Genomic DNA, 72,089 nt, shown 5'->3' on the forward strand with positions numbered 1-72,089 from the left:
AAATGTGGTGCTATTTTCCAACAAATCATTGGTGTATTAACAATTAACAAAATACCCTTGGGCATCTTCTAAAGAGAACTTTTAGGTAGTTTTTAATTTCTAAAAGGGTAGTGGTGCTATAGTAAAAACACGAGATCTGTGTGGTACCTATAGAGGACTACCTTGCGACATCTCGAGAAAAAGCACTGCAATATTTTTCAACTAAAAAAAATGTTGTGGTTTTGGATATATCACGTGTTGATGCACTTGGAGAAATGAACTGAACAAGGGTTAAATAAAAAAAACCCTTGCGACCATCCTTTTCATTTTTACAATCTACAACGCGGTGGAGCTCTAAAGCACCAGTGCCACTCTTATCACTTGCAAGTTCCCTAACATCGGTGCTTCTCTTGCTCACCATCCTTCCATACCATGGTCACTTATTGAGTTTTATTTTTTTTCATACTATCCTGGAATTTATTTTTCTCCATAACATGTCCACAACATCTCCCTAATGACCAAATGTCAAAATTATGTCTATGTTTCTTTGTAATTTATATTTTTAGTGGATTAGAATTGTAAATTAGGGTAAATTTTCAACTGTTTAAAAAGTAAATTCCACCACACGGTGCCTTCAATACGTTTCGTTCATACCAATAGCGGTGTGCCTTGTAAACTTACAGGGTGCACCATAATTCTATGTGTTAACGTAACACACCATCATTTTTGTGGTGCATTGTGTGATTAAAAATGCATCAGGAATGTGTAACAAATTCTACATATATGCATCACACCAAATGCATTTATATTTATGAAATGCAACACAAACTTAATATTGAAAATTATAACCATAGCTCAGTGCATTCAATAACCTGAACGTTTCGTACCAATGTGAAATGGTTATCTGTGCGCACCAGTGCAAAATATTTTTGCATTCCTATCAAAAGTTAAAATTTTGAATCAACAACAGTGTGTCATTCTTATGTTTGCACCACTAGCGGCGTGGTTATATTTAAAAGATAATTGACATTGGTGCGTGACTGTGTTTTGAGCACATCGGTGATTTTTCTTTAAATTGAAAGTTATGTTTCCATATTTATAACTTCACGTTTCATTTAATGATAAATAATATATTTTATGAATGAGGCTGATGTACTTTATATGTAAATCGTGTAGCAAAGACATCAACAGATGGAGCACCAGCAGGAGCAGGAGCAACAGACAAACCCATACAATATTGACCAAACATGGCAGGCGATAGAGAGGGAGAGGTATTTATATCCTCGCACTATTACTAGAGAAACACAAGCGTCCTTGAGGAATGTAGGCCTCCTCAAGTACTATGAAGAGGCTACATCCCCTAAGGCGCACTTTGTATTATTGGTGAACTTGATCCTTCGATGGAGTCTCTAGGATTAGGATTTCTTTGTTTGTCCTAGGACGTGGTATCGGCTTACTGAGGAGGATATATACTTTATCACTATCCTATCCAAGAGAGAGTAGGATTTTCCCTAGTTCCTTGATATCCCCCATTGGGTTGCAGTTGATATTAATCTTGCGTACACTCTCATATATGTCTGGCCTCATGTGGTCCATCATCATATTTTCAAGTCCATCGTGGATAGCTACATATTTCTTCTTTTGTTGCAAAGGAGGTTAGGTGTATCTTGTTATTATTCAACATCATTGCACACTCTACGAGTGATGGGAAACAAATTAGTTGCCCTCTTTTATATTATGGTGATTCTTTGATTCAGGTGCCACATTGCATTAGATGGTCAGCCATTGTTTTGAGGCAGCTTTGCATGGATTTAGATATATGTCGTGCATTGATACATGGGAAGGAGACCTTCCCTTGCTTCCGAGCATTTTTATTTTTATTTTTTAAAAGGTTACCATAGAAGAGGCCTACATTTGACTGTCGCCCTCCTATGTCGATTACTGAGGTATGGATGCACATGTGGGGGAAGATGATGCCCAAGAGGGGCCTACTGGAGTATTTGACCAAGATTTCTCCTCAGGCACTGGTGCTACTGTCTAGTGAGGATAACCGTGTGTTTGTCACGTTTATGTTTCTATAGGCAAGGATTGATTAGAGAGGGTTTTTGAACATCCTCTTCATAGTCGTTGAGCCTCCAAATGATAGAGGTAATATTAGTGTTTTCTTCAAATTAATCTAGTTTCATTTTCTTGTTTAATGAATTATAATAAAAGAAAATCTAGCACATCCTTTAACTTGTTTTATTAAATTGTTTATTGAAATTGTCTAACTATTTTTCTACACTATATATTTTGTAGACATCAGCACATTCGATGGAGATATTCCTCCTCCCCCACCAGATGTTAGAGAATATGAGGAGATGGGTGAGGCCCAAGAGGGTGAGGTACATCCTCAGGGGGGTATGGGTGTCTAGGGCCGTAGGGCTTGTCTATGAGTTTGGATAGACTATTGTGAAAGATTGGTCAATTTTTTGTTTGATACAGGAGTTCGAACTATGAGGAATCAAGATATGACTGAACACCCTATGTTATTGGGCTTGTACAGGGATTGTTCATGTGAAATGATGTCTCTTATACAAATATCCAAAATTTTGCCCTGCATACATTTTCAGAGCCTCCCTTGGATTTTTACTTGATGTTGGGAAGCACTCGGGCTCACCCCATGAGCTCAGTTGAGTCTTTCCACCCCCCTCTGCTTGACCATTCAATGTACATCTTTTTACATGTGGGTCACAATGTCACGCTTTCACCCATGTTTTAGTCATGCACAAGGTCTCACTTCGTGTGTACAAGTTGTATTCACTTTGTAAACATCCATCGCACTCACACACAAAGTTGTATGAAATGTCATGCAAACATCATCATGGTTGTTCAACGATATATCACAAGCGTCTCAGTTGTTGCTCACCCTGTCAGTCAACCATGTTGAGTATATGTTGTCTTGATGGTTTGAAGCATCTTGTCATCAAGTTATGTTTAATGTGTGTTCGCAAGGTCGCGTATGCAAAAATTCACTTGCTCACACACTTGGTCATTTTGTTGAAGTTATGACAATCTGATCACCCTATAATAACTGGACCTCCACCCCAAAATTGACTAACCAAGTGTCACTGAGAATAGTGCAGAAGTGTCTAACAGGCCATTTCAATCTACATTTCCTACAATCTAATCAACCAACCCTCCTTTTTGTAAACCAAAGAGTTTGATCGGGAAGTGATCCCCAGAATCCCTCCCCTAAAAAATTGTGAAAAAGTTATAAAACTTTCCTGATTTGCTGACTAAGGAAATTCTTCATACAGGCTGCATAGATACCATGTGTCTGTCCCTGTCTCCTTCAAAAAATTGCATAGTTTTTCTAGTCTGCTGACTAGCTGGTCGCCCAGAAAACTGCATAAATTTCACGAGCACTCCCTCAACTGGACAACAACCCACTCATCTTAAAAACTATGTAGAGGTGTTCAACAGGTCAACCTCCCAGCAATTCTGAAGTCTTTGTCTCCAACAATCCCGTAGCCCGCTTTGCGAGCTCCTTGGAAAAAATGTGCAATTTTCCTAGAAAGCCTCTCGTAACTCGTTGTGAGCTCCCTTGAGGAATTGCACAGTTTTTGATATCATGTCCGTCTACTTCCAGAAATTCTTCCCTTGAAAAATTATGTAGATCTTCCCTCTAGCCAAGCTAAATGCCATAGACAGTCACTACCGATCCGAAATGTCTATCTCAATGTCTAAGTGAATTTTGTACAATTTTCACTAGCAGTGTTGAAAGTCGGCATCCCATATCCAAACTTCCTTTGCATAGTTTCATAGCCCTTGTCCTCTCTCCCAGTCACCTATATCTGAAACTGAATGACAATGCAGCACGGTAGACTAGGAGGTTTATCGATTTGATGTCATCTGATCATGAGTGATTGTAGATACAGGTACATAGATAAGACATGACGCGACGATGGATAGGATGAACAAGGAGATCACATGCAAGGAGATGTGTTCACGAATGGGCGAATGGACAATGAATGAGAGGATAATTTTTCATGAATGAATGATACATGTGAGGAGAAGATTTCGCAAATGGACAAACATGTGAAGCATACTAAAGTATAAGCAAGTGAGTGACATGCACATGCAAAATCAAGCAAACACTGAGAGCATTGAAGAATCTACACACATTTCCATGTGGAGGTGAAGTTGTGACACACCAAAGAGCACATCCATCACTCAGCAACACTATAGCTCAACATGGACAAAACCAGCAGCATGAACATACCGACACTATTGTGTCGAGTCATGTCATGAGTCATGTCAGCCACATCACTACTATGGGCCATAATGTGTAAATAAATGTAATGTAACGTGGAAATGCAAGAGACCCACATGTCATACAAAGTGTCCTGTAAAGTTGAAGAGTCAAATAAGTCAAATATCCATGAGGGAAGTCAAATAGTCACAAGGTCTAGTTTCACCCTTGGCTATAAATACCCCCTCATTTGTACATGCAAATGACATTTCACCTTGGCTCCTCCCACATAGCCTTGAGGGTTTGTAGTCTTTTCTTTGAGGAGTGAGGAATGGCTCTAACACCTTTTCCATAGTGTTAGTGATGTATGGTTTATTGATATGTCTTGGAACTTTGTCTTAATTTAGAAACTTGATAATAGGCTAGCATGTTTTCACACATGTATTGTAACTATTTGTAAGAATCATCTTGAACACTTGTAATGCATGTTGTTTTAACCCATGTCAAACAATTGAACTCTTTTTCTTTCTATAATACATATATATTGATGAATATTTGTTCTATAAGTTGTTAATGCTATTCTTCTTACGTGGGTTTCCTCCACAAACATCAGACAAAACCTTTCCTATAAACCTTTTATAGCGACCCTTGCACTCACACAGACTTCCCTGCTAGGTTTTTTATGTGCTATATTCTCTTGTGTGTTAAGACTGCCGCATCCATGTGCACTACTCCTCCAAAAGTTGTGCATGTCCTGCTATGTTATGTGTCTATAACAGAGTTGGGATTGCTTCCCTTTCAGCTAGAGTCTCACGTCCACCCTCTCCCTCTACGGTGAAAGAGCCTTGACACAAGTAACACTAGCAATCACCAGGCACGCGAACTTTGAAGACAAAGCACGCCACTCTCATGTGCTGACAAGCAAGAGCTATGGTAGACATTCAATATAATGGAAACAGAGCCATCATACCAGATGGGACTCCTACACCAAATTGTGTGAGGTCTAGTTGGGACTTCATACCAGGGAGTTCCCCTGAATGTTGGTGGGTCCAGCACTGTCAACATTTCTGGCACTAGAAGGAGGGCCGCCAGTTTTCTATGGCCGAATGTCCTCTCACCCCCACTCATCAATCATGTGGTCAAGGTAATAACTCACACTCCCTCTCACCTACACGTGACTTTGAAGTTGGTTACTCCTTATCTCCTAGGCCTACACAAGAAAATTTTTATCAGCATCTCCACTCTGTCCATCCCATCACCCATCAGTTCGCAAAAGCAGCCAGACTAATCCCAGGAATACAACATCTTCCATACGCATGAAGAAAGAAAAAAACCACTCCAAAAGGGGTTGTTGTATTAATGGTGGAAGAAGAAGTTCTTACCTCACTTGAAGGTATTGCAGAAGATATTGAGAATGTATAGGAACCTTTGGTCATCCAATAGTGAGAATGTATAGGAACCTTTGGTCATCCAATAGTGAGAATGAGACACCCTCGTGACCTTGGGCTCAAACTCCAGTACAAGAGGTGGAGGGGAAGGCAATGGAGGAGGCGGAGGTGAAGAAGAACCAATAGACTCAGATTCAGAACCACCAGATTATGAAGAAGAGGAAGACATGGCTGGCTGACCAAAATTTGGAATGGATGACTCATGAACCATTGGCTCTCCTGTGTACTTTGAACAAGATTCTGAGGTGGTTAGAGAGGATGATTACAAAGTTTGACCCTGACTGCATAGTGAAGGAAAAATATCACTTGGAGAACTTCTACCTACAGCTGGTAAAACTTAAGGTATGATGATGGTGCATGTAGATTGTTCCCTTGTGCCTTGGATGGTCACGCAAGAGCATGGTATCATAGCCTTCCTATGAAATCCATCCATAACTGGGGTACTTTTAAACATATTTTTCTGGAAACTTTTGTTAATGACAAGACCCCAACCATGTTACTCAAAGAATTGGGAAGCTTTAAGATGGAGGGGAACGAAAAGGTAAAATGTTTCAATCAGAGGTTACGCATATTGAACAATTTTGTAGCAGACCCAAAACCTCATGACTCCATCAATGTCGACTACTACAAGTCCGCATTGCTAACCATCATTGCACAATTCGTCAAACAGGCTGCAAAACCAACACTGTTTGAAAACTGCAAAGAGGCAATTGTTGTTGAAAAGGACCTACACATAATTGAAGTCATCAAGGATGATGAACTGACAAAGGACTCTAAATATGCGAGCAGGAAGCCCCAAACTATGGCAAGCAAGGGTAGGGACAAGGAAACAAGTGATATTGGAACCCTTACTCGCCTTGTCAAAAATGTGACAACATAGGTGTCCTAGCTCAAACAACGAACAATTGACACATCTGCGAGAAGTCGACTGCCCAGAAAGAGACAAGGAAGCATGTCATCAAGCAGCAATCGCTTCCCAACTAAAATTATGCAAAGCTTAGTGTTCCAACTCAAACAGTGTGTGAACAATGAATTTTGTTCATTTCATGAAGATCATCACTCGAAAGGGTCTTCTTCATGCTGGAAGCAAGTCAGAGACTCAATATGAAACTGTGCACTTTACGTAGTGAGCAGTGCACAAGGACAGCCAAGAGATACACATAATGATGGAGATGTACCGTGTGACAAGGCATCAAGATCTAGGTATGTGGTAAACATGTATCAGTGGTCGCAAGTAGTGTAGAAGAAAAACACAAATATCTGGCCCCAAAAGAAAAATGATCGTTACAGTATTAGAAGGAAGGGGGCTCCCCCTACACTTGGGGAAGTGAATCAAAAGCTCAAAATTCTTAGGAAGGTTGATCCACCACCCATACAAAAGAAGAAAATGGAAAGTAATCCGAGGAAGACAAAAATGGACAAGTGTTCGTCCATGAGCAGCAAAATTTAGATCACTCCACCAGACAACACGAACACCAGTCTTACCTCGAACATCTCGGTAATTCTACCCGCTATGGATTACAACATTGTGGAATACATGAAGAAAACTCACAAAAAATTGAGTTTGTTCGAGTTGGATAAGATCCAGAGTAAGCAGGACATCCTACTGCACGAACTAGGGAAGACATCAACCTACAGTGCAACCTCTACTAGTAATGGAGCAAAAATACCTCCTAAATCACTTTCAACTATGCTAAACACACTCCAGTTGGAAGAAGCAAACTATGTTTTCCCTCCGGTCCTTCTTTCATTTAAAATATTCAACTGTAATGTTCACAATAGTTTTGTTTACTCTGGCACTACAACCAACATCATGCCACTCTCCGTTGCCTAAAAGATCAATGCGCAATGGAGCAATACATTTGCATAGATCATCCAACTCGATCGGAGATCCATACCATCCATTGGTGAACTTTGGGATGTGGTCATCTGACTATCTCATGAAGGCTAAGCTCACCAGTGTAAAAACATTATTATTGTGGATATACAAGAAGCATATGGCCTACTACTCTATAGAGACTGGTCAACAAGCTGAACGGATACCTTGCTACGGATTAGTCGCACATGTGGCTTCTGTACAAGGGAAAAAACAATCAAATCTAGCTATTATCCGAGAGATATGGGAGGCACAATGTCACTCCCATCAATGGTGAGAGAGAACCATTGGCATTTGTAGAGCTCATGTTCGGCAACTACCTCTTGGATATAGTGCTGCGATGTTATCCCGCACGACCAACTCCAACCCCACCAAATATGCAGTTGAGCCTCCTTCCTTGCCCAACTGATGGAAATGGAACATGTGCAGTACATTGTAACATTAGTAGAACTACCAGTAGTGATAGTAGTAAAAGTAGTGCAAGCGCATCGAACTGTCCATGTAAAGACAAATTCTAGACCATGTATTTCGACGGATTAAAGACACAGGATGGCTCAAGAGCTGAATTTGTCTTGATTGATCCCAAAAATAGGAAACATTTGATTTCAAGCCACTTGGAGTTTGAGTGCATGAACAACATTGCTGAATATGAAGCACTCATGTTGGGCTTAAAAAAATCCATCAGCCTCAACGTGGTCACGCTCAAAATGGCAGGTGATTCAAAAATAGTGGTACGACAATTACATAATGCCATTAATTGTTTATCACCTCATCTCAAAAGTTACCAGCAAGAGGTATGCTGACTGATCTTTAACTTCCAATAATTTAATATCACTGTTGTACAAATAATGCATAATGCAGCTGCCAATGCTTTGGCAAACACAACTTCTAGAATGCCACCGCTTCGGGATAGATTTACAGTCGAAATTTTGTATAGACCATCTATCCCAGATAACATAACTAGTTTATGCTTGTTTGATATCATCAAAAGATACTACGTTTCATGGCCAACGCTGATATCTTCAAGGATGTAGTGTTAGACGAAGACGATCGCGAGCAATCTTTGCAAGTTGGGGCAGAGATTAAGAAAGGCCACCTCATCCCCAAAGGTGTGGTGTCCTTGGAGAAACTCCATGACTTGCATGAACACTTCCACGGGCCAAGGAACAGAGAAACTCATAGGTCTATCATGATGCACAAACTGATTAACTTGGGGACATAACAAGATCCGAAGTTCATCAATCTCGTTATGTGTTGCATGCAGAAGGAGCGGAAAACTTTTTGCTTGTTCAAACAATACCATGATGTGTTCGCGTGGACATATGATGATATGAAAACTTACAACATGCGAATAGTCCAACACATAATTCCAATCAAAGAAGGGTTCAAGCCATATCAGTAGAAGCTTAGGAAAGTACATCCACCACTTCAACTCCTGATACAGAAAGAGCTTACAAAGTTTTTGGATGCATGGATCATATACAAATTTGATCACTCCACATGGGTTTTAAACCTTGTTCCTGTATGTAAGAAGTCCAAGGAAATCCTCTTTTGTGTTGATTTTGGTAACTATAACTGCGCCTCGGACAAAGAGAAATACCCCATGCCATCTATGGAGCACATTTTGCAAACAACATCTAGGGCACAAATGTTTTCCTTACCTGATGGGTTTTTAGGATATAATCAGGTTCTGGTAGCCAAGTCGGGTGCATTCACATACAGATGAATGCCATTTGGGCTCATGAATGCAGGCACAACCTTTCATCTCACCATGGACATCACCTTCTGTGGACTCATTGGACAAAGCATAGTGGCATACCTTGACGATGTGACTATGTTTTCAAGAAAATGGGAAGACTACATATGCCATCTGAAGAAAATTTTTGAGTGATGCCAGAAATACGAGATTTCCTTGAATCCCAAAACGAGCATATTTGTAGTGTATGAGGGGAACCTCCTTGGCCACATTGTTTCCAAAAGTGGGATCAAAGTTAATCTGGATTGGGTCAATACTATTACAAAATCCCTCACCCAACCAACAAGAAAATGATGTAGTCCTTCTTGGGAAAGATAAACTTTCTTCAGAAGTTCATCTTGAACTATGCGTATTTATTAAAACTAATACAAGTTATGATCAAGAAGGATGTAATTTAAATTTGTGGCAAGGGGGAGAAATACACATTCACCCATATCAAGTAGGCTATTGCAAAAGTGTCTGCACTCTACCACCCAGATTTTAGCAAAGACTTCCTACTATACACCTTCGCCTGCAACGATTCACCCATTGCAGTACTCACTTAGAAGGATGAAATGAGCGATGAACATCCCATATCCTTCATGAGCACAAGCATGTAGGGACCCGAACTCAACTACCTCACCATTGAAAAATAAACATATGCATTATACAAGGTGGTGAAACACTTTAGACCCTACTTGCTAAAGGATCATTGCATAGTGTATGTGCCTCACCCAACAGTATGCTCACTACTCATACAACAAGAATTGGTTGAGCGACGTGTGAACTGGTTGACAAGATTTCAAGAATATTATCTTGACATGAAGCCATTTCACACTATCAAGGGTTAAGGTCTCCACAGACTCGTAGTTGAGGCAGTACACACATAGGAGGAAGAAGAAGAGCTCCTGGCTTGGAGAAGGAAATTGAAATGTATGATGTAGTGCAAGCACCACCTATTATAAATGGAAACTCTTGGTATGAAGATGTGCGCCAGTAACTTGAGCATGACACCATACCCTCTAATTTTTCCATCAGACAGAAGAGGGCATTGTGCCTCAAAGCTTTAGCCTATGAGTTGGTGCACAGAGTGCTTTACAGAAAGAACAGTAACAAAATCTTGCTCAGGTGCTTGGAGCCACATGAATCAAACAAGGTCATGCAAGATCTTCATGATAGAGCAGTCACAAGTTATCTTGTGAGAAATACCACTGCACACAAAGTTATGTGAGCTAATTTCTACTAGGCCAAATTTTTCAAGGATGCACATTCTTATGCCCACAGGTGCCCGATTTGTCAGTGATGTGCTGGTAGAATAAAATGGTCAACAGCCCCACTGCACCCTATTGTAGTAAGTAAATTGTTCCAACAATGGGGCCTGGACATCATCCGGGAGATTTTCCCACATTCGTTGAAATAGCACCACTACATTATGACAACAACTGATTACTTCATGCAGTTGACAGAAGAAGTTCTGCTAAAGCAAGTGAGAAACCAAGAAGTCATTAGCTTCCTCCAGTAGAACATCATCTCACACTTTGACATTTGAGTATCACTTGTATTTGACAATACAACTTACTTTTCATCCTTTAAGATTTATGGTTTTGCATTGCAAAATGGTATTATGTTGAACATTCATCTAACTACTACCCACAGGGAAATGGTCTCAGAGAATCCATGAAAAAAACTCTTATCCATATAATCAAGAATACTGCTTACTCTGAGTAGCGTAATTGGCACTCTACCTTAATGAATTCTTTATGGGATGACCGCGTAACGCCCAAACCCTCTCTAAATACCCCACCGTACTTCCTGGTCTATGGTAAAGAACCCATCCTACCACCCAACATCTAGTTGTCTGCGCTTCAGATGTCTCAAGAATCCCAAGGAAAACCTTGCATGTTATTTTAGCGTAGGATGGATACACTTCACAAACTGTAGGAAGAAAGGATGGAAGAAAAAGAAAAGTTTACACTCCACCAGAACCGTATCAATAGATGGTTCGACAAGAAGTTTGTAGGGAAAGCTAACTTTGATTTTGGTGACTTAGTCTTCAAATGGGATAAACCCCATTAAGACAAAGGAAAGAATACGAAGTTCCAACTCCTGTAGATTATTCCATACACAATCCGCAAGAATCTTGTCCCTTACACGTATCATCTGCAATCACTTGACGGGAGGATTGAAAACCTTCCTGCAATGACAAAGATCTCAAACATTATTTTCAGTAGGTTGGGTCATGACTTGCATCATGTACATAATTTTATATGTTGCTTCTTGTTTTTCCTTTTTTCTTTGCTTACTATTTTTGTTTCATATTGTTTTTCTTGTTTAGTATCTTGTTATCTTTGGATTTTTTTCTAAATAAGTGTTTCCATTTACTAATTTTTAGCTTTTGAATAAGGATGTGGCTGAGATCTAAAGAGTCTTGTGCCACTGCACCACTTGGCATGTCCTGTGTCCATCTTCTCTACACTTGGTTATAACCTTCAGCCGATGAAGTCTTGATGGAAAATATGAACTATTTCCAAGGGAAGCTTGGGTCCAACCATGAACCTATGTCAACACCAGGAAACTCCATGGCTGTACTCAGCCTTCTGCTCTATGTGATCAAGCTCATCCAACTAGTAGAAATGGAGAAGGGGAAAATCTAAACCAACAAACCTATGTCAGAGGTCTTACATTCTTGTCTAAGGGAACAACCTCTTCTACTCTAAATACGTCGGGATCCCTCTTCTGCCTGAAAATAAATAAGTGGCTACGCAAAGTCCTCTTAAAAAATACAAAGGCTAAATAAGAGAAAGTCTTCCTACGTAGAGACGTGAAGCATTCAACTCCACCGAGGTACTGACTAGGCTTGTTAGCAGTGGATCAATGTGTTTGTTCTTCCTTGACTCTATCGTGGTGCTCTCCATGCCTGTTGGCAGTGGAGCAATGCTAGAGATGAAACTTATACTCTGAAAATTTTTAACTGGAGAGCCAAACTATCTTTCGTAATTTCGAAACACTCTGATCACGCTGAAACATTTTGTTGTTTTTTGACTGTGTTCATGAAGGGTGAACCATGTTTGTCAATGGGGTAAGTGGGGAAGCCAATGTAACCTGAACAATGATTCAATACTCCCTGAAGGACCAAGGCCCTGTGTTTTAAATGGACGAAAACAGAGAATCTCTAATGTAACCAATGTGTCACCATGTGTTGTAGGAGCTACAACAGCCTCCAAAATTTTGCCCTGCATCTAATTTCGAAGCCTCCCTTGGATTTTTACTTGACGTTTGCAAGCACATGGGCTCACCCCATGAGCTCGATTGAGTATTTCAACCCCCTTTGCTTGACTATTCAACATACATATTTTTGCATGTTGGTCATAATGTCACTCTTACAGCCATGTCTTGGTCATGTGAAAGGTCCTGCTTCATCTGTACAAGTTGTATTCACTAGGTAAACATCCGTCGCACCCACATACAAAGTTATATGCACTGTTGCGCAGGCATCATCGTGGTTGTTCAACGATCTATCACAAGCATCGTTCTTGCCGCTCGCACCATTAGTCAGTCATGTTGAGTATATGTTAGTTCACTATACTACTAGTGTAACCCCTTATTATTATTAGTAGAACCCCCTTATTATATTGTTGTGCCCATGTAGTCCCCATATTGTTATTATTGTGCCCTGTAGAAGCCCATTATTGTTATTATTGTGCCCTTACACTATTATTGTTATGTCGGCGCTGATTATATTATGACCCCTTAGAATCCTATATATAGAAAGGAGGTCTTGTCATTTGTATCATCTAAGAATTGTTCATTTGTGTAATTTAAAGGAGGTTTCCCCCTTGAAGAGGCTTATTTCTAAGGCATTTATCTATCTTTTCTATCTTTTTGTGAGTTGGTTTCATAACATTTAATATCAGAGCTTTGGATTCTAGGGTTTCACTGCTCCAAACAGGCCATCGTGGCATTTTCTCTATAACTTTTTTCTGTGATGTTTTAGAAGCTAACAAAGACACCAATTTGAGACAACATCTCTCTACACCTCAGGTCTGAATTTCAGATCTTGTCTCTCGCTATTTTCAGAGATATGGTCTGAGGAAGTTAGACTTTTCACAAGCTTAAAAATTTCATCTAAAATAGGTCATCATGGAATTCTCATTATCACTCTTTCACTACGAAGTTTTAGAAGCTAAAAAAAAAACCCATTTGAGAAGCGATCTATCTAAACCTCGGCTCCAAATTCTAGATTCTCTCTCACTATATTTTTGGATATATAATTTGAGGAAGTTAGAGTTTTTGAAAACTACTGAATTACATTCCAAACCAGTCACCTTGGGAAAATTGTCATAACTTTCTCTCTGAGAATTATATGGAAATTTCATAAGAAGTTTCAAAAAGAGTACTTCCTGTAGTTTTCTATATATCAGTTTTAGGTACTAAGGTTGCAACAGTGACACATGGAGCTTCATACAAGTGCGCTCTATTGAACCAGTCTATAATCAGGTCATCGTGGGAGATTTGACATAACACTTCCTTGCAGAATCCAATCTTGATCAGACTTGCAGGATTAGAAAGACAACACAGAGAGCTACCACAAGAAGAAATTTCAGAACTTGGAGATCTGAAATTACAGAGCTACAGTCCTTTCAAGATTGAGCTCTGAAAATTAGGAAAAGGTGGTATGAGGAAGTTTGATGGCAAGGATCCGGTAAATTGGATACTACAAATGGAGCAATATTTTGATATACATGGTGTACCACTATTACAAAAGGTATGTATTGCATCTTCATATTTAGAGCCAGATCAACTTTTATGGTATAAATGACTTTGTTCTCGTAAACAACTTGGTACGTGGTCAATTTTTAAGGAGGAAATGATAGCACATTATGAGGATACAAAGAGCAACACCTTCTTTAGAGCAACACCACAACAATTGGAAGAAAAAATAGCAAAACGACTTTGTTACGAAGTAGAAAGAAAAATTATGGCAACAAGAAAGTCTACCCCTCACAACTATAGATATGGAAGTGTTTTTTCTCATAGCCTTCCACAACCTACAAGAGTTACACCACGACAATTGGAAGAAAAAAGAGAAAAAGGGCTTTGTTACAATTGTGATAACAAATACACTAAAGGTCATAAGTTCGCTGAGAAGAAATTATTTTACATTGATTGTGGATAGGAGGAAGAAAAGGATAAATAAATGTCAAAAGAAGAGTATATACACCAGGAACCAACCCCGAAGAAAGAAGAAATGAATCTGACCATATCTTGTAAAGCATTGGAAAGAATTACTACTCAAACTCTTAAGTTAGAAAGACATATCAAGAAGAAAAAGGTTCAAGAAGTGAAAGACCACATCAAGAAAGAAGAAATGAATCCGACCATATCTTGTAATGCAATGGCCGGAATTACCACTCCTCAAACTATCAATATAGAAGGACATATCAAGAAGAAAAATGTTCAAGAAGTGAAAGATCACATAGAACATTAAGAAATGAATCCAACCATATCTTGTAATGCATTGGAAGAAATTACCACTCCTCAAACTCTCAATATAGAAGGACATCTCAAGAAGAAAAGGATTCAAGTAGTGAAATATCACATCAAGCATCAACAACAAGTTCTCCAACTTTTAAAGGATAACGCCACTTTGGTATCTACATCAGTGCCAGATGGGATAACGGAGATGAAGGCATGCGAAAGGTGCCTGCAGCCCAGGCTAGCAAGGACGGGGAAATCTTGCACATGGGGTGTGACCACCTGACTATCTATGGAATGCACAGTATTAATGCCCCAAGTAGTTGAAAGGAAGTGTAGGACTATAAACAAGTCTGTAGGAGGCCTACGAAGAAAGAAGGTTCCATGCAAGGCTAGTCGATCTGCAAGTTTGGGGTCGCACCGAAAGTGCTCTGCTACTGCATGGAAAGGCTGGGAGGTGACTGTTGACATCACTATTCATGACAAGAGGTTCGGGTTATGGCAAAAAGGAGCGGGCGGTGGGTCATTAAGACAGAAACCCCGAGCTAGATACGGGAAGATCTGCCTCTAAGAAGATATGAATAAATTGAAATAGGAGGGAGGGGTTCCAGTCAAATATATGCGTTCATATGGAAAACCTTGCACAACATTGAGAGATTTGAGATTTGAGATGGTACAAAACAACAGGCCTCCCATGAGTCCCATGGTTTGGATGCGAGCAAGGTTCATGGAAGAATTGCATCCGGCCTAGAAGGACACAGTAGAAGCAGCTACGGCCCCCAAGGTTCCAAAGTCTCCCCGCATGCCGCAACCCTAAAAAGACAAGCAGACGATGGGGCTAGTCAAGGTATTGCCAAGATTCAGTAAATTGTCAGTAGTCGAAAAGGGAAAAGGAATCACCACCGAACCCGACGAGGACGAAGAAGATTTGCAAGCCCTGGTTGCTCAGATTGAAGCACAGGATGAGGAAGAAGAGGATGTGTTTGAAATACTGTTACTACCCCCATATTTCCCTCCTTCAAATGGGATGGCCAAGATACTGAAGGACCTCGATGCTGCGAAGAGTACGCTCCAGACCCCGCTTCTTCCAAATGAGATAAGGTTTTGTGGTTTGCCACTGGGTCGAGTATCAAATATCAAGTTCGAATATTGGGATATGGCAGACGACAACAAGTTCCCCCAGTCGGCCGCAGACAAATCACTACCGTAGAAATGGCTACTGGGTGTGGAAAAGGCGGGCTTACTTAATCTGAGATAGATACCCCATTATCATCACGCAGCCATCACCATTTTTGCTATACAACAGTTACTCTGTTTGGTACATGATGGGTATCTCTAGTTGGAGGAATCGATTCCTATCATAGCCAATTTAGTACATTGGATTACTCACCTGCCTATTAAAGGGAACGACCCCACGGACATAGCTAGAACAAGTAGCGATGTGGGTCTTGCAAAAACAATGAAGGCTAAATATAAGTTGGAAAAACGGAAGCGGGGATATGTAATAGCAAGCATCAAAGACTGAGGGTTGCGAGTCACCACCCAGCTACTAACCACCAAACTCATGAGGAAATGCCACGCAGATGATGTACTAGCCCCTGTCATTGCACTTGCGTAGTAGTGTGCAGAAGGAGTTCAGTTCAACTGGGTGCAGTTCTTATGCAACAAAGTTATGACAAATTGTAAGGAAGCCCAGGAAAAATGTAAGACTTTCCATTATGCATGGTTGTTGCTATCAATCCTTCTAGTTGCAGGATAACTACTGCAAGGTAGCGAGTTTCCCAGCATTGAGCACACCCTACCTGAAGTGGTGTTGTTTACTTCACTCTAGGCTACAAAGAATGCCACAAGGGTTTGGGAGATCAAGGTATTTTGGATATTCATGGAAGCGAGTATCCGGACATGGATCACTCGCAAACCGCGGATGTCCACAATAGTCTACAATAGGTTGCTAAGCATGGACGAGTTCAAATCAGACATGCACAACCTATATATCCGGGTGTGGAAGGATCCAAATCGAACATGGGTCAACCTCCCTTTCATTGTAATGGATGATGCAATTTACGAGGTATTGGAAGCATGGCCTCTGGAATGGTGCACCCCAGACATGGCCACAATAGAAAGGATGACAGCATAGCAGCGAAAGAAGGAAATCCAATTGCGACTCACTAAACTAGCAGAAAGGACACATCAAGGACAAAAGCCACTTCACTACAAGAGGCGACCCAGGAAGTACTTGTCAACGAAATCACGAAGGATCAGGAAATGTCCTCGGAACAGGACATGCTGAAGGAATAAAAGACACATGAATGCACGAACTTTACCACAAACTCACCCCAAGGCAAAAGGCCATGCAGTAAGGAATCGCCACATGCACGCAAGAAGTCAAAAATAGCAAAGGCCTTGAAGAAATAATTTCATGACAACAACGAACCAGTGTGCAATATCGCTGTCGGCACATTAGAGGAGCTGATGATGAAGCAGAAAACTGTGTTGGGGGAGCTCAGAGCGCAGTTGCAAGCATTACAATTGCGACCCTCAGAAGGGATGTTACCAAACCTTGTAGATGATATAATCACAACTGAGCAGATAGTGCATAGTCACACAATGAAAACTTTAGTGTTGCTAGCAAGTGTTGTCCTAGCTGAAGCCAAGGGGGATATGCGAAGTTGGGAGCTGAATTTGACCGCTATGCCTCGAGAAACCCTCTACCAACTGCAGATGGGGTAACCGCTAAGCTGCAAGTCGGGGAAGGCCGCGCCCTCCAAATCTTAGTGGAGCATAAGGAAAATCTTGAGTAGGTAAACTTACAGTGTGATGACTTGGCTATCTGTAACCAGGAAGTGGAACAGGCTGTGGCAGAGGCTTGCAGCAAGGTACTAGAGTTGGCTGCCCAGCAGAACTTCCAATAATTGATAAGATTCATCACATGATGGCAGGATTCTGTACGGCCCGGGAGGAGGCTGCGAAAGCTCAATGGGAGTTAAATTTGTAGATTGAGGAGATACAGTTGCAGACACAACCACCCAAAGCCTCAGAAGTTCACGAACAGTGTTGCAGTGAAATTCAAGCAAGATTTGAAGTCATAAAGTGCGCGGTTCAAGATTGCTTGGGATTGTTGGATCAGTTCCTCCTTATGCTTACATCCCTATAGGACGACCCAACGCTACAATAGGTAGAAGCCGAAGCACGTGAGTTACAACAGACGTATGACAAAGTCAGGGGGACTGTGCAAATGGTCGCCATCACACAACGACTAGCCAAAATGAGGGAGGCCTAGGATCTCAAGGAAGAAGTTGACGTCGCTTGGCAGAAGGAGGCAGTACTTAAAGAACGCATGCAACCTTGGCTTGATGAAGACTTCGCAGTCTCTACCAACATCGAGGGAAAGTTAGCACACATGAAGGCAGCATCAGAACCCAGGCAAGCAATGGCGTTTGATAATGATGCATCGATGGATCACATAGAATGGATAAAGCAGGTGGTGGAAGATTTTGTTGCGAGGGTAAGCGAAGCACAGAATTGGCTAAATGACCTCCATGCAAATATTGCTACACCATCCAAGTGACTCAGGATGAGTCACATTGATTGTGTTGGGGGCCTGTTGGGTAGCGGAGGGCCCGCGTAATGATTTTGGGGCTCAAAGCCCACAATTTTGGGTGAATGTATGGTAAAGACTCTGCGAAGTGTGTGGAGCACGAATTGTAACAAGTCAAGTAAAAGGGTTGTCCGCCTGAGAATAATCTAAAATAATAGGAAGTGAGTTGGCCTGCCCATGGTCTACGGACCATGGGAATGTATAAATAGAGCGAGGCTCTAAGGGTAGAAGGTAGTCTTTAGTAAATTCTTGTTTGGATGTTGATGATTATGGGTTTGTGAAGGAAATATTCTCTGCGTCTGTAAGTCCGAGTCAAGGGTGGTGGTAGATAGATAGAGGATCTATAGCTCTATGTGTAGAGCCCTGGTAGAGTCCATAGTTGTGTGCACGGACCCTTGCAGCTAAGTGCGTAGGGCGGATCTGGTTGTATTGAAGGAAGATATTAATAAAGATAAGTTGTTTTCTGACATATCGTGGATATATTGTGTTTTGGTTTATGCATCTATTATATGATTTTATATCTTTAAATAATTATGACTGCGCGCACTGGGTTTTATGGTTAAATGTTTGCTTAAAGACTGTAACTAGAAGATCAGATCTATAATAATTTCCTTAATAAGAAAGTACACTTGCCCGGATCTATGTAGAAATCCAATAGTAGTACAGAGTGGCGTGAGGCCATAGAACAGTTTGAGACCCCTCCAGACCACATCAAGACATCCTAAGGGTGCAAAAACCTGGTTCCAGCACCCTCCCCTACTACCTCGGGTGAGACCTCAGTCCGTGCTCTGCGGGCTATTGCCGAAAGGGCTAGTAGTTGCGGGATTTGTTTGGCTAATAACTCTTCCGAACCTGGGTTAGGGCCCAATAAGCCAACAATTCTATAGCTAGGACATGTGTATAAAACTTATAAAGGGCGTCGAGATTGTTTTCGATCCATCCTTGAATTTTTTTATTTTATTTTAAATTTACAATTCACTCAGAATGATCAAATGTTGTACATTATCTTTCTAGACATAAAAAAATGGGTTTTTCTCCCTTTGTTTGTGATATTTAAATTGGTTCATTTGTAGCTTTCAAAATTTCCAGTTTAATGTAGAATTTTTATCACTTCCATGTACAATATTTCATTCGAATGTAAATGTAGCCACTGTACGAAATCAAGGAAGGTCGCATCCTATCATTTTCTAGTTTTTGGTGTAATTTGTATTCGAGATAACTCTATTAGTTATACAAACTATATCTCTCTGTGGTTATTATAGTCACAATATATCAATTATTTGAGTTGTCTAACTTTACCATAACCTACATCTACTAATGGTTATCCATAGGTCCCTAAGAATCTCCTGCAATACAGTAGTAGTCGTTGTAGTCTTTTTGTAGGAGTAAATTAACTTAATTTTACATAATATTCCATTCTCCTTATTACAGTTATCAACTCGAGTTATAAACTTATTTACTCGCTGGGACCTACAACAAATGAGCCCTTATGTTTAACCCACATTTCTTAGATAGAAATCCCCACCTGATGGTCATGGTCTCTGTCAGGAGTAGCTGGAGTCTCAAAAATAAACTAATTTCCTCACTTCACAGTATATGAACATTCATGTGAAGTGTGACAGGTATACACATACACCAGATATATTATTCAATTTTAATTTCCTTAACTATACCCGACCCCTATGTGTGACCATATTTGTTAACATACTCATACTCTAGGTTGCATGAGAACCCTTTAATATACGGACTCTTACTTCATCAATATGGAAGCATACACTCACCGTTCGGTATACCGCCCACAACTTAAATACCTTTGCAACGAAAGCAAATTAGCATCGTCCAAGGAAAATTAATCACACTTTTAAAATACATCTACTATAATAAACATGCAATCCTGTAACTGATAAGAAATATCATTCATAGATAAGTAACCAACATCATGCATAAGCTATAAAATAATGTACACGTCAGCAACTGGTAAACTTAATCATCCACGAAGGTTAGGAAATCATCGGTTTGCATCCATTATAATTAACATGCAATTCTACAATTAATAAAGAGTATTCATCTACGGAAGATAATTGATGGCTAACTCATAACTAATATAATCAACATGAAACTCTATATAGATTAGGAACAATGCCTACAGAAAATAACTAACCCTTAACCTTCATCCCATAAAATGTAGCATACATCTAATATAACATCATTCAAGCACTGTTAGAAATTTTCTAACCAATATTCTTGAACTTGGATATCAATATCTGACTGCACTAGACCTCCCAACCATGGGTCCTCTGATTCCCCCTGAGCTATGACAACTTTCTAGGCATGAGTAACCTCTACTCTGCCTTGATAATGCTTATTTATCATTATCATGTTCACAATCTTTCTTGGCAGTGTCCTACCTTTAGGGGTTCTGTTTCCCCTCAACCTAGGTTTTTTCCATGTTTTTCCTTAAAGCTAAAAGCTCTCTTTTCCACTTGTAGCACACTCATTCCTGATCTTTATCTCCCACCGGTTAACACACACACACACACACACACACATATATATATATATACATATACATATACATATACATATACATATATTATATCTATATATATTTCGCTTTAGGAAAAATCATGACGAATATGATATATCTCAGATTTTGGCAAGTTTCATTCTCTTTTCTGGGGTCAGTCCATGAATTTTCTGAATTCGAGATCACAACATTAATAACTTTATTAATAAAACATAAACATTCACATAATCATGTTTATCACCTACTAGCATATGTCTTTGCAGCTATTACATAATAATTCAAGTTCTTAAAAATGGGAGGTGTTACAAGCTATGTATGGCTCTCATAATGTTTTTACTTGTAAATGAATGGACAATGTATCTATGACCTAATAGATGATAATGAAAAAATTGACATGACAGGACAATGGTCCATATTGATTCTCAGGTAAGTATAAGATCCCTGTGCTTAATTATGATTGTTAGCGCCTGTAGATTACATATTTCTGATATGTTTGATGAAAGGCCTGTCATGGCTAGTAGGGGTCTGATCAAGGCTTGTTCAACCAATTGATTTTTCATCGTTGTTTCCCTATTATTTTACTTTTCTAAAGATGTCATTCCATTCTGGGTAGTGACCTCGGCTCAGGGCCTAAAAAGGTGCCTTAACTCCCAGAGACACTGGCACATAACTGGATAAAATAGTCCCTAAATGCTGCCATCCCTATAGAATGAGAGCGACCGAAGCCTCCTATACATTGGCAGGCCTATGTCATGAGAACTTCAAGAGGTCAAGTGATCAAAAACTTCTGTGGGACCTAGGGGAAAGATGGCTCAAGTGTTGGGATGATTCGTAGGGGTCCCGTTGCTAATGTGGAAAGTTTGTATTATGTGTTTCTGTCGATTCCATTTCGTTAAAGTCACATAGGAGGTTGAATATAATCATAGTAGACTCTCGTTGCATGTTTACCCCGATTGGTCGGTTACTTGGGTAGATGTGGGAGGAGGGTGTTACATAGTGGTATCAAAGCATGGTTCACCCCTCAGACTGAATGGGCTGTGTGTTGGTCATGCATGCATGTAGTTTGGATATGTGTCTCTTACGCTTGTGTTCCATGTGCTTGTTGCATTTGCATAATGCTGATCATGGTTGTCGTAATGTCGCCATGTGGAAGTTCATGTTGTTGTTGTGGGATGCATTTTCATGAGTGTATGATTGGTTACATGTTGTTATATGTTATGTACATGTATAATGTCTACATGATTGGTTACATTCTCGTATGTTTGGTTATATCCTTGTATGCTTGGTTTCATGTATTGTTCTTGTAAGCTTGGTTTCAAGTATCATTCGTTATGCTTGATTATATGTGTTCATGTGTATGTGTGGCTGATTACACATTGATTATGAATGTTGAAATTTTCATGTGGTCAAGTGTACAATGGTGTAATGGGTTTTGTTTTCATGCATGTAGTCATGGTATGTGTAATTGATATGTTCATGAATTGATGACTAGACTCTAGCTAGAATGATGCTTATGTGTTGATGCACTTATTTTTATATGTGATTACGTTATACATATATCATGTTGACTTGATGATCTTGCAGACAAGGTACCCTCCTCGAGCTATGATAAGGTATGTTGATTTAATGTGATTTGGCTTAGTTGACATAGTATGCTTTTCAAGAAAGATATCAAATGGCTAGCAATATGGTAGATTGGAAAGACTCTCCCTACGAATCAGATGAGCAGAATGATGGGAGCACTTCTGATTTGGTGGACACATTGAGAAGCTTGGAGGAATAGATAATGAGTTGTAAGGTAGATAATGAAAGGATCGTATAGGCACAATAGAAATGAGTAGAGTTTAATGAAATACTCCTTCAATTTTTGCTAGAATTGTAGCAAAAAGGGCCACTTATTATTAGCCATGGATAGGAGGACATAACTAATTGGGCATATGGCAGTAGGTCTCCTGGTAGAAACTGGTTGGATAGAGCTAAAAAGGTGAGAGATGGTTGTTTGTTGGACACTCTAGATAGGAGGGGTGATGAGTAGAGTTAGTATTCTTGTTCTGGTTCTGATAGGAATCATGATCGTCATCATTATCATCCTTACAAGATGAGTGATAGGAGATACTTTCTAGATGAATTTAAGAAAGCAAAGCCACCTACTTTTGATGGAGATTTGAATAAGATGGAATATGCATAGGGTTGATTACTTCGGATGAACAAATTCTTTGAGTTGCATGAATACATAGATAACATGAAGTCGATAATCTCTATCTTCAACTTGAAAGGTAAAGAAGGCATTTGGTGGGAAGCCATGAAGCAGGTTAGAGACATAAGGATCGATGACATTAGTTGGCATAAGTTCAAGAGGCTTTTCAGGAAGAAATACTTGTCAGAATGGTACTATGACAGTAAGGCCAAAGAATTCTATGAGCTAAAGATGGGGTCAGTGACAGATGAGGAGTACATGACCAAGTTTTTGGATCTATTGAGGTATGCATCGTATCATAAAGATGAGAACGCTAAATTTCAATGATTTTTGAGTGGATTTCCATTAGAATTTAAATATCATATCGAGTATGATGAGCCTCAGTCACTTGATGAGGTTATTGGGAAATTGAAGCATTTCTATGAATAGTCAAAGCGTAAGAATGAACCTTATCAAGAATGCAGAGGGGAAAGAAAATGTGGCACCACAAAAGAGGTTCAATGCAGCTAGACAGGGACATGGATCACATAAGAAGCATAGAGGTAATGGTACTGGATGGTTGGAGTGTTGGACATGTGGTGAGGAACACCTTAGAAAAGATTGTCTGCATAACCAGGGTGGTAGGCCTAATATATACAATGCATAGGAGGCACAGACTATTGGGGATGTGCGGCAGAGTATTGCTCGTATTTTTGTAGATGTGGAAAACACGCATGAAGAGCACCAGGCATCTCTCATTGATATGTATTCTAAGCTTTGTGATCAAGTTATTTATATTTTCATTGACCCTAGATCTAATCATAGCTATGTTAGTCCTAAATTGGTGGATAAGTGTGGTTTGAGTAAGGAATTGCATGCAGAATCTTGGTTAGTTCAGTTAGCTATAGGTACAAATAAGCGAGTTCATCATTCGGTAAGATCTTGTGCATTTGACTTGAATGTTATGCCTATTACAACACATCTGAATGTATTACTTTTGGGATGATACAGTATATTGTTGAGAGTGGATTGGGTGTATCTTCATAGTGCCAAAGTGGATTGTTATGACAAAGCCATTGAGTGTGTTGAAGACAATGGGGAATCAAGAGTCTTATAGGGCAAGAAGAAAGGCACATAACTTAGGATAGTGACACTTATGCAGGAAAGGGTGTATGTTATTTGCAGTGCACATTTCTAGTGACAAAGGTAAGGAAGTTGAGGATGGAGATGTGTTGAGCAGGTACCCAGTTCTACAAAATTTCAAGGATGTACTTCCTAAGGACATCTTAGAGTTGACACCTCACAAGGAGGTAGAATTTTCTATTGAGTTAGTGCGAGGGGTGGCTCCAGCATCGAAAGAACCTTACTTGATGAGCACACAAAAGTTGGTTGAGTTGAAGTTGCAGTTATAGGAAATGTTGGACATGGGATACATTAGGCCAAGTGTATCACCTTGGGGCTCTATATTATTTGTGAAGAAGAAATATGGTACTCTCAGATTGTGCATTGACTATACACTGTTGAACAAAGTGACTATCAAGAATAGGTATCTATTACCGAGAATTGATGACTTGTTCGATTAGTTGAAAGGAGTAGCAATGTTATCGAAGATTGATTTGCAATTCGTATATCACCAGGTACGCATCAAAGAGGAGGACATTTACAAGATGATTTTTCAGATCAATATGGGCATTATGATTTTTTTGTAGTTCCATTCGGTTTGACTAATTCTCAAGATACATCTATGTGCTTGATGAATAGTGTGTTGCATCTGTATTTGGATAAGTTCGTTATTTTGTTCATTGATGATATATTGGTATATTCTAAAAATGAGGAAGAGAATGTTGAGCATTTAAATATAATTTAATCACGAAAATTTGTTGAAATTTTGGCCCCATACGTAAGACGCTACTCAAATTGCATTACTGTTGTGGATGAGAAAAATAACGAGCTTTGTGAAACTGCATACAAAGTTTCTACTGTTGAGATCCCCTAGTCGGATGAAGATAGATGGCAGGAAACATAACAGTTGGTGGAAATTTATGAACCATCCCAAAAAAGATAGAAAATAGTGGGATACCTTCCAGGGAGTTTAATGCTCGAACTTCAACTGAGCTTAATGACTACAACAAAACATTCTACACATATTGTTGGAGTGGAAGGGTGGGTGGTATCAGGTATTTCACCATCCCCTTAGAGAAGGGAAGTGGTTCAGGTATAGCGCCCAACCTCATTCCCATGTGTTTTCTACCATTCCCTCGGATGTCGCGGAATAAGGGCAATCAACATTTTGCGAATGATCACATTCACATCTCCTATTCATCTTTGAACAACTGAAGCACAAGCACATGGATGTGAGTTTAAGTGTGTGGGAGTTATAATCCATTACGTTTATAATACAAATTCCCTGGTCTTATTAATCCCTTGGGATTATAATATTAATATCTTGGGTTTTCAATATTAATCCGTAGGTTTTTTAATATTTATCCCTTGGTTTTATTAATCCCTTGTGTTTTAAATTTGTCATATTAATATCTTGGATTTACAATTTGTAATATTAGGGCTAAAATATTAATCATATGGATTTATAATATTAATCCCTTGGGTTTATAATATTAATCTCTTGGATTTATAATATGTAATATTAAGACTTATAATATTAATCTCTTGGGTTTACCAATTCTTTGGGTTTATAATATTAATATGTTGAGTTTATTAATTTCTTTGATTTATAGTACTAATAATTATTTAGGTTTATTAATAATTTTTAATATTAATATTAATATTATTTTAATTATTAGTTATTAATATTAATATTTATATTTTTAATAATTTATATTTATATTAATTAATAATGTTAAATAAAAATAATGATATGAATGATAATATATACTGTATAAATAATAATAAATAAATTTTTTATTTTTATAAATATTAATAAGATTAATATTTAAAAATAAATAATAATAAATATAATTGATATATGGATATAGGTGTTTATCAACCCCATTTTATTAATGTGATTGTGATAATTTAATGTATAAACTATTTATGAGAGTGGACAGATAATACGATATCGAGGGTGCTATTTTAATGGTTCATGTCAGTATGTTTAACGAAATAAATTCCAAATCATCTAAAAGAATTTTATAATTGTCAACATATAAGAGCTTTGTAAAAATTATTTTATGGAAGTACAAAATTTTAATTGCTTATACTTTGGAACCAATTTGTACGGTGCATACTCGTTTAGAATTAAATTAGCTTCTAAAAGTGTTGTTAAATTATATTAAAATCTTAAATCATAATAAACACTTTGTAATAATGGAAAATTTCACATTCTCATTGTGAATATATCACAGTTTGTCATAATGGAAAATTTGCCCAATTCTTCTCATTGGGAGATATATCAGAATTCTATATTAATTACAAATCTATATTTATCAGTTCATTTCAATCAAACTCCAGTCGAAAGAATCAATGAAAGGATTGCAATTTACAAGACTGAAAAAGAGCATTGTACAGAAGACAAATGAGAACGAGACACAATGTATTGCTTTGCTTAACTAAAACTCGATGTTATCGAAATCCAAAGCGGAGGCGGAGAACATATGCATATCGTGCATTTGATAGCCTTCCTCTGCCCATAATGTTTGAAGTTGCCCAGCTGCACCTATTTCATCATCGAACATTCTACCAGATAATCTTCTCAATAATGTAGAAGGGTTTTGATGTGTTCGAATCTTCACAGGGAATTCTCGAACAATCTGCTTGAGCAGTAATCCCACTTACTGTGTCAATATCGATACAGTCCTGCCTGCCATTCATATTAGTATACGGTGGGGCACCCAAATATATGTCATATCTCAAATTTAGACGACTATTTCCATTATCCTCAGACTGAGTGGTCAGATTGGTCATCTGCCCATGTGATTATTGCCGAACTAATTTGGGAATCCAAAGCAGAATTAAGTGGAGGTTGTGGAGCCCATGACTGATGGATTACCTTCTCATGATGATGGAAGCTCCCGTAATCTTCCACACCACTATTTCCCAACAGCTCATAATCATCATGAGTGTCGAAGATATAACAGCAATCAACTGCATTTGAAGAAGAATGAGTGGCGCTCCACCCACTTGTTGCAGAAGACGCCGTGATTAACGAAGAGTCGATCATGACCTCATTATCATTTATAAGACCAACCTTCGCAATTTTTTCGTTCAAGCAGCAATTGCTTTCACTGACACCAGGAATGGTGATACTGGTGGGGCGACGAAAGTCTTTGGCGGAACTAGGGCTTCATTACGCGGTACTGCAGTCCGACACGACTTTATTATTAATTCATCGCATGTCTCCGATTTTACATTCTTACAAGTATTGAGGCCAGCTTGCATTTGCGGACTCTGAGACATAATGGCATGCGCCGAATTATTGGAATCCCAGACCTGAGGAATGACGTTATTGATGGTGATGTCCAGTGATCTAAAAACTGATTTCCCCAAGTACTGTATTTTGGTTTGGAAAAATTCGCACTTGCTGCCTTTTGGGTACAATTTATTTTCCCTTAAGGTCTGCAGTACCATCCTTAAATGTTCTTGATGATGCTCTTAGTTCTTGGAGTATACGAAGATGTCATCTATAAAAACCAATACAAAGTGATCCAGATATCGGTGCAACACGTTGTTCATGAGACACATGAATGTCACAGAAGCATTGGTGAGACCAGAGGGTAATACCACGAACTCATAGTTTCCATAGCATGTTTTAAAATTCTTCTTCTATATATCTTCCTCTTTAATTCGCAATTGATGATACCCATTTGAAGGTCAATCTTTGAAAAAACTAAGGCTCCTCTGACTTGATCAAATAAATCATCTATTCTTGGTATGGGGTATCTGGTTTTTACTATTAATTTGTTCAACTAGCAGTAGTCTATACACATTTTGTATGTACCGTCTTTCTTTTTCACAAAAAGAATCGGTGCCCCCCAAGCGGAAATGTTGGGTATGATATATCCCTTGTGTGATAAATCTTGTAATTGCATTCTTAACTCTAATAATTCTCGAGTTCTTATGCAATATGGAGTCCTAGTCACCGGGACAACCCCGGGTAATAGATTTATTGTGAAATCTATATCCCTAGATGGGGGTAATCCTAGAATTTCTTCTGGAAAAACATCTAAGAATTCCTTGATGACTGGAATCGTTTGCAACTTTTCTTGTTCAAAGAGCTTAGGGTTGTCCTCCACTTGTGCCAAATAAAGTTGACAACCTTTCCTAGCGCTTCTTTTCAACTATAAGGCGAAAATTTGTCTAACCATTACCGATTTTTCTTTTCCCTTAATGACCATCAAGACCCCATCAGTGCCTACACATGTCACTATTTTCTCCAGACAATTTATAATAGCAGCTTGTTGTTTATAACCAATCCATTCCTACTAATATGTCATATGACCCAAGTGGAAGAAGATTCAATTCTACTGCCGAGAAATAACCATTAAAATCAACAGGGCACTGCTTCACATATTGAGTTATTTTTCTTTTAATCCCCATGGCTAGCTGTACTAGACATGCATTTCTGAATTTTTATGTTTTCAGATTGCATATTTCTACAGTTTGGGGGATAATATAGCTTAAGGTATCTCCCGGATCTATTAAAACAGACACAATCTGGTTTGATATTTTACCTTCTATTTCTAGCATAGTAGCTTGATGTTCAACTTGCCGATTTTCCAAGGCGGCATTGATCCTTGGCATGCTCCTTGTAACATCATTTACTGTAGTGGCCTTCCGAACTATCTATATGTTATGTATCAACCGCGAGCTATGTGGATAGTCTCTCATCATATGAGGTCCCCCACATCCCCAACACCTTAGTGATTCCTTGGCGGTGTCATACTTTTTGTTGTGCTGTTCAGTTACTCTTGAACCCGTGTGAGATTAAGCTGGCAAGGGTGTCTTTTCTCTAATCCCTTTCTTCTTTCGATGATCTCTACTAAAATTCCTCAAATAAAGTGGTTTTTTCTTCTTCATCCCTCCACTAGTTTTTCCACCATCCTTTATCTTCCAAAGTTTGACACCTTCATTTTTAATCTTGAACTGTTGGTGACACAACCTCGCTTTTCTGATTACTTCATCCATGGTCTTTGGGTTATCAAACTCAATTCTCTCCTTGTAAGAGATCGGAAAACTATTCGGGAAACACTGAATTTTAACTTTCTATTCCTTCAAATAAGGCACATAACGCAATAAATTGGTGAATTTGTTTACAAATTCATCCATAGTTAGTTTCCCCAATTTCAGCTCATGAAATTCTTTAGCCTTGTCATCATAATACCTCTCACTTAGGAATCTAGCCTTGAATTGCTACTGAAATTCTTGCCATGATACTTTTTTTTCTTCCAACGCTTGGATGCTCTTACGTTCCTCCCACCACATAGTGGCTTTACCATGCAATTGGTAAATTGCCAATCACACCTTCAAGTTGCTTTCATATTCGTATACTTAAAAATACTTTTTCATATTCAACAGCCATTCCTCTGCATCCTCCTCTTTCTCACTGTAAAACACTGGTTGTTTTATTTTTCTAAATTCTCCTTGTAACTCAGCCTTCCTTCATTTCTTATATGCCCTTGATAATTCAGGATCGGTATCTTCCCCACTTCTTGACTTATCAAATCCTATCTTTCGTGTACATTCTTTATTTATACTTTTATGACTAGACTTTTCTGTCCATTCTCGAATTAGCTTCTCCTGATCTTGACTCGCTTTCAACAACTTTTCGTTACTTCTATGAAGTGGAGCTAACTCCAATTGTAGTGTTCTTACCATTTCTATGAGTTGAGATCTTATGGCAACAACACTACTGACTTCCCCCAAATCCACATACAATCCCTCATTTCCAGTAATTGGCAGCAGAGATCCTTCCATAGCAGTTGAATTTCAGATCTCCTCACTTACACCACCATTTAGATTTGATTTAAAAAAACTTTTAGCATAGTAAGTTTAACATACGCATCAATGACAAGGATTATTTTCTTCACAGTTTGTTTACATAGATGCCCCTATACAGGCTCAAAGTAGAACCATGCTTTGATACCATTTGGAATGAAATCAATTTGCACAATAATTTTTATTTATTTATTTATTTATTTATTTATTTATTTATTTATTTTATTTAATTTTTTTTTTAATGTACTAGTGTCTTTTTACCACATGTACAAGTCTATGGTATGATAATAGTTATAACAATAATGTATATCCATAGTACCTAGGATAATGCTCAAGAGGGGATCATATTCGCATGTTAATCGATCCTAGGTTAAGGAGGTGTTCAAGTCATACACATATACTTTGTAACCACACTATTCTAATTTCTAATCCTATGTCCCCACTCTCAAGGTTACCTATTTAATTTAATGAGGTGTGCTCCCCTTAGATATGATATTTGAACACATTAATGTTGCCAATTCGATAATGAGCGTTAAAATCTATGCTTGATGGCTGCTACTTTATGCTACCACCTTACATTAACTTCCTCGATGTAATGGTAAGGACACTTGGCATTTTTCCTTGGTGTACAACAATTAGGTGAATCTAACCCATATCTACGAATCCAGCTATACCCATGCGATCACCATGCTACTCATTACTGTCCCTTCCTGTAGTAAGAGCGTACGGTGTCCATCCATCACTTGACACACATTTCAAACCTTGCGTGGATTGATGAGGGTTGCGATGCTCTATATTTTTTATGGTCGATCTACGACTCAGGATAGCCTCACCATCACTACCATGTTTACCTAACCTTTCCCATCGAATTTGTCATTTCCTCTTGTGCCCATAGAATCGAAGTGGAAGGGAAGGTTTTATTTTTCCTACTACTGTGAAGATATCCTTCTCTACTTAGAGAATGAACACCTGCACCTCTTTCATCTATGCTTGGCATTAACATGGAGAAGGTCTGACCTTGAACGGCTCCGTGGACAGCTACCCCAAGCAAGATAGGTAAAGGTCTGTACGCGATGGCTTGGTCGACAGCTACCCAAGCGATGTTGGTAACACTTCGAATCTCACTACTACTATCATCTCTGGATATTTTTTTTGTTTGTATAGGTTTCCTCTATTTCTGACTAACGTCTTTTAGTTTTCTTTCTTTTGACAGAGGAATACACTGACATCCTCGACATCTGGCCTCCATCTAAAAATGGCGCTTCTCAAAACTTCTGTGAGTCCTTTCTTGGGCAGTGCAAACCTATTATTTTGGGGTTTTCATTCTTTTTTTGTATAAATGCCCCTTTTCTACCATACTAACTATTTTAACATTTTCTTTCCACGCAGGACTGCATAGCGGAGCTTAGTTTGCATGATTTCACAAGTAACCCTTATATCGGTGGTCTCTTTTTTTATATAGGGTTGATATGATTTAATCGATAACTAGTTTCCTTTTTGGTACATTACTGACGCGAATATTTGTTATTATCACAAGTACACCCAACCTGGAAAATTTGAAGCATGAGTGTGCAATTTTTCATCATCTAACTAGTGATGGTTGTTTACTGAACAGGCTGGTGGCTTTCCTTAAACTAGATTCTGCTTCTTGTGATATTAATTCCATTTCTTCTATTTTTGGATCTACAGATATCAGAGTGGCTGCGACCTAAAGAAGTCGATTAGGCTCCCAAGCTTCCAGATTTGCTTGAATGTCGCTCTCGCTATGGTCTTTTTTATGTTTCTGTTGTTCTAGATGGATGATTCTATAGCTAAGACGTGTGTATAAAACTTTTAAAGGGCGTCGAGATTGTTTTCGGTCTGTCCCTTAATTTTTTTTAATTTTTTTTTAAATTTACAATTCACTTAGAATGATCGAATGTTGTACATAATCTTACTGGACATAAAAAAATGGATTTTTCTCCCTTGGTTTGTGATATTTAAATTGGTTCATTTGTAGCTTTCAAAATTTCCAGTTTAATGTAGAAGTTTTATGATTTGCATGTACAATATTTCATTCGAATGTAAATGTAGTCACTATATGAAATCAACGAAGATCGCATCCTATCATTTTTTTGGTTTCTGGTGTAGTTTGTGTTTGAGATAACTCTATCAGTTATACAAACTATATTTCTCTATGGTTATTATAGTCACAATATATTGATTATTTGAGTTGTCTAATTTTACCATAACCTACGTTTACTAATGGTTATCCATAGGTCCCTAAGACTCTCCTACAATACAGTAGCAGCCATTATAGTCTTTCCGTATGAGTAATTTAACTTATTTTTACATAATATTCCATTCTCCTGATTACAGTTTTCAACTAGAGTTATAAATTTATTTACTCGATGGGACCTGCAACGGATGAGTTTAACCCACATTTCTTAGATAGAAATCCCCACATGAGGTTCATGGTCACTGTCAGGAGTACCTACAGGCTCAAAAATGAAATATTTTCCTCGCTTGACGATATATGAACTTTCATGTGAAGTATGACAGATATACCCATACCCTAGATATATTACTCAATTTTACTTTCCTTAACTATACCCGACCCCTATGTGTGACCATATTTTTTAACATACTCATACTACACGTTGCATGAGAACCCTTTAATTTACAAACTCTTACTTCATCAATATGGAAGCATACACTCACCGTTGTGTATACCACCCTCATTTTAAATAACTCTACAACGAAGACGATTTAACATCGTCTAAGGAAAATTAATCACATTTTTAAAATACATCTACTATAATATAACATGAAACACTGTAGCTGATAAGAAATATCATTCAAAGATAGGTAACTAACATCATGCATAAGTTATAAAATAATGTACACCTCAGCAACTGGTAAAAATGATCAATTTGCATCCATTATAATTAACATGCAATTCTACAATTAATAAAGAGTATTCATCTACAGAAGATAATTGACTGCTAACTCATAACTAATATAATCAACATGCAACTCTATATAGATTAGGAACAATGCCTACAGAAAATAACTAACCCTTAACCTTCATCAGATAAAATGTAGCATACATCTAATATAAGATCATTCAAGCATAGTTAGGATTATTTTTTACCAATATTCTTGAACTCAGAAATCAATGGCTGACTACACCAAACCTCCCAACCATGAATCCTCTTATCCCCCACCCCGAGCTATGACAACTCTCTAGGCATGAGTAACATCTACTCTGCCTTGATAATGCTTATTTATCATTATCATGTTCACAGATTTTTCTTGGCAGCGTCCTGCCTTCAACGGTTTTGTTTCCCCTCAACCTAGGGTTTTTCCGCGTTTTTCCTTAAAGCTAAAAGCCTTATTTTCCACTTGCAATGCTTTTATTCGCAGTCTTTATCTCCCACTAGTTAACACACACACACACACACATAAATATATATTCCGCTTAGGAAAAATCATGATGAATATGATCCCTCTCAGATTTTGGCAATTTTCATTCTCTTTTCTGGGGTCAGTCCATGAATTTTCCGAATTCAAGATCACAACATTAATAACTTTATTAATAAAATATAAACATTCACATAATCATGTTTATCACCTACTAGCATATGTCTTTGCAACTATTAGGAATTTTCTGACCAATATTCATGAACTCAGATATCAATGGCTGACTGCACCAGACCTCCCAACCATGAATCCTTTGATTCCCTCCGAACTATGACAACTTGCCAAGCATGAGTAACCTCTACTCTGCCTTGATAATGCTTATTTATCATTATCATGTTCACAAATTTTTCCTGGTAGCGTCCTACCTTCAACAGTTCTGTTTCCCCTCAACCTAGGCTTTTTCCATGCTTTTCCTTAGAGCTAAAAGCCTTATTTTCCACTTGCAACACTTCTATTTGCGGTCTTTATCTCCCATCTGTTACACACACACACACACACACACACACACACACATATATATATTTCTATATATATTCCACTTTAGGAAAAACCATGATGAATATGATCCCTCTCAAATTCTGGCAAGTTTCATTCTCTTTTCTGGGGTTAGTCTATGAATTTTCTAAATTCAAGATCACAACATTAATAACTTTATTAATAAAATATAAACATTAACGTAATCATGTTTATCACCTACTAGCATATGTCTTTGCACCTATTACCTAATAATTCAAGTTCTTGAAAATGGGTGTTATAACCTATGTATGGCTCTCCTAATGTTTTCACTTGTAAATGAATGGACAATGTATCTATGACCTAATAGATGATAATGAAAAAATTGACATGAGGGAACAATGGTTCTTAGTGATTCCCAGATAAGTATAAGATCCTTGTGCTTAAATCTGATTGTTGACACCTGTAGAGTACATATTTGTGATATGTTTGGCGAAAGGCTTGTCATGGCTAGTAGGGGTCTGATCAAGGGCTTGTTCAACCAAATGATTTTGCATCGTTGTTTCCCTATTATTTTACTTTTTTGAAGATGTCATTCCATTCTGGGCAGTGACCTCTGCTCGGGGCCTGAAAAAGTGGCTTAACTCTCGGAGAAATTGCCATAGAACTTGATAAAATAGTCCCTAGACACTGCCATGGCTATAGCATGAGAGCTACCAAAGCCTCCTATACATTGGCAAGCCTATGTCATGAGACCTTCGAGAGGTAAAGTGATAAAAAACATCAGTGGGACCCAAGGAAAAGGTGGCTCAAGTGTTGGGATGATTCGTAGGAGTCCCATCGATGATGTGGAAAGTTTGCATTATGTGTTTCCGTCAATTCCATTTCCTTAAGGTCACATAGGAGGTTGAATATAATCATAGTAGACTCTTGTTGCATGTTTACCCTGGGTGGTCGGTTACATGGGTAGATGTGGGAGGAGGGTGTGACAGAGTGGTATCAGAGCATGGTTCACCCCTCAGACTGGATGGGTTGTGTGTTGGTCATGCATGCATGTAGTTTGCATGTGTGTCTCTTACGCTTGTGTTCCATGTGTTTGTTGCATTTGCATAATGTTGATCATGGTTGTATTAATGTTGCCATGTGGAAGTTCATGTTGTTGTTGTGAGATGTATCTTCATGAGTGTATGATTGGTTACATGTTGTTATATGTCGTGTACATGTATAATTTGTACATGATAGTTTACATTCTCATATGTTTGGTTATATTCCTATATGCTTGGTTTCATGTATCGTTCTTGTAAGCTTAGTTTCAAGTATTTTTTGGTTATGCTTGATTATATGTGTTCATGCGTATGTGTGGTTGATTGCACATTGATTATGCATGTTGAAATTTTCATGTGGTAAAGTGTACAGTGGTGGAATTGGTTTTGTTTTCATGCATGTAATCATTGTATGTGTAATTGATATGTTCATGAATTGATGACTAGACTCTAGCTAGAATGATGCTTATGTGTTGATGCACTTATTTTTATATGTATTATATTCTTTTATGATTATGTTATACATGTATCATGTTGACTTGATGATCTTGTAGACAAGGTATCCTCCGCGAGCTATGATAAGGTACGTTGATTTAATGTGATTTGGCTTAGCTGACATAGTATGCTTTGCAGGAAAGAGATCAAATGGGTAACAATATTGTAGACTACAAAGATTCTCCCTATGAATCAAATGAGCAGCATGGTGGGAACACTTCTGATTTAGTGGATACATTGAGAAGCTTGAAGGAAGGGATAATGAGTTGTAAGGTAGACAATGATAGGATCCTATAGGCACAACAGAAATGAGAAGAGTTTAATGAAATAGTCCTTCAAAGTTTGCTAGAACTACTGCAAAAAGGGCCACTTCAGATTAGCCATGGATAGGAGGACATAACTAATGGGGCATATGACAGTAGGTCTCTTGGTAGAAACTAGTCGGATAGAGCTAATAAGGTGAGAGATGGTGGGATTTTGGACACTTCAAACATGAGGAGTGATGAGTAGAGTTACTATTCTAATTATGGTTCTGATAGGAATCATGATCGTCATCGTTATCATCCTTACAGGAGGAGTGATAGTAGATAATTTCTAGATGAATTTAAGAAAGAAAATCCACCTAATTTTGATGGAGATTTGAAGAAGATGGATGATTTATAGGCTTGGATACTTCAGATGAACAAATTCTTTGAGTTGAATGAGTACATAGATAACATGAAGTTGAGAATCGCTATCTTCAACTTGAAAGGTAAGGTAGAGATTTGGTGGGAAGACATGAAGCGGGTTAGAGACATAAGGATGGATGACTTGAGTTGGCATGATTTCAAGAGGCTTTTCAGGAAGAAATACTTGTCAGAATGGTACTACAACAGTAAGGCCAAAGAATTCTACGAGCTAAAGATGGGGTAAATGACAGATGAGGAGTACATGACCAAGTTTTTAGATCTATCGAGGTATGTACTGTACCATAAAGATGAAAATGATAAATTTCAACGATTTGTGAGTGGATTTTCCATTAGAATTTAGAGATCAGATTGAGTATGATGAGCCTCAATCACTTGACGAAGTTATTGGGAAATTTAAGCATTTCTATGAATAGTCAAAGCGTAAGAATGAACCTTATCAAGAGTAAGAGGGGAAATAAAATGCGGCACCACAAAAGAGGTTCAATTAAGCTAGACAGGGACATGGATCACATAAGAAGCATAGAGGTAATGGTACTGGACGGTTGGAGTGTTGGACATGTGGTGAGGAACACCTTAGGAGAGATTGTCCGTAGAACTAGGGTGGTAGGCATAATATATAAAATGCATAGGAGGCGCAGAATGTCGGGGATGTGGGACAGAGTATTCCTCGTATTTTTGTAGCCGTGGAAAACACACATGAATAGCATCATGAATCTCTCATTGAGATGTATTCTAAGCTTTGTGATCAAGTTATTTCTATTTTCATTGACCCTAGATCTAATAATAGCTATGTTAGTCCTGAACTGGTGGATAAGTGTGGTTGAATAAGGAATTGCATGCAGAATCTCAGTTATTTTAGTTAGTTACAGGTACAAATAAGCGAGTTCATCATTGGGTAAGATCTTGCGCATTTGATTTGAATGGTATGCCTATTGCAGCACATCTGAATGTATTACTTTTGGGATGATACAATATATTATTGGGCATGGATTGGTTGTATCTTCATAGGACCAAAGTGGATTGTTATGACAAAGCCATTGAGTGTGCTGATGACAATGGGGCACCAAGAGTCTTAGAGGGCAAGAAGAAATCCACATAACTCAGGATGGTGATAGTTATGTAGGAAAGGGTGTATGTTATTTGCAGTGCACATTTCTAGTAACAAAGGTAAGGAAGTTGAGGATGTAGATGTGTTCAGCACGTACCCAGTTCTACAAAATTTCAAGGATGTATTTCCTGAGGACATCTCAGAGTTTCCACCTCACAGGGAGTAAGAATTTTCTATTGAGTTAGTGCCAGGGGTATCTCTAGCATCGAAAGAACCTTACATGATGAGCACACCAAAGTTGGTTGAGTTGAAGTTGCATTTAAAGGAAATGTTGGACAAGAGATACATTAGGCCAAGTGTATCACCTTGGGGAACACCTATATTGTTTGTGAAGAAGAAAGATGGTACTCTCATATTGTGCATTAACAATAGGCAATTGAACAAAGTGACTATCAAGAACAGGTATCTATTACCGAGGATTGATGACTTGTTTGATCAGTTGAAGGGAGCAGCAATGTTATCGAATATTGATCTATGATCCATATATCACGAGGTACGCATCAAAGATGAGGACATTTACAAGATTTGTTTTTGGATCAATATGGGCATTATGATTTTGTTGTAATTCCATTCGGTTTGAATAATTCTCAAGCTACATTTATGTGCTTGATGAATAGTGTGTTGCGTCTGTATTTGGATAAGTTTGTTATTGGCTTCATTGATGATATATTGGTATATTCTAAAAATTAGGAAGAGAATGTTGAGCATTTAAATATAATTTAATCACCAACGTTCATTGAAATTTCGGCCCCACACGTAAGACACTACTCAGATTGCATTATTTTTGTGGATGAAAAAGATAATGAGCCTTGTGACACTGCATACAAGGTTGTTGTTGTTGAGATCCCCTATTCGGATGAAGATAGATGGCAGGAAACACAACAGTTGGTGGAAATTTACGAACCGTCCCAAAAAAGATGGAAAATAGCGGGATACCTTCCTGGGAATTTAATGCTCGAACATCCACTGACCTTAATGACTACAAGTAAACATTCTACACATACTGTTGGAATGGAAGGGTGCGTGGTATCGGGTATTTCGCCATCCCCTTAGAGGAGGGAAGTGGTTCAGGTATAGCGCCCAACCTCATTCCCATGTGTTTTGTACCATTCCCTTAGATGTCGCGGAACGGGGGCAGTCAACATTCGTGGATGATCACATTCAAATCTCCTATTCATCTTTGAACAACTGAAGCGCAAGCCGTGGATGTGAGTTTAAGTGTGTGGGAGTTATAATCCATTAGGTTTATAATGCAAATTCCTTGGGTTTATTAATTCCTTGGGCTTATAATATTAACATCTTGGGTTTTCAATATTAATCCCTAGGTTTTTTAATATTTATCCCTTGGGTTTATAATTTGTCATATTAATATCCTGGATTTATAATTTGTAATATTAGGGCTTATAATATTAATCATATGGATTTATAATATCTAATATTAAGACTTATAATATTAATGTCTTGGATTTACCAATTCCTTTCATTTATAATACTAATAATTATTTAGGTTTATTAATAATTTTTAATATTAATATTAACATTATTTTAATTATTAGTTATTAATATTTATATTTATATTAATTAGTTAATTAATAATGTTAAATAAAAATAATAATATAAGTGATAATATATAATGTATAAATAATAATAAATAAATATTTTTATAAATATTAATAAGATTAATACTTAAAAATAAATAATAATAAATATAATTGATATATGCATGTAAGTGTTTATCAACCCCATTTTATTAATGGGGTTGTGATAATTTAATGTATAAACTATTCAAGAGAGTGGACAGATAATACGATTTTGAGGGTGCTATTTTAATGGTTCATGTCAGTATGTTTAACGAAATAAATTCCAAATCATCTAAAAGAATTTTATAATTGTCAACATATAAGAGGTTTGTAAAAATTATTTTATGGAACTACAAAATTTTAATTGCTTATACTATGGAACCAATTTGTACGGTGCAACTCGTTTAGAATTAAATTAGCTCCTAAAAGTGTTGTTAAATTATATTAAAATCTTAAATCATAATAAACACTGTAATAATGGAAAATTTCCCATTCTCATTGGGAATATATCACAGTTTGTCATATGGAAAATTTGCCCAATTCTTCTAGTTGGGAGATATATCAGAATTCTATATTAATTACAAATCTATATTTATCAGTTCATTTCAATCAAACTCCAGTCGAAAGAATCAATGAAAGGATTGCAATTTACAAGACTGGAAAAGAGCATTGTACAGAAGACAAATGAGAACAAGACACAATGTACTGCTTTGCTTAACTAAAACTCGATGTTATTGAAATCCAAAGCGGAAGCGGACGACGTATGCATATCGTACATTTCATCGTCTTCCTCTACCCATAATGTTTTAAGTTGCCCAGCTGCGCCTATTTCATAATCGAACGATCTACCTGATAATCTTCTTAACAATGTAAAAGTATTTTGACTTGTGTTCGAATCTTCATAGGGAATTCTTGAACAATCTGCTTGAGCAGTAATCCCACTTATTGTGTCGATATCGAAACAGTCCTCCTCCCTGACATTAATATTAGTATACGGTGGGGCACCCAAATACACGTCATATCTCAAATTTAGACGACTCTTTCCATTATCTCAGACTGGAGATGGTTAGATTGGTCATCTTCCCATGTGATTATTGCCGAACGAATTTGGGAATCCAAAGCGGAATTAAGTGGAGGCTGTGGAGCCCATGACTGATGGATTACCTTCTCATGATGATGGAAGCTCCCAACACTGTTTCCCAACAGCTCATAATCATCATGAGTGTTGTAAGTTTCCAGCTGGTCGAAGACATAACAGCAATTAACTGCATTTGAAGAAGAATGAGTGGCGCTCCACCCACTTGCTGCAGAAGACGCGTGATTAACGAAGAGTCGATCATGACCTCATTATCATTTATACGACCAACTTTCGCAATTTTTTCCTTCAACCAGTAATTGCTTTCACTGGTGGGGCCAAGAGAGTATTTGGCAGAACTAGGGCTTCATTACGCGGTACTGCAGTCCGATACGAGTTTACTATTAATTGATCGCATGTCTCCGATTTTACATTCTTGCAAGTATTGAGCCCAGGTTGCATTTGCCGACTCGGAGACATAATGGCATGCGCCGAATTATCGGAATCCCAGACCTGAGGAATGACGTTATTGATGGCGATGTCCAGTCATCTAAAAACTGATTGATTTTCTTCAGTGGAAAACACCTTAAAGCTTAATCATGAAAATGGCTTAATGCACATATTCTCTTGGCATGCAGGTATTTAAAGTATTTATATATGACATTTTAGAATTATATATAATTACAACATTTTAAAAATTATAATGTTCGAAAGAAACGTAAGATTGGATATTTCTATTTATTTAAAATTATAATATCCTAATGAAATGTAAAAGATATATTTGTTTTTCAACTATTTAAAATGAGTTAAGCTAGGAATAATTTTCATGTGGAATTTCATGGGGAAACGAAAACGTCAATGATATTGTTTATCTTCGGAAGGTCAATCGATTCCTTTTCTATTTGAAGCTGAGAAGAAGTATATATGTTAGTTATAAATTAATTTGAAATTTAAAAGAAAAATATGCATGTGATTCTGACAACTTATTGAGTACTTAAAATATGAAAGTATAATTGTTACAGGAATGAATCGAAAGCATTATTTTCATTTGAAATGGCATGAAACAATATTTCGGTAGAGTTAATAATATATAATTTTTTATTCGATTTAATCAAATCTATATATAAAATTTGAAGAAAAATTATAAAACATATTGAATTAAATGTAGACTTTTTTACATGGTCATTTCCCTATGAGAACAACTCCCTTGTTAGGCCACCCCGTGTTACTTGTGCAATTGTGGGTCATTGATTTTGATGTTAGAAAATTAAAATAATATATGCCATCAGAATGAAACCAGGTATGTGTTAATTACATAATAGTGAGTTACAATTCGTTCCCGTCGACCTAGTCCATTGTTTGATAAGAGTGCGGGGCACATGATTGTTGTTTCTTTATATGTGCAGTGTTGATAGAAAAATACTAAGGATGCAACTGAAGGCTGTAGTTGATAATCAAAGCTGACTGCTCCACGTCTGCGTTAAAGAAATTGATGAACGAAGGAAGATAAGTATTCTCTTCCGTATAGTTGAGATTACTGGTTCCCCAATTTATTTATTGTATAGTGCAATCTAGTTTGACATGTTGATAATGCAGACTTATGCGATGCTGAGTCAACCTCTAATGATTTATGAAAATTAAGTTCTTAACACCGAGTTAATCAACAGTTAGAAATTTCTAAAATAAGAATTATGCATATCAACATCTTTTTATTCTGTACAAAACCATCGCGTGTTCAAAACCATACAAAACCAACCACAGTCGTCCGAATAAAACGTGTGGTGAAACACACTGAAATGGTAACTGCAAATGGCTGTAGTAATTGAAAAAGTTCATATCACGCCTTCAAAATTCTTTTATTAGACAAAAAGGAAATTCATCACAGTCAGGTTGTAATCTATTTGTGAATGATTCGAGCATAGAAGATGATATGGAAAACATGGAGTATTCGATGGCAGTTGTTACCTATCAAACTAAAATCTCTCCCTGTTTTATGCCAAGTTTACCTTGTCAGTGTTGCAAATAATGTAGAATATGTAAATTAGGAATTAGTTCTTTCTTTTTAGGCAGTTGTTCTAACTTTCTTACTTGTGTGAAAATTATATACATTTTTATTGTAAGATGAAATGGGTAGAGCGTTCTCCCACGCAAGCAATCTCCAAATGGAGCTCCTCACCTGTGAGCTGCCAAGTTTATTAATAAAATTGATTCTTCAGTTTTTAACATGGTATGAGAGCTGCCAAGTTTATTAATAAAATTGATTCTTCAGTTTTTAACATGGTATGAGAGTTGCAAATTTGGTGAGTCAAAGCCAATATGCTTTGATAGCTGAGTGAGTGTCCAGGTAACGGAAGAGAGGTCCCCTGGTGGCTAGTGTGAAGAAAGCCTGGTATGGTGAGGAGGCGGAGCAGCAACACGTATTTTTTTAAAGTTTATTCATAGTCATCATCTATCTTCTTGAGCGAAGGTGACAGCGTGTTTTGATGTTGCGCCGAGGTGAAAGCTACTGGTAAATTCAGCTGTGAGGTAAATTGACCTGTAAGCTCACAGAGGTCGTGCCAAAGAGCCCGTCGTGGGTAGACTGTTGGGAGTCCAAGTGGTGACAGAGCCATGCGGTGGGACTGCCGTGCGAAGGAGGCCGCCGTGGGTGGTTATGCATTTTCCGCTCTTGGCAGCATAGTGGAGGCGAGAGGGGTGTCGACGCAACGGAATAGAGGCCCCTAGTGGCCACAAGAAAGGCTACCTCCAAGTTTTTTTGTCGCATTTGATCCTGTTCTGATTGATCCATATGCGCAAATTCGTTGCTGTGTCAATCAGGGGGAGCGTGTTCAAATCACCATTTGTTTTACAAGGTTGAAGGCATAGAGGTTTGAGGTGATAGCTGCTGAAGAAGGAGAAATTGAGAGAAGGGTTTTAGAGTCGAGTTCGAGTTAATGGAAGTCATGGTCATGCTGACATGAAAACTTCAAAAATTTCGACGAAGTAATACTTGGTGTCCCAGTGGTGGTGGGTAGGCGCAGCAAAAGCGTGGTGGTGCCTCCACACAGGATCGGTGGTGCCTTTATTCAGCTGAATCGACAACCAAACATTAATCAACTTGGGCTCGGCTTGGCGGCTCGGTGCATGGTAATGGTGTGGCCAAGCAAGTGTAACAATTTTTTTTAAATGTTGTGGGATTATAATATTATGGTCGTATAAATTTAAAAGAGGAAGAGTCCCTTTTTCGAAAGGATGGAGTTTTGTGTTCTTTTTTTTAACAAAGGGGCTCTTTTTTCTTTAATTGAATTTAAAAGGGTTTTTTTTGAATTAAATTGAATTGGGGCATATTGGTAGTGCAATCAAGCCTACATTTCGAGAAGGTTCTTTGAGATCGTTTGTTGTGGATTTGTGACAGATGTTTTATTTTGATGGAGGCCATTTTTTATTATCAAGATGAACAATCAGATGGCAGATGGCAGACGCTTATCTGAACAAGAGCAATAAGCTCGACGATTTCAATTACTCCAATTGGAAATTTCAGTTGCAGACCCTATTGGATGGGCAAAATGCATGGGCGATTGCAACTAGTGATGAGTTGAAGTCGATGCTAGCTACAAGTGGAACAAAAACAACAATCTAGGACTAGGAAAAGAGGGAGAATAAGGCAAAGGTACTGCTCAAATTGTCTATGAAAGATTGCATTTTTCCTCATATTCAAGAATGTAAATCTACAACAAACTTCTGGACAACTCTCAAAGATTTGGACAAGATCAAGAACACAAATTGCCTACCTTTTCTAAAGAGAAAGATTATCTCCGTTAAAATGGAGGAGAATGAATTAGTAACAGCGTTTATCTCTCGTATCAAGGAGCTTAAGAACAAGCTAGGCAACATTGGTGAAACAGTATCAGACACTGATTTGGTCACGATTACCATGAGTGGTATGACTGACGGAAATTATATGTTCATCACTAGGTTGAATGCAAGAGAAAAATTCCCCAAGTTTGAAGAATTGACATGGATCCTGATGCAAGAGGAGGAAAGGCGAATGACCCTGAAATAGAGAGCTTACATCTTGCCCTACTAGAAAAGAAGAAACCCTTTAGAGGAAAGTCAAATGCAGTACACAAAAGAAGAGGAACCCCACAAAGAAAGCCACCTCCATCTCAAGGTATGTATTCAAACAAAAGTGATTCAAGAGCAAAATGTTTTTATTGCGATAAAGTTGGTCATATAGCTAAACATTGCCAGAAGAAGAAGTTTGATGAAAGTCAAAAGAGACACAAGAAGCATGTAGGCCATCTGGTTGATGCAGATCAAAATTTAAATATCAGATTGTTCGTATCTGATTTTGAGCTGTCAACTAAGGAGGATGAAGCAGAACTATGGTTCATGAACTCAGGAGCCTCCTCTCATATGGCAGATAAGAGGAAATGGTTTAAAAATTTAAGAGAATCTAGCACTGGTACGAAGGTATACCTTGGAGACAATAGAGGGTATGAAATCAAGGGATATGGTGATGTCCCTATTGTACTACCTGATGGAAACAATAGGCATATTCATTAAGTTATGTATATACTTGGGATCAAAAAGAAAGTAAGTCCTGTATCTAGAATAACAGATCAGGATCTTAAGGTAGAGTTCTTTAAATCTTATTGTGTAATTAAATAATTGCTAGATCAGATGAAGTCTATTGCAACAGGTGTACGTGTAGGAAGATTGTATAATCTGGATGTTAGAAGTGTGTCACATTAAGTGTTGGCATCATCAGGCATGTTTGCAGATAATCTATGGCATCAGAGATTGGGCATATAAACATCAGTGACCTACTATTTCATCAGAAAAAAGGTATGGTAAATGTTCTTCCTGTTTTAAAGAGTATGCATGTTGATTGTGAAGCATGTGCCCTTGGTAAATTACATACATATGATTTTCCTACTATTGTTGATAGGAAGCAGAGGGATACACTTGAACTTGTACACACTGATCTATGTGGGCCAATGCAGACAAGGTCATTAGGAGGGGTTTACTACTTTCTTATTTTTGTTGATGAATGTACAACGTTCACCTGTGTGTATTTCCTCATGTAGAAAAGTCATGGTTTTGAATGCTTCAAGAAATTCAGAAGTATGATTGAGAAGCAAATAGGAAAGTTCATCAAAATTCTTCACTCAGACCAAGGTGGAGAATTTAAGAAGGGTGACTAAATCAATTACTGCAAAGAACATGGAATACAACAGTAGTTCACAACAGCTTACACTCCTGAGCAAAAGGGGTTGTAGAAAGGAAAAACAGAACCCTCGTGGAGTGTGCCTGTAGTATTTTGAAAGGTAAGAATCTGACCAATGGTTTTTGGGCAGAAGCTATAAACACTACAGTGTATCATAAGAATAGGAGTTCTACTAAGTGTTTGGATTACAAAACTCTTTTCGAAGCATTTTTTGGCTTCAAGCCTGCAGTAAGTCATCTTAGAGTCTTTGGATGTAGGGATTTTTCTCATGTCCCGAAAGGAGATAGGAAGAACTTAGATTCAAAAGTCATTAAGTGCACTTTTATTGGATACTGCAGTGCGTTTAAGGCTTATAATTTGTTTAATCCTTCTACTCACAAGATGTTTGCAAGCACAGATGTGGTATTCCATGAATAGGTAGATGATGGGAACCCTGTTCTTAGTGATGAAGAATAGCATGCACCTTCACTATTAGAAGAAGGTGATGAAACAGGGACCACTGAGAAACAACAACAACAAGAGAAAGAAGAAGTGGCTGATCAAATCAGGTTTGAAACCTGTCCTTGGAGGGATGATTAGAAGAGGTTTGAAGCCACTCGACCACTCAGGAGATCAGGTAGGCAAACTCAATTTCCAGCAAGATATAGGTAGAATGCTTTTATAACTAGTATGTTAAGTGTTGTTGGACCCTCTAGTTATATAGAAGCTAGTCAATATAGCGAATGGAGGGCAACAATGGAAGAAGAATATGAATCAATACTTAAAATCAAAACTTGTGATCTAGAAGAATTACTTGAAGGAAAACAACCCATAGGTTGTAAATGGTTATACAAGCCTAAATTTAAGGCAGATGGGAGTATAGACAAATATAAAGCTACAGTGGTTGGCAAGGGGTACTCACAGAAAGAAGGTATTGAATATGGGGAAGCCTTCGCCCTTGTAGCTAAATTAAACACGATCAGAATGTTAATTACCTTAGCAACAAAACATCATTCAATGATACATGAGCTAGATGTGAAATATGCATTCTTAAATGGTGAATTAAAAGAAGTGTATTTAGTGAAACCCGAGGGGTTTGTTAAACAGGGGGAAGAACATTTAGTTTGTAGATTGAATAAAGAACTGTATGGAATAAAACAGGCACCCAGGTCATGGTATGACAAAATTGATTCATTTTTCCTACATCATAGTTATAAAAGAAGAAAGAATGACCCTAATCTATACATCGTGCTTGAAAAAGAGGGGTGAATTGTTTTGATTTCTTTAGATGTAGACGATATTATCATTACAGGAAATGGAGATGAACTCATTAAAGAAATCAAAGAGCAGATGTCATAGGTTTTTGAGATGAAAGATTTTGGAGAGCTACACTATTGTTTGGGTCTCAATGTCTCGAGGGATTCTGGCCAAACTTTTCTGTCACAATGTAAGTAATTCAAGAGCTTACTGAAAAAGTTTAGGATGGATCAGTGCAAATATGCAATAGTTCCTTTACAACAGAATACCAAACTTTAGAATGATTATGGTTCTAAGGAGGCAGATGCAACATTGCATAGACATTTGGTTGGGATTCTAATCTACATGAGTACAACTAGGCCAGATTTGGCTTCTGAAGTCAATGTATTGAACCAATTCATATCAACGCCTATTGAGAGTCACTAGGTTGCAGCGAAAGGCATCTTAAGGTATCTTCAAGGAACCTTAGACTATGGGATTAAATATACTCATTCGTGTGATGTTAAATTGATAGGGTTTTCAAACTCTGATTGGGCTGGAAATGGAGATGATAGATGATCTATAACAGGATATGAATTTAGCATTGGGTTCGGGGTTATTGCATGGAGCAGCAAAAATAAGAACACAGTATCCTTGACTTCAGCATAAGCTGAGTATCAAGTGATGTGTGCAACAACACTGTGAAGAAGTTTGGTTGAGGAGACTTCTCCATGATGTCGGAGAAGAAAAGAAGGTTGCAACGGTTATCAAATGTGACAACCAGAGCTCTATCAAACTTGGAAATAATTCAGTATTTCATAAAAACATAAAGGACATTGATACATAGTTTAATTTTCTCAGGGAGAAAGTTTAGTAAAAGGAAGTCGATATTGAATATTGTAATACATGTGAAAATTCTGTTGATATTTTCAATAAGCCTCTCAATAGAATCAAGTTTGAATTGTTTAGGGAAATGATAGGAATACTTGTGAACCCCTTTCTCCATTAACGAGGAGTGTTACAAATAATGAAGAATATGTAAATTAGGAGAGATTTAGTTCACTAGAGCCTTAGATTAGGAATCAATTCCTACTTCTTAGGTAGTTGTTATAACTTCCATACTTGTCTGAAAACTATATATATTTTTTATTGTAAGATGAAATGGGTAGAGCGTTCTGCCAGAGGCAGTCTCCAAGTGGAGCTCCTCACCTGTGAGTTGTCTAGTTTATTAATAAAGTTGACTCTTCAATCTTAACAGTCAGGTTTCTCCCCATTCAGATAATATTGCAAGAGATGGAGCTACAACAAACGAGAAATTATTCGATCTCAATGACCCATCATCCTCTGAGTGTAATCTACTCTCTTCTCCATCCTTGTGGACAAATTTTGGATCATACGAGTTCTACATGGGACTTGCTACGACAATGGAGCATAAGAAATTGATTTTGTGGATACACTTTATGATCAAAATGTGAACAGTTTTACAATCGTTGACGAGTAAAGAATGGAAGAATTCTACACGAACAACCATGAGTGAGATTGGATTTTGTGAAATCAATAATAAAATGATTTAAATATTTGTGAAATCGTTAATATAGTTTTTTAATAATTTTAAAAATTAATATATATATATGATTAGGTTAATAGTTTTATTTAATAAATACAAATTTGTAATTAAAACAATTAAATTTAATTTATAAATAGTTTAGATTTAATAATTTGAAATATTTCATAATTATTTGGTTATTCGTTAGCTTTCAAAAATATAAGTATAGAAATAACTGAGATTTTGTACCTAAGAAACAATCTTAGATTACAACACACTACCATCTTACGTTTTGTGACCCTCCACCTATTTGGATTTTCTCTTTTATTTTATCTATGTTTGAGTTAGAAAGATATCTAAATTAATTAAATATAAAAAAATAAAATAACATTTATCCGTTAATTTTAAAATAAATTTTAATTTTATTTATTTTATTATAATACACTTCAATTTTTTTCAGTTAAAATCAATTATACACTTTAATTAGAGTTGGTAATTTTTTTAACATTAAAATGAGTTATAAAATTTAGTTAATGTTTTAAATTAAAATTTTAATAGAATAATTCGAAATTAACTAATTTTTAATGAAATAAATTTGTTAGGTATAAAATTTTATTTGAGTGTGATGGATAATAATTATATTTATATTCTTTATGTTATTTTTATTAAATTTGTAAACAAAAATATTTATAATATTGATAGTTTATATCTAATTAATTTTTATTTATTTTTTTATTTTTTTTATTTATTTTTAACCATGTTGAATTGTTATTTTGTTGGAGTAATCTATACCGAGTGGCTGTCACTATAACACTAAGAATATACCCAATGGTCAGTAAGTTGGATATATCATGTATTTATGATATATAAAGATTCAATACTTCACAAGGGTGGTGGAACCTATTTCATGAGCCTTATCACGATAGGCCAAAGATGTTTTACCAAAGTTTTTGAAATCCAATTGGAGGGATAACATTAAGTGATTGTGATAGGTATAACATTATTGGGAATTGTGGATTTTGTTAACATTTATATATATATATATATATATATATATATATATATATATATATATATATCAACTTCTTCACATTGTGGTGAATAGTTGGATTAATCACTTTAATTCTCTATACCTTTCAAGCTAATTTGCTGCTAGAAACATAATTATTTTATTAATCTATTTATAAGTTAACATTTTTTGGGAAAAGATCTCCCTCATTCCCAAAACCACCTTATTGAAAAATATCTAGTCTAAGGATCTCCCTATTCTATGGAATTTTTTATGAAGGCATGTCAATCCCAAATCTGAAATGTCTATATGAAGAATATGTTAGTTGCAACCACAATCGTAACAAGATCCCCTTCCCAGATCCCCGGAAATATTGAAATAGGGAGCATCTAAATGAATATTGAAATTTCTTATTTTTTTCTTTTTTCCAAAAAATAATAGATTCTAGGTGTCAACCACCCATCATAATAGTGATGTGATTGGTTACTAGCAAGTGCAAGTTATACAATAACTCTTAAATTTGTTTTAAAGTTGTTGGGCTGTTACCTATCTTGACTCCTAAAACCGATTCTACTTTTTATAAAAAAACATGGTTAGTTATATTAATCTTAACAAAATTCCCTTACTCATAATATCAAGACGGAAGGTCTCACAACCATTCTTCTTCCCAGCTTCCCCAAAATATTGAGATAGTGAACTTTTTTTTTTCAAAAAATTATAGATTCAAGAGGTTTCAACCATTAATCGCAATAATGATGTGATCGTCTTTCACTATCATATATAATCCAGGTAACCTATTGCCATGGTTTTCCCATTAAAAATATTTCTTAAATCAATAATTTGAAAAATTAAATTGAATTTTGAAATTTACTTATAATAACAAAACATTATCTTTTATTGGGTAAATAATATTTAACCTATCTTTAAAGTTTAATTGTGTAACCATATTTTTTTTTTATAAAAAATAAAGTTTATCTATTTAAATTTAATAAAAAAAAATAAAAAAAATGAAATTATGAACCTTGAGACCAATGCAAATTATAGATAAAAATGAAGAAGCAACATCTTATAATAATATAATTGAAATGATTAACTCAAAATAAAGATTATAAAACATTTAAATCAACTCATTGCAATGGGTTTGTAAATATAAACAACATTTCATTCAATAAAAATTAAGAAAACATTTAAATTAACTCAATATAATAGAGTTTGATCTACCGTCGGTCAAACAAGTAGGTCCTAACTCTAAGGGCATCCAGGGGATTTGATTCCATAGACGTACGGCCTAACCCCAAGGGCATCAAGGAGATGATTTGACCCATGGCTAGGTACTTAGCAACTGGAACTTGATCAGCTGAACTAATCCTTAAGGCTTAACAGAGCTAGCCACCTTAATTTTATTACTATTAAAATAATTTCGAAACAAAAATATGAAATTAATAAATATTCAAATTGAGAGATAAAAATAAAGAAATAATATTTTATAATAATGAAAATTGGGAATGACTCTTATAAAATATTTAAATTTGAGCATAAAAAAGAATATTTATTTTAGCTCAATGCAATGGAATTTTTTACTCTAAACCTCACGTAATATTACTATTAGTGATAATAGAAAATGAAAAATAATAAATATAAATAAATAAATTATTAAAATATTTTATAATGAGAAAAGCTAATTAAAAAAAAAAAAAAAAATTCTAAAACATTTAGGATAATTTAAAATAAAAATAGAAAATATTCACATTAACTCAATAGAATGAGATTTGAAAGTCTAGACATAATGTGATTTTTGTTAAAAAGAAAACATAAAAATAGAACGTTCATAAAATTTTTAAATTAATTTAAATATAAGTAAAAGTAAAAAGTATTATAGTTTATAACAAAAAAATTGAAGGAGGCCATATGGATATATATGGGAATTCAAAAATTTATGCCCAAGCCTAAGCTTATAATGAATGTTATCGAAAGATGCCCCTGTGGTCATTCAACACGAATTAGCAGACATCGAATAAGAACTAGTAGACTAGTGCAAAGAGCTCAGATTCAAAAGTTCCCACAAAGGTAGAGGATTGGGTTCCTAAGATTGAATAAACTAATACCTCTCCCGAGAGTAGACATGTATTGGCACCTTAAGCACCTTCTTTTCAAAGTTGTATTCTAACCTAATGAAGTAGGGATAACTTCACCTAATTATGGATGGTAAATCTATAGGCTTTGAAAGATCTTTTCTTAGGGATGGAGAACAAGCATCCCCATAGAGTCATCCACAAGTTGAATCAAAACATGTACTTCTTATGACTCAACCATTTGTTATGGCTCAAGTCATTACTGGAATCCCCAGGTTATATCATAGTTCTTAATTTTGTTTTAAAGTTTTTGGGCTCTTTCATATCTTGACTCCTAAACCCACTTCTACTTTTTATAAAAAACATGGTTAGCTATATTATTGGACTTCTAAAATACGACTTTGATCAATTTTTTATATGTTGGCTTTCCTTCCAAAAAAAATAAAACTGAACCTAATATCTAATATATATTGTCTATATATATTTCTATCATTTAAATTATAAACAAGTAAATAAAAGGTTGAAAAGATAAATCAAAACAAAAGTAAAAAAACTATAACACATTTGAATTCATTCCTAATTTTCTTTCCCCTTCATAATATTCATAAAGCAGTTTTTTTTTTCAAAAGGAAACAATGTAAAACACACTTGACCTCTGGTTCAAACAACAGAGCCACTAGCTTTTCTCACCACCTTACACGACTGAACTTTTGCTAAGGATAGTGCCGTGATCCAACCATTTTTAAAAGATGATTCTTAACAGAACATCTGCTATCACATTTTGGGTTATGGTTGTCGCTTGGAATTATTACCCATATGACAGTTATCAAGGTTGTTGCTTTAGTTTTTGTTTTTGGTTTGCTCAAGGGTACTCCATCATGAAGACGAGTCCCATTCTTAGGGTTTCACAACCTAGGGTTTATACCATTACAAAGATCCTTGTTTCCAATGTTTCTTTGTTAATGTTTTCGAAGAAGTTCTTATGATATATTTTATATATTTACAACCATTTTCTTAGCATCTTTCAAGGTACAAATGTACACATAGGCCTTCTTGATATTAACTAACATGACTGCATCGCCCAATTACAACTTTTAGGGCATGCATTTGTATAGTTCCTAGTATAGGTGATCAAGATCCCCAAAGGACCCAAACTAATGTAGAAAAATTGGGTTCAATGCAACCTGTATGGATAAGTTTACCTTCTATGACATATGAAGAAGCTTACCATTCACGAGAGTGCTAGTACGATGATCCCCTGGATGGCTTCAACTTGGAGGTGAGTGCTAGATAGTGCCAACTAACAACTAATATTATTATGGGGTGTTGAATGCGTATTAATTTGTGATGTTAATTATCTACATATTTCTCAATTTGTGATGTTGATATCTCTATATTTCTCTTTTTGCAACTACATGGATGGATTTAGACCACTGAATTACACTGGAAGCCCATGCTTCATATGCTTTTAAAAATTATTATCAAAATAACAATGGCAAGACTAGAACCTGTGACTTCGAGGGTGTTTCTTATGTCATTACCCGCTCTCCATGTTCATTCATATGTTCTCCAAGTATTAGCTTAATTTAATGTACATATTCCCTACCATTATTGAATTCCTTTTGAGGATTAATTTTACGATGTGTTTTTTATTTTGTTGTTGCAAAGTATGGAAATTGGAAAATTCATGAGACGCTATTAGTTTAGGGTAGAGAAGATTAGTAGTACCTAGTATTATTATAGTGTGGAATCAGGATGTTTCTTATTTTGTTGTTCTTACAATTTTTACAACTTCTTTGGGTCTAATAATTTTGGATGAATGAGAATCTATACTTTCATAATTGCTTCAAATTAAAGATGTTGTTACAATTTTTACAACCTCTTTGGTTCTAATAATTTTGGATGAAGGAGAACCCAAACTTCCATAATTGCTTGAAATTTAGTCAATCGCTATGATGCGTAATAGTATTACCAAAAATATAGGAAGCTCATTCAATCTATAACTAATTCAGAGCTCAAAAATTTGCTCGAAATTAAAACTTTTCAGATCAGTGTGGAGCATGAATTACTTTGTAGTGCTCGTCATCCTGAATTTGGTGCAACTTGTTTCGCATGAAACAGACACAGTATGCTCCTAGAAATACATTTTGTCTGCTTTTTGAAATAGGCAAATTTGGTAAAAAATTGCAACATTGCACAATCAACAGTTCATACTTCTGACATGGTAGGCTAACGGGGATGCTGATGTGGTAGGTGACTGTACGGCTAATTGGGTTTCCTATGGTGAATCAGGTAGTGCCAAGTGGCACGGTTTCAATGGTTTCAAATGGCAGAATGTTATTGGTTTGTGGATTTTTCAATGGCCAATCAAAAGCTACCACTTAGCACAGTCAGGGGTTGTCACGTGGCAGCCTGAGGGACACCAAAATTTATTGTAAGGTTGGAATCACTTCCCCGGATTCAAACCTTGAACCTCCATTGACTTAACCAAGCCCACCACCACCACGCCACGTTGTTTCTTGTTTAAGGTTGCCAGAGCAATTTTATTTAAGGTCAATTTAGAAGCACGTTTGGGGGAGTGTTGGGCTAGGGCCTAGCCCTTGGCCACCCCTGTGCCATAGGACCACGGTGGGGGGACCAAGGGCTGGAACCTAGCCCAGCCCGCGTGGAATTACACCATACCAACAACATATTAAAACCACAACTTAACATACTATAACCACTGCATATGAACGTGCCCTAACAGTTGTTATACCATTAGCACCAAAGCCTAACCGCTACCTTAAATGATACACGTGAACATGCCACAGATGTGACCCTATCTTCTTATAATCACTCGCACCAAAAACCACACTATATGCCCAATATTCCTGACTGTTACACTTAAACATTGAGCATTAACCATAACGGTGACCCCTAACCCCTAGAGCTAACTCGCCATGTGATAGGTCATGACTGGGCAGAGGGAAGACTACCAAAGAAGAAGGGTTAAGGGGCCATCGATAGGTCCCATGGGGACCACACATGATTGAGGGCGTGGGAAGCAGAGTGGGGGCCTCACCGATGCGGTCAGGTCATTGGCCTCAGCCCTCGGGCACGTGTCCTCCACATGACCCAAAAATTTCAAAGTTAAGGCCTTAAAGGATTAATTAAGTTGCCCACAAAATGTGCCATATTTTGGGAAAAATCATGCTTAGTTAGGACAATTCTGGGCAGATTTGTAGGATCATGGCTGGATTTTGGGGAATTTGTAGAGCGAATAGTAGCCAAGCTAGGGAAACTCATAACTTGAGCAATTTTTGGTCTTTTTAGGAGCAGGAAGAGGCTAAACAATCATTTTTGGGTCTCTGAAGCCAGTGGAATAGTTTTCAAAGCCATTCGAGCACTTATGAAGAGAATTTTTCAGGTTTAATTCTATGGGTTCTAGGATCAACCAGGGGGTTGAGTCCGTTTTTGTAGGCTTTTGAGAATGGAGAGGACCTTGTAGGGGTTTTCTAGCCTTCATATGCTTCCTGCAACAATTGAGACATCTGTGGTGTAGCTCATGTTTATATTTTCTCATTTTGTCTTCAAGGAAATTTCTCTTTTTGTAGTTCAAGTGAATTGTTGTACTTGTTATGCTCGTTGTAAAATGGAGTATGGGGCCTTGATTTGAGAAACCTCTTCTTGTTGATTATTTCATGACTAACTGTAGGTTGTCATGCTTTTAGAATGAGAGTTATTTCTAGGAGTATGTTTCCTTGAAGGGTAAAGTAGCCACTCTTTTGGTCAACACACTTTATGTACACTTTATCATTGAATTATTGTGAGCATAATGAAATTTGGTCAAGTCATTGGATGCTATACCAAGGAGAGGTATCCCAGGAGGGATGAACTCCTTTATCAATTGTTGAGTGTAATATTGTTATGTGTCATTCAGTGTTTTTTTTTTAGTTCATGTTTTAAGCTCATGAATTACATATAAAGACATAAAAACTCATGTAAAACTTGCAATTTACCTCATAATACTCAAGTACATTGTTTACTATTATGAATTGGAATTTATCACATCAAACACTAACTTTCCCATTTAGATCATGTTTGCTATCAAAGCTCTTCGTTTTCTTTGTGCAAGGAGGATTTAACTGTTTGCAAGTGAATGTGAATCTTACAAGTTTAAATCTCAATAGAGGAGAAGGTTTGGGCAGGAGAGCAAGATTGCCACAATCTCCAACACCAACTCTACCTCAATTATGCAGTTGAGGCCTCGGTAAGCATTGGAATGAGTTCAAAGCATGATAGTCTCCAAGATTTAGAGGACATTATTGCATTTCTCCAACAATATAACATGGAGCTCAAAAGACTACTTGAAGTTGTTGAGGAAGAGAAGAAAAATATACACGTCATGTTGCAGAATGTTGTGGAGGAACAAACTGATGAATGTTGTTCTATCGAAGCAACAGAGAGTTCTTCCAATACTAAGAAAGCTCATGGACTTGGAAAGAATGCAACCTATGGCTATTGTCAAATGGAGGACACATCCTATGTACCAGGGACACAAGGAGGTTTTCTTAAAGCATCCTCCACCACTTCATCTAGGGCGATGTTGAATAGGAAGAATGGCCTTCCAGTGATAAGTCTTGGCTGTCTTATTCTTTTTTCATAAGAGAGGACATGAGGAGCCAAATTGTTTGGATTTTCATCCGAAATTAGTACCATCTTGGTTTCTAAAGCAAAAGGAGGACATGAAATCCAAGAATTCTCCAAAGGGAGATGAGCAAGTTGAAGAAGATACTAATACAAGTTATTCTCACCATTCAAGTTCCTCATGTAGGAAGCATGTTTCAAAGGATAACAAAGGAGCGTATAAGCCTCACTCAAATAGTTTCTTTGATTTTGAGCCACATGATCAATTGAACAAAGTTTGATGGAATATGGTTCCACGCACTTTCTGTCATTCACCTAACCATAGTGTGAAGAAGTGTCAGCAAAGGAAATATTTTCCTGAATGTGGGAATGAAATAGGGAAGAAATACTCTCTTCTAAGTTTGAAGACAATGTCATCAAGAAACAAGCACAAAAATTTCTACGTCCATTGTAATATAAGTGGGCATTAGGTCGAGAAGCGATGGAAATTGCATCCACAACTTCAGCTTAAGAAGGGCAAGCAAGACATGCAAGCACCTAAAGAGGAAGCAACAAAGGAAAAAATGGCACAAGTTGTGACCATCCATGAAGTGACTCAAGAAGAAGAACAAGTTCAAGTAGAGGGTTCATTCACCTGGTTGGGTAAGAAATGGACGAACTACTTGTTCAGTTGAATATTGTAAATATCTTTGTAAAGAACATGTAGTTTGTCCCCACAATTGGGAATTTTGTAAAAGTGATGTTTGTGAATAAATCAACTATATGTAATAGTGTTTTCTTTGGCATTGTTATGCTATTTTGGCTTCGTGATGAGTCAATTTGTATGGGAATTTAGGACCCAAATTTATTCCACATTGTAAGATGCATTTCAGTTTGTGGAATTTTTAGTAAGCATCCTAAACTTTGGGATGATTAGTTGCAGCACATTCAGTATGCTACAAATGTTTCAAGCACTCATTTATACAAGTATTTCCATGTGAATCTTGTTTGGGTTATTTTCCAAAGTCATTTTGGATTTGATCCTTGGTAAATATCTTGCAGAAGATCGCCATTGGATTTCATTTTTTGGCAGGGATGTTGCTATTGATGGCCATAGCGACATAGCAAATCCAAGAAGTCCATTCAAGATTTCTCTCCTGAGTACCTTGAAGAACTACAACAAGGCACCATTCTTGATAGTAGAACAAGGACTTCAAAATGAGGGAGTGTGGACTACCTTCGTGTGGGGATCAAAGGAACCAATCCAGGCAAGGCCAAATGAATCCATATTGGAAAGGTGAGGGAACTATACCCTCATTTGCTGAACAATTGAAAGTGATCTTTTGGGGTCCAAAAGCTCCCAATGGGGAGGAGTGATCCAGAGATTAAAAATATGCTCAAATTTCAGAGTTGTCGGGTTTATGTGGAACCTAAATGACCATGTAGTGCTCATCGCCCTAAATCTGACACAACTTGTTTCACGTGAAATAGACACCATATGCTCCTAGAAACGCGTTATGTCTGTTTTATCAGATAGGGGAATTTCGTAACAAAATGTAGTAATACACAGTCAGCAGTCTGTACTGCTGACATGGAAGGTGACTGGGATGCTGACATGGCAAGTGTTGTGCCTTAAAACTACCTCTCTTCTACATACATTCCTAGACCTTTTTCCCCGCACCAGTGCCTCATAAGCTATCAAAGATCATTACATATTGATTATAAGAGTGCATTTAAGTGGTTTTCTAACTATATTTTTATGTTTGCTATTTGACTTAGATTTTTCTCATCAGCTGCAAAATGCAGCCACTTTCCACAACTAACTTGTGATTCCGCAGTTGTTTTTATTGATCTCTAGGTTACAGGTGTTGGAAAGTAAAACGAGGCACGTGGGAAGTTCAAGAATGATCTAGACATGGACCAGGTCCTATTGGTTCAGCCAAATTCATAAAGGAAAGCCTTGGTCAAACGATGGTCAAACAATGGTCAAACGAGGAGTTCTACAGCAAACAGGTCTCTGTTTTCAACACGTGAAAGGTCTGAGACCGTTCCTAGATCCGTGGATCCATTTTGACAGCTGTAGACTGCCTCCATGATGAAAATCCAACATCCACCTTTTGGTAGATTGAATGATCATGGCAACCAAGACGCTAAGCTCACGGGTTCTGTCTTTTTACGTGTCCTTTGCTGAAGGTGTTTCATAGGAAAAACAATTATGTAATTTCCTCTATAAATAACGTGTTTTCAAACGCATGTAGCTAGTTTTTTTGACACAGTCTTGCTGTTAGTTTATATATTGTTTCCGTAACATTGGTCTTGTTGTTGTAATGAGAGGATACTCCCTCTGTTTTGCAATATAAATACTCTGTTTCTTATGACTATGTAAGCATAATTTCGGATTGACAACGTGTTAACCAAGGCCGTGCAGAGGGCCCCTGCTGGATGAGGTTTTGTTTCTTTATTTCTGTAAAGTCTTCATGTATTGTTTTCTTATTTCCATTGTAAATATTTCATAGCTTGTTCATCTGTGTATATATTTCCTAATTCATTTATGATGTTAACCTTTCATTCATGTACATGATTTTCCAGCACTGTATATTTTTGCTAACACTGATCAATGCGTTTCAGGATAGGTTATGCTCGAGCGTTTTCATATAATTTTTGCATCAAATAGTCACACGAGATTGGCCTCTTTGCTGACTTTGTTTTCTTATCTTTTCAATTTCAGTTATGCTCTGATGTTAGTCTTATTTATTTGTTGTTGTTAGTTAGTTTAGATATCAAATTCTTCATGTCATTTAATGTTATCTCCAAAGCCATGGCTTAACCCCAAAAAGCTACTTGGTGAGCTATCGGATTATGAATGAAGTGATTTAATTTTACTTTCATTTTTGCAATTAGATATCAGGTTCTTCATGTTATTGACATTATCTCCAGAGCCATGGATTAACCCCGAAAATCTACTTGGCGAGCTATAAGACTATAAGTGAAGTGACTTGATTTTACTTTCATTTGCAAGCAGGTAATTTAGATATCAGGTTCTTCATGTTATTGATATTATCTCCAGAGCCATGGCTTAACCCTAAAAAGCTACTTGGTGAGCTATCGGACTATAAGAGAAGTGACTTGATTTTACTTTCATTTGCAAGTAGGTAATTTAGATATCAATTCTTCATGTTATTGACGTTATCTCCGGAGCCATGGCTTAACCCCAAAAAGCTACTTGGAGAGCTATCGGACTATAAGTGAAGTGAATTGATTTTACTTTCATTAGTGTGCAATTTTTGGTTGGTTTGAGTGCAATAGCTTAACTTATATTTCTGTATTTAGATGAGCAGCAGAGACAGTGATTTCATGATCAGTAGTTCATCATTTGTTTAATTTGAATAGCTTCACATTTACTTTCTTGTTCAAGTACTAATCTTATCACTAGTATGTTTTGAGATCCTTTGAAGTGTTAAGCTCTGGAAGTTATCATAAGGGACATAATTGTCTAAAAATTATATCCATACTTTCCTTCTAAAGTATTCTTAAAACTTAGGAATGGGATTTCTATTTGCATTAGGAGATAAACAAGGACAAAACCCCAAAACAAAATAAAATTGAAAACAATAAAAAGTAAGAAAGAGGTTGTCTTGCACATATAGTGCGCCACACTTCATCAATTTATGACTCTTGGATTTATAATTAATGTAGCAATTTAGGACATACTAAATTGAATAAACATTTTGGAACCATTTCCGGGGAAGTGTAACTAGGTAGTCGATCTATTACATAAAAAAAGGGAAAAATTGATAACTTCTTGATGTATGGTCTCCTCTTGCACCTAGTGTGATTTGGAGGATCACAAAAGAGAGTTATTAGTTCAATAGTTTCTTGATTGTGCTCTCTTCTTGCACCTAGTGTGATTTCGAAGATCAGAAAGAGAATTATTATCCCGACTTAAGAAAAAAAAATGACATGCATAGAGCAAGAGATTCTAGGGGAAGGTTTATAGCTAGGGCCAAAAGCTCGATTTTTACAGCTCTAGCTACTTCAAGGCATATACAAGATACACCTCCATCCTCGACTCACACTCCTGGCCTTAGGATTCCTAGAATTCAAGGGGCACCAACTGAATTAGAAGATTCTCCCACACTATCTACTAAATCTCATCTAGGAGAAGAACCTTTCTTCACTTCTACAAGGGAACATATTGTAATCAAAGAAGTAGAATCACCTAAAGAAGAAGGGAAGGGAGAAACTCTCTCTCATTAGCCATTAATAGAAGAGCCAGAAGACACTGAGGAAACTATCATGACAGAAGAAGTAGTAGATGGATTTGGAGGAGGGGGTAGAGGTAGAGGAAGAGGAAGTAATGGAGGAGGTAGAGGTAATATTGGGGGAAATAGGGAAGGAGATGACTCATTTGGATTCCCTATAGCCGATGAGGAAACCCACACAACCATGAAAAATATTTCACCATCTGTCCTCCCAAACTTTTATGGGTTGCGAAGTGAGGATCCTGAAACATTTCTATTTGAGTTTGAAGTCTTGTGCCGAACCTATGACTATATGGAAGACTCTCAAAAACTCAAACTATTTCCTTCAACATTGAAAGGAGCTGCTTTGAAATGGTTCATGGGGTTAGTCACTCAATCTATTAGGACTTGGAATGATATGAAACAAACATTTTTGGATAGATACCTGGATTATTGTATGCCCACTAATCATAAGGATGAGGTATTCAAAATGATGCAAAAAGAAGATGAAAACTTGGAGGATTTACTTGAAAGATTTCAATACAACCTAAAGAGAGCGAAAATGAGTAATTTAGACGAGGAAACCTTGAAAGCCCTTCTATTGAAAGCCATTAGAGATGAATGGATAAATATTTTAAACATGATGGGGAAGGGAGACATTTCTCAACTCCCACTTCGTGACATAGCAGAACTATGTGTCCATCTCTCAAGGGGAAAATCTAAAACTGGAAAAGTGCCTAGAGATCCTTCTCTTATTAGAGCAAACAAATATGCAACTGGATCAGTCAGTAGGGCAGAGATTGGTAATATGCTTGATGAGTTCAAAATTGATATTCTAGGGAGCCTTAATGAACAACTAGACACCCTTAAAATTCAAAACAAGCAGAAAGCAGAAGTTGATGCCTTGGCCATCTTTTGCCCAAATGTAGAAAGAAACATGCTCTAAGGGAATGCCCCTTGGATGAAAAAGTTGTAGAAAAATGTATGATTTTATCAGAAAGTCATGAGACCAGGGATTGTCCTTCAATTCCTAGGCTCAAAGCTGTCTTTCAGGAAGATCCAAATTCAGTAGAGTCCCTTTGTTTTGTTTCAATAAGACCTTGGCAAGGGCAAAGAAATCAAGGATTCAACAATCCTATGAATTTTCAACTTCCGCCAAATTGGAATTCTTGGCAACAACCTTTGCCCCAACCTAAAAATCCAAACCAATCATGGGCACAAGGGGTGCAAAATCCTTATGGGAGATTCGCTCAATTTTATCAATACCCTCCATCTTTCGAAAATCAACAACAAAATCCACAACTTCCAAATCATAACCCACAACTTTCATTTCCATTTCCACAACAAAAACCTTCTCAACAAAATCCAAATTCTCAACTCTTGCTTCCATTTCAACAAAAGATAAATCAACTTCCAGCCCAGCCAGTACCAAACCCCAACAACAAAAATCCTCAGAATGCTTACATGGTAGAAGGACAACAATTCCCTACCTATATGATTGTTCCTCTTAATGATTTTCAACTCAGATCTGGTAGATTTTTAGAAAAACCTTCTATAGATGTTCAATAGAAAGATGCCTCTGAGGAGGATTCTCTTAGAGTCAATGAAGGTTCTAAGGAAGCATCTCCTCGAAACCCAATCATTCAGAAAGAAAAATAAAAAGAGTCAACCCCCACAACTCCTATAGTTGAGCAACCTGCATCTGCATCCACACCTCCTTTTCCTGAAAGATTACAAATTGACAAAGGGGTGGAAAAACAAATCTTGTTGCCTGACTATGATTTCCTGGATGAATTAAAGAATGTCTGTATCAATATTCCCTTACTAGAAGCCATTAGAGAGATTCCTATTCTAGAAAAAACAATAAAGGAGTTGAGTTTCAAAAGACTAGGTAGGAAACCAAGAGATACAAAAAGAAGCCACCTGGTAGGAAAAATTGCAAATATCATGATGGGAAAAAATACCATGCAGAAATATGTGGATCCAAGTAGTCCAATTGTCAAGACACACATAAATGGGATTTAAATTCCAAATACTATGATTGACTTAGGGGCTGCTATAAACATTATGAGTAGACAGATTATGGAACAACTTAAACTTCCTAATTTTCTTTTTACACCCACCTTACTGTAACTTGAATATAGATCAATAATCAAACCAAATGGTGTATTAGAAGATATTTCAGTCTCCTTAGAGTCTTGGGAATATCCAGTAGACTTCATGATTTTGACTCCCAAGAGTAATCTAGGAGGACACCCACTCATCTTAAGAAGACCTTTGCTAGCCACAACTGATGATTTCATTAGTTGTAGATCTAGGGATATGTACATTTCTGATGGTAGTTTGACAAAGAAATTCAATTTGTATCCTCTAGAAAAAACAATTACAGAAGTAGGAGACAATGAATGGGTCGATGATGAAGATATTATACAACCTGTCTTTACTATCTCTGAAATTAGTAAAGATAGTCAAATTTTGAACACATTAGAAAATTTTGAAACATCTTCAGAATATGACCACACACAATTTCAGTTAGATTCTGATATTGAATGTTTGTCATCAAGGCAAATGTCTCTTTACTGTATGGAATAGTTTGGTAGTTCTACCCTCAAAATTTTTCTAGGTAAAACATTGAATATCAACCAAAATTTAGAAAAGTCACAACAGGAAGAGCTAACCAAAATCTTGCAAAAACACTCTACTGCATTTGCATGGAAGTATATTGATATGAAAGGTATTGACCCTAAGACTTGAATCCATCATATCTATATTGAGGAAAACAGTAGACCAATCAGACAACCTCAAAGAAGGATGAATCCAAATATTAGGGAGATCGTGAAAGAAGAGCTCCAAAAACTACTCAATGTAAACTTCATTTACCCAATTTCAGATAACCGATGGATTTCTCCTTTGGTTATAGTACCCAAAAAGAATGGTAAATGGAGAGTGTGCATTGATTACATGGAATTGAATAAAGCAACTTTGAAGGATCACTTTCCTTTACCCTTTATCGATCAAGTATTAGATACATTAGCAGGCAAAAAGTACTTTTCATTTCTAGATGGTTTTAGTGGTTATAATCAAATTCAGGTAGCACCTGAGGATCAGGATAAGACCACATTTACCTATCCATGGGGAAATTTTGCTTATCGAGTGCTTCCTTTTGGATTATTTAATGCACCCGCAACATTCCAAAGAGCAGTACTAGGAATTTTTTCTGATCTAATCCATGATTGTGTAGAGGTATATATGGATGATTTTACAGTTTATGGTGATTTCTTTGTAGAGGCATTAGAAAATTTGGAAAAAGTCCTTATAAGATGTAAAGAAACAAACCTTTCATTAAGCCATGAAAAATGCTTTATGATGTTTACTAAAGGTATTGTTTTAGGACATCATATTTCAGGGCATGGGATTAAAGTGGATAGATGAAAAGTTGAAGTCATCTCCAAGTAACCTATTCCAAATTTTCAAAGAGATGTTAGAAGTTTTCTGGGATTTACTGGATATTATAGAAGATTTATAGAAAACTTCACCAAAATAGCATCTCCACTCTTTAAAATGCTTACAAAAGACTGTGAATTCAAATGGGGTCCTGATTGCCAATTAGCATTTGAAACTTTGAAAACAAGAATATCTGAAGCACCTATCTTGAGAGGACCAAATTGGAAACTTCCTTTCCATATTTCTACAGATGCTTCAGATACAGCTCTACGGGCCGTGTTGGGACAAAATATTTAATTCCTTATGCCATTTACTATACCGGTAAAAATTTAACTCCCACTGACTTGAATTATACTATGACTGAAAAAGAGTTCTTAGCTATTGTTCATGCAATCAACAAGTTCCGACATTATATAACAAGCTATGAAACTTTTATTCATATTGATCATTCTGCAATTAGATATCTAATGAACAAACCCATTACTAATGGCAGAGTTACAAGGTGGTTCCTACTTTTATAGGAATTCAATATTACTGTGTTATATAGACTAGGGAAACAAAACACAGTAGCTGATTTCTTGTCTAGGATTTAGAATACTAACGAAGATTCTCCTGTAGAGGACATGTTTCCTGACGAATACTTATTTGCAGTAACTACTAAAACTTCTTAGTATGCAGATATAGCTAACTATTTGGTTACAGGGAAACTACCTCCACATTTATTTCCTAGTGAAAGAAGAAATATTATTCAGGAGAGTTCAAAATATTCTTGGATTTCTAACAAATTGTTTAAAACAGGGCCAGATTTTGTGATCAGAAGATGTGTTAGGGAAGATGAAATGCCTGATATTCTCAAAGCATGTCATGATGAACCATGCAATGGACACTTTGCTGACAAAAGGACAGCCTATAAAATCCTTTCTTTAGGATATTATTGGTCGTCCCTCTTCAAAGATGCAAGACAATATGTCAAAAGATGTGACAACTGCCAAAGAGTAGGGAAACCTACCCTCTCAAATGAGATGCCATTACAACCATAGGTACTCATCGAACCCTTTGAAAAATGGGCTTTAGACATCATTGGACCTATTAGTCCACCATCTAAACAAAGGAAGTATATATTGGTATGTACTAATTATGTCACTAAATGGGTAGAAGCCAAAGCATTATTTTCTGCTACTCAGCACTCAGTTGTTAGTTTTCTTTATGATGATATTTTACTCTCTTTGGTGTTCCAAGAGAAATTGTGATAGATCAGGGAGGTCATTTCACATGCAAACTGGTGGAGAAGCTGATGGACGAGTACAAGGTCAAGCACAGAAAATCTACTCCTTACCATCCACAAGAAAATGGTCAAGTGGAGTCCACAAACAAAGTTATTGAAGGCATCATGACCAAGACTATTCATCTACACAAAAGAGATTTGGCAAAAAGGCTTCCTAAGGCCTTATGGGCCTACATAACTACATGGAGGAATACAACAAGACATTCTACCTATGAAATTGTTTATGGGAAAGAAGTTCTGCTCCCCATTGAATTCCAGGTTAGAACCTTCAAGATGGCAGTTCAATTGGGAATGGATCTATTAGAAGCCCAAAAGCATAGAATGGAGCAGTTGAATGAACTAGATGAGATCAGACAATAAGCAATCCTAAGAACTAATCTAGTTCAATATCAAAGCGCTAAGTGGCATGACAAATACATCAAGGAGAAAAAGTTTCAAGAAGGAGATTGGGCATTACTATTTGACTCAAAGTTCAAAGATTTCGAAGGTAAATTTCAGACTCATTGGCTTGGGCCATATGAGATGGACAAAATCTTTAGCAATGGAGCGGTAAGAATCAAAACCATTGATGAGTATGAAACTCTTCTTATTGTGAATGGTCACAGATTAAATATATATCATAATCCACTCTCAAAGGAGGAATTTGTTAAAATATTTCAATATAATTTTGCAATAAGGCTGGTGAAGAAGAATCCTTCTTCTCCACCAGCGTAGTATTTGTTCTTTTCAATGTTTCTTAAAAAATAATTGTATAAGCCTGAAAACCAATCACTGATTGGCAGTCTTATACAGAAAATACAGGGTGAGAATCAGAAGCTTCTGACCCCCTATATTTTCCAAAAAAAAATCCCTCTCATTTCATTCATAGTTACTTCACTTCACTTCATTTCATTCCATTGCATCATCACATTCTGCCAATAAAAGTCCTTTCATGACCAGTTTTCATATATCATTCATTCAGTCATCATTTATTTCAATCCATCTCCATTCAGTCATATGTTCACTGTGTCAGTTTCCACAGCTGCAATCTGATTTCGCGGTTGATTGTTGATTCCGCAGCTAATACTATGTTACTCAGCACTGACAGTCAGATGTTAGCCAAATAATGAAAAAATCAAATGCAGGAATGGAAGAGGAAGATATTTTGAAGATGTTAGCACCTGAAGCACCAACAAGAAGTAGCGAATCAAAGGTCAGTGCATGGAAGTGGTAAGATTCTAAGGTATGAGCAAAATTTATTTCAAATAGCATTTTAAAGAACATAATCTACATAGTTGTGAAACCATCGGCTCCATTATGTGTAATGTTTCGCATTGATAGCTTTCATAACTCCTCCATGACCTTCGCATAATTCCACCACGAACTCCACATCAATTTCTAACGTTCTCATGATCTACCTCCGAATCTAACTCGTACTTAACTGTACATTTGCACTCCACCTGTTCAATCGGGTAATTATGAAGACGTAATCTATTTTACCATGGCTCTTCTCTGTCGAAAAAATATGCAGTTGTTTTATGAACGTGCTAACATCCACTCCGCAGCCTTTTATTCAAAGCTCTGCCAAACCCACTCTGTTTCCATACTCTCCCATTGAAGATTACATTTGTTAGTACTGGTCTGTTTATACAAGCCTTTGCTCCATGAACTCATTTTCACTGCATGTTCTGTGTCCTTTTGTTTTACAACTACTAGTTGCTCCACAATCCTTCTCCAGCTTCTGCTCACAAAACAGTTCCACCTCCGTCAATCCAACACCTACAGTCCATCACCCATAGAGGTATTTTTAAGGCAGGAGGAAGGAATGATCCTTCTGGTAAGAACAGAGCCATACGGGCCTAAATTCATGGAGGGTTATCCACAGTTAAAAAGCATATTAAGGAAGGCATGGTGGCTGCAATTCATCCATAAATTCAGAGGTCACAATAAAGAAGTCATGAATACATTTACAAGGTCTTTTAATGGCGTGGAAGTTGAGGTTGGAGATCTCAAATTTTCAGTCACAAAGGCATCCATTGCGGCAGCAACGGGGCTTCCATAGGAGGGGGAACAGTGGTTCAAAAATAAAGACTTTGATGAGAGGCCTTGGAGGATTATCTTGTGCAATCCAAGTATGGATATAACCATTTTCAAACGCGGAATCCCTGTCTCTGCTCTAGAGGAAAAGTGGACTAGTTTATTATTGATAATTCATAAATTTATTATATGTGAAGGACGGTTTGGGTCCATGAACATGCACCACATCTGGTTACTAATGAATTTTCTAGAAAATCAAACCATAAATTTGCCTTATTTCCTCTTGAGTAGCCTGAAAAATATGTCCACAACCGTACAAAAGAATCTGAATGACATAGAACCTCAACTTTACCATCATGGCCTTGTCAAAATTCTGATTGAAAAATAACTGAAGGAAAGAAAGGAAACTTGGGAATAGTTCTTGATTCGAAACTTCTTTCAAGACCCACTTGAAACACCTGAAAGTAGCTCAGCAAGGAAAAGTAGGAGAAGGAAAAAGAGTGTGAACATTTAGGATACTCCTACTAACATAGCTAAAGAAACTAGTAAGGAAGAAAAGCTGTCTGAAAGTAGGAAGGAAAGAACTGAGGTTAGGAAGCAAGGAAAACTAAAGGGGAAAAGAAATATTGAAGTTGTCTATCAAACCCTAGAACCTTCCTCAGAAGAGGATCAAATACTTTCTGAAAGACTAATCTACCTTAAGGAACAACCAGCTACAACAAAGGTAAAAGGGAAAGAAAAACAGAGTGCAGAGAAAGGAGACATCAGCTTACAAAATCTTAGGAGGAGTTCCAGACTTAAAGGTAAACTGAAGAAAGTACAAACTAAAGGGGCCCACTTCGTGGAATTAGGGGAGGAAACACCAGAAAAATCTCCAACAATCTCTCCTGGGCATAGCCCACAACATTCTCCTTTTTCTCAACCAGATTTTCAGATCAGTCCTTCTCAACAAGATTTTGGGGTCAGCCCAAGAAAGGCTACACCTGAGATAGATCCAACCCAGCAATAAATGTATTATTTTATTGAATCGTTGGAGAAGATTGAAAGAGATCAAGGCACTTCATCTACCCAGCCTAATACAACCCAGGAAGCTTTAATCCAATCACTAAAGCAGGAAGTTTTTGAACTGGAAGTCCTGAATAGACACATCAAAAGAGAAAATGAAACATTGAAAAAACAGAGCATGTTGGATAAAATTATCCACGATAACACTGTGTTGCATCTTGGGCTATGGCAGAAGAAAAATAGGAAATTGAAGAAAAAGAGCCAGAACTTGAGCAGAGCTCTTATTAACCTCAAATACAGGTGCTTAATGAGGAAGCCTAGAATGAAAGTGGTACCAAGGAAGAAGAAAAGAAGGCTGGATGTATTAGCAGAGGTCTCAGAACACATGAACTGAAGGGAGGATGGTCACAGTTTTGGTTGCATGAGGACATGCAACACCTTCACAGTGGGGGTATGTTGAGCCCTAAAACTACCTCTCTTCTACATACTTTCCTAGACCTTTTTCCCCTCACCAGTGCCTCATAAGCTATCAAAGATCATTACATATTGATTATAAGAGTGAATTTAAGTGGTTTTCTAACTATATTTTTGTGTTTGCTATTTGACTTAGATTATTATCATCAGCTACGGAATGCAGCCACTTTCCGCAACTGACTTGTGATTCCGCAGCCGTTTTTATTGATCTCTAGGTTACAGGTGTTGGCAAGTAAAACGAGGAAAGTGGGCAGTTCAGGAATGATCTAGACATGGACCAGGTCCTATCGGTTCAGCCAAATTCGTAAAGGAAAGCCTTGGTAAAACGATGGTCAAACCAGGAGTTCTACAGCAAACAGGTCTCTGTTTTCAACACGTGAAAGGTTGGAGACCATTCCTAGATCCGTGGATCCATTTGGACAGTTGTAGACTGCTTCCACAATGAAAATCCAACATCCACCTTTTGGTAGATTGAATGATCATGGAAACCAAGACGTTAAGCTCATGGGTTTTGTCTTTTTACCTGTCCTCTGCTAAAGGTGTTTCATAGGAAAAACAGTTATGTAATTTCCTTTATAAATAATGCGTTTGCAAACGCATGTAGCTAGTTTTTCTTGACATAGTATTGTTGTTACTTTATATACTATTGTCGTAACATTGGTCCTGTTGTTGTAATGAGAGGATACTTCCTCTATTTTGCAATATAAAGACTTTGTTTCTTATGACTATGTGAGCGTAATTTCGGATTGATAGCGTGTTAACCAAGGCCGTGCAGAGGCCCTCGTTGGCTGAGGTTTTGTTTCTTTATTTCTGTAAAGTATTCATGTATCGTTTTCTTATTTCCATTGTAAATATTTCATAGCTTGTTCATCTGTGTATATATTTCCTAATTCATTTATGATGTTAATGTTTCATTCCTGTACATTATTTTCCAACACTGTATATTTTTGCTAACAATGATCAATGCATTTCAGGATAGGTTATGCTCGAGTGTTTTCATATAATTTTTGCATCAAATAGTGACATGAGATTGGCCTCTCTGCTGACTTTGTTTTCTTAGGTTTTCAATTTTAGTTATGCTTTGATTTCAATCTTATTTATTTGGTGTTGTTAGTTAGTTTAGATATCAAATTCTTCATGTCATTTAACATTATCTCCAGAGCCATGGCTTAACCCCGAAAAGCTATTTGGCAAGCTATCGGATTATGAATGAAGTGATTTGATTTTACTTTCATTTTCGCAATTAGATATTAGGTTCTTCATGTTATTGACATTATCTCCAGAGCCATGGCTTAACCCCGAAAAGCTACTTGGCGAGCTATAGGAGTATAAGTGAAGTGACTTGATTTTACTTTCATTTGCAAGTAGGTAATTTAGATATCAGGTTCTTCATGTTATTGACGTTAACTCCAGAGCCATGGCTTTACCCCGAAAAGCTACTTGGCGAGCTATCGAACTATAAGTGAAGTGACTTGATTTTACTTTCATTTGCAAGTAGGTAATTTAGATATCAATTCTTCATGTTATTGATGTTATCTCCAGAGCCATGGCTTAACCCCGAAAAGCTACTTGGCGAGCTATCGGACTATAAGTGAAGTGAATTGATTTTACTTTCATTAGTATACAATTTTTGGTTTGTTTGAGTGCAATAGCTTACTTTTATTTCAGTATTTAGATGAGCAGCAGAGACAGTGATTTCATGATCAGTAGTTCATCATTTGTTTAATTTGAATAGCTGCACATTTACATTCTTGTTCAAGTACTAATCTTATCACTAGTATGTTTTGAGATCCTTTGAAGTGTTAAGCTCTGGAAGTTATCATAAGGGACATAATTGTGTAAAAACTATATCCATACTTGCCTCCTAAAGTATTCTTAAAACTTAGGAATAGGATCTCCATTCACATTAGGAGATAAACAAAGACAAAACCCCAAAACAAAATAAAATTGAAAACAATAAAAAGTAAGAAAGAGGTTGTCTTGCACATATAGTGCACCACACTTCATCAGTTTATGACTCCCAGATTGATAACTAATGTAGCAATTTAGGACATACTAAATTGACTAAACAGCAGGTTACTGTACATATGATTGGGTTTCCTCCAGCGAATCAGGTAGTTCCAAGCAGCATGGTTTCACTGGTTCGAAATGGCGAAATATTATTGGTTTGTGCATTTTTGAGTGACCAATCATAGGCTACCATGTGGCATGGCCAGGGGCTGCCAGGTGGCGGCCTGATGGCCACAAAAATTTATGGTAAGGTCAGAATCACTCCAATGGATTCGAACCTTGAACCTCTGTTGAATTAACCAAGCCCACCACCACTACACCACATTGTTTCTTGTTTAAGGTTAGCAGAGCAATCATATTTAAGGTCGGTTAAGAAGTGCGTTTAGGGGAGGTTCGGGCTAGGGCCCAGCCCCTGGCCACCCCAGTGCCATGGGACCATGACGTGGGGGCCAAGGGCTCAACCTCAGCCCGACCCACGTGGCATTACACCATACCAATGGCATATTAAAGTTGTGGCTTAACGAACCATAACCATGGAATTTGAATGTGCCCCAACCGACGTTATACCACCAATGCCAAACCCTAACCGATACCCTAATTGTTACATCTGAACGTGCCATAGATGTGGCCCTATCTTCTTACAATCATTGCTAACCTAACGGCAAGAAAAAACTGCACCATTTTTCAAGTCTTCCTAATCGTTAGACTTAACCGTTGAGCGCTAACCATAACTGTGACCCCTAATCGACGCTCCTAACCCGCCATGTGATAGGCCGTGATTGGGCACAGGGAATATTACAAGTGGATAAGGGTTAAGTGGCCAGCTCCAGGTCCCATGGGGACCCCACATGATCGAGGGCATAGGAAGCGGAGTGGGGGCGTGGCTGATGGGGGTGGGCCGTTGGCCTTAACCCCTGGGCACGTGTCCTCCACATGACCCAAAAATTTTGGAGTTAAGGCCTTAGAGGATGAATTAAGTCACCCACAAAATGCATCAGATTTTGGGTAAAATGGTGTTCAATTAGCACAATGACGGGCAGATTCGTAGGATTGTGGCCAGATTTTGGGGAATTTGTAGAGTGAATAGCAACCAAGCTAGGGAAACTCATAACTTGAGCAATTTTTTGTCCTTTCAGGATACAAAAGAGGCTATACATGCATTTTTGGGTCTTCTAAAGCCAATGGAATAGGTTTCAGAGACATTGGAGCACTACTGAAGAGACTTTTTATAGTTTTAAGTCTATGGGTGCTAGGATCGACCAGGGGGTTTATAATATCAATCCCTTGGGTTTATTAATCTAAGGTTTCATATTCTCGGGGTATAATATTATTCATAAGGCTTATAATATTAATTGCAAGGTTTAATATAAGTCCTTTGGGTTTATAACCATGGTCATCCATGGTCCAATGTCACATTGTGACAAAGATTGTCTTAATTTGAAAATCAACCATGGTCAACCATGGACCAACTTCACATTTTGACAAAGATTGTCTCAATATGAAAATAAATAATGGTCCAACATTGCACTGTGACAAAAATTGTCTCAATATGAAGATCAATCATGATCAATATTAAAATCAACCATGGTTAATCATGGTCAACCACGCTCCAACATCACATTATCTCATATTGTCTCAATATGAAAATCAGCCATCTTCAACCATCATCGACCATTGTTATTCATGGTCAACCATGGTCCAACAAAGAATTTAGAAAAATATTGTCTCAATATGAAAATGAACCATGGTCAATCATGGTAAACCACAGTCAATAACCATGGTCACATTATGACAAGGATTGTGTCATGGTCTAATGTCACATTGTGACAACCATGGTCAATCATGCTCAACCATGGTCTAATGTCACAATGTGACAAATATTGTCCCACTAAAAAAATAAACTATGCTCAATCATGGTCAACCATGTTCAACATTGCATTGTTGCAAAGATTCTCTGAACATGAAAATCGATCATGGTTGAACGTCGCATTCTGACAAATATTTTGTTAGTATTAAAATCAACCATGGTCAAACATGTTTATTTTAGGGTTTAT

General features: G+C 37.1%; 1 long non-coding RNA gene across 2 annotated transcripts; it reads left to right on the top strand.

The window, feature by feature from the left end:
* Positions 1-30,870: 30,870 nt before the first annotated feature.
* Positions 30,871-31,930, top strand: LOC149247955 (uncharacterized). 2 transcript variants are annotated; one of them, XR_016265682.1, is made up of 4 exons: positions 30,871-31,105; positions 31,213-31,275; positions 31,389-31,425; positions 31,689-31,930. It is a non-coding gene; the product is annotated as an uncharacterized LOC149247955 (long non-coding RNA). The 2 variants fall into 2 exon arrangements; XR_016265681.1 differs by having other exon boundaries at positions 31,389-31,930.
* Positions 31,931-72,089: the final 40,159 nt, after the last annotated feature.

The sequence above is a fragment of the Pinus tabuliformis genome, chromosome 7, assembly GCF_031772625.1.
Source record: "Pinus tabuliformis cultivar Carrire ecotype Pingquan chromosome 7, CPIR1, whole genome shotgun sequence".
Lineage (NCBI taxonomy): Eukaryota > Viridiplantae > Streptophyta > Pinopsida > Pinales > Pinaceae > Pinus > Pinus tabuliformis.